General features: G+C 50.5%; 19 protein-coding genes across 19 annotated transcripts in view; 8 read left to right on the forward strand and 11 right to left on the reverse strand.

The window, feature by feature from the left end:
- Nucleotides 1–4,414: 4,414 nt before the first annotated feature.
- Nucleotides 4,415–6,221, forward strand: KD926_007817 (uncharacterized protein; the record flags this gene model as incomplete). Its single annotated transcript, XM_053100705.1, has 5 exons — nt 4,415–4,499; nt 4,569–4,625; nt 4,824–4,928; nt 4,989–5,213; nt 5,437–6,221. The coding sequence occupies 5 exons, from the start codon at nt 4,415–4,417 to the stop codon at nt 6,219–6,221; spliced, it is 1,257 nt and encodes a 418-aa protein (XP_052955582.1).
- Nucleotides 6,222–7,572: 1,351 nt separating this feature from the next.
- On the reverse strand, nt 7,573–9,015 carry KD926_007818 (DUF914 domain membrane protein; the record flags this gene model as incomplete). The annotated part of the gene is made up of 3 exons (XM_053100706.1): nt 7,573–8,450; nt 8,530–8,720; nt 8,795–9,015. The coding sequence occupies 3 exons, from the start codon at nt 9,013–9,015 to the stop codon at nt 7,573–7,575; spliced, it is 1,290 nt and encodes a 429-aa protein (XP_052955583.1).
- Nucleotides 9,016–11,254: 2,239 nt separating this feature from the next.
- Nucleotides 11,255–14,534, forward strand: KD926_007819 (SMEK family protein; the record flags this gene model as incomplete). Its single annotated transcript, XM_053100707.1, has 8 exons — nt 11,255–11,368; nt 11,506–11,602; nt 11,675–11,756; nt 11,853–11,902; nt 11,975–12,301; nt 12,356–13,156; nt 13,210–13,377; nt 13,438–14,534. The coding sequence occupies 8 exons, from the start codon at nt 11,255–11,257 to the stop codon at nt 14,532–14,534; spliced, it is 2,736 nt and encodes a 911-aa protein (XP_052955584.1).
- Nucleotides 14,535–15,680: 1,146 nt separating this feature from the next.
- KD926_007820 (bifunctional triacylglycerol lipase/ester hydrolase) lies at nt 15,681–16,998 on the forward strand (the record flags this gene model as incomplete). Its single annotated transcript, XM_053100708.1, has 4 exons — nt 15,681–16,268; nt 16,348–16,532; nt 16,625–16,857; nt 16,937–16,998. 4 exons carry the CDS (start codon nt 15,681–15,683, stop codon nt 16,996–16,998), a joined length of 1,068 nt encoding a protein of 355 aa, XP_052955585.1.
- Nucleotides 16,999–17,292: 294 nt separating this feature from the next.
- On the reverse strand, nt 17,293–18,351 carry KD926_007821 (Dcp1 family protein; the record flags this gene model as incomplete). The annotated part of the gene is made up of 1 exon (XM_053100710.1): nt 17,293–18,351. One exon carries the CDS (start codon nt 18,349–18,351, stop codon nt 17,293–17,295), a length of 1,059 nt encoding a protein of 352 aa, XP_052955586.1.
- Nucleotides 18,352–18,996: 645 nt separating this feature from the next.
- Nucleotides 18,997–22,086, forward strand: KD926_007822 (phosphatase family protein; the record flags this gene model as incomplete). Its single annotated transcript, XM_053100711.1, has 1 exon — nt 18,997–22,086. The coding sequence occupies one exon, from the start codon at nt 18,997–18,999 to the stop codon at nt 22,084–22,086; it is 3,090 nt and encodes a 1,029-aa protein (XP_052955587.1).
- Nucleotides 22,087–23,787: 1,701 nt separating this feature from the next.
- Nucleotides 23,788–25,743, reverse strand: KD926_007823 (uncharacterized protein; the record flags this gene model as incomplete). Its single annotated transcript, XM_053100712.1, has 1 exon — nt 23,788–25,743. One exon carries the CDS (start codon nt 25,741–25,743, stop codon nt 23,788–23,790), a length of 1,956 nt encoding a protein of 651 aa, XP_052955588.1.
- Nucleotides 25,744–27,198: 1,455 nt separating this feature from the next.
- KD926_007824 (putative aquaglyceroporin) lies at nt 27,199–29,012 on the reverse strand (the record flags this gene model as incomplete). Its single annotated transcript, XM_053100713.1, has 3 exons — nt 27,199–27,511; nt 27,570–28,099; nt 28,158–29,012. The coding sequence occupies 3 exons, from the start codon at nt 29,010–29,012 to the stop codon at nt 27,199–27,201; spliced, it is 1,698 nt and encodes a 565-aa protein (XP_052955589.1).
- Nucleotides 29,013–30,776: 1,764 nt separating this feature from the next.
- On the reverse strand, nt 30,777–32,328 carry KD926_007825 (uncharacterized protein; the record flags this gene model as incomplete). The annotated part of the gene is made up of 2 exons (XM_053100714.1): nt 30,777–31,806; nt 31,907–32,328. The coding sequence occupies 2 exons, from the start codon at nt 32,326–32,328 to the stop codon at nt 30,777–30,779; spliced, it is 1,452 nt and encodes a 483-aa protein (XP_052955590.1).
- Nucleotides 32,329–33,954: 1,626 nt separating this feature from the next.
- Nucleotides 33,955–38,767, forward strand: KD926_007826 (uncharacterized protein; the record flags this gene model as incomplete). Its single annotated transcript, XM_053100715.1, has 5 exons — nt 33,955–34,525; nt 34,587–35,076; nt 35,140–35,425; nt 35,984–37,278; nt 37,333–38,767. 5 exons carry the CDS (start codon nt 33,955–33,957, stop codon nt 38,765–38,767), a joined length of 4,077 nt encoding a protein of 1,358 aa, XP_052955591.1.
- Nucleotides 38,768–39,438: 671 nt separating this feature from the next.
- Nucleotides 39,439–40,051, reverse strand: KD926_007827 (single-stranded DNA-binding protein; the record flags this gene model as incomplete). Its single annotated transcript, XM_053100716.1, has 2 exons — nt 39,439–39,544; nt 39,759–40,051. 2 exons carry the CDS (start codon nt 40,049–40,051, stop codon nt 39,439–39,441), a joined length of 399 nt encoding a protein of 132 aa, XP_052955592.1.
- Nucleotides 40,052–42,173: 2,122 nt separating this feature from the next.
- KD926_007828 (TMEM198/TM7SF3 family protein) lies at nt 42,174–45,791 on the forward strand (the record flags this gene model as incomplete). Its single annotated transcript, XM_053100717.1, has 5 exons — nt 42,174–42,468; nt 42,520–42,649; nt 42,702–42,750; nt 42,809–43,196; nt 43,255–45,791. The coding sequence occupies 5 exons, from the start codon at nt 42,174–42,176 to the stop codon at nt 45,789–45,791; spliced, it is 3,399 nt and encodes a 1,132-aa protein (XP_052955593.1).
- A 1,286-nt stretch (nt 45,792–47,077) lies between these two features.
- Nucleotides 47,078–48,558, forward strand: KD926_007829 (ERF4 family protein; the record flags this gene model as incomplete). The annotated part of the gene is made up of 2 exons (XM_053100718.1): nt 47,078–47,098; nt 47,167–48,558. The coding sequence occupies 2 exons, from the start codon at nt 47,078–47,080 to the stop codon at nt 48,556–48,558; spliced, it is 1,413 nt and encodes a 470-aa protein (XP_052955594.1).
- Nucleotides 48,559–49,261: 703 nt separating this feature from the next.
- Nucleotides 49,262–50,752, forward strand: KD926_007830 (AP-2 complex subunit mu; the record flags this gene model as incomplete). Its single annotated transcript, XM_053100719.1, has 3 exons — nt 49,262–49,598; nt 49,688–50,666; nt 50,746–50,752. The coding sequence occupies 3 exons, from the start codon at nt 49,262–49,264 to the stop codon at nt 50,750–50,752; spliced, it is 1,323 nt and encodes a 440-aa protein (XP_052955595.1).
- Nucleotides 50,753–51,899: 1,147 nt separating this feature from the next.
- Nucleotides 51,900–52,751, reverse strand: KD926_007831 (uncharacterized protein; the record flags this gene model as incomplete). Its single annotated transcript, XM_053100721.1, has 1 exon — nt 51,900–52,751. The coding sequence occupies one exon, from the start codon at nt 52,749–52,751 to the stop codon at nt 51,900–51,902; it is 852 nt and encodes a 283-aa protein (XP_052955596.1).
- A 3,118-nt stretch (nt 52,752–55,869) lies between these two features.
- Nucleotides 55,870–58,120, reverse strand: KD926_007832 (FHA domain-containing serine/threonine-protein kinase; the record flags this gene model as incomplete). Its single annotated transcript, XM_053100722.1, has 6 exons — nt 55,870–56,782; nt 56,832–57,125; nt 57,180–57,226; nt 57,276–57,566; nt 57,629–57,914; nt 57,969–58,120. 6 exons carry the CDS (start codon nt 58,118–58,120, stop codon nt 55,870–55,872), a joined length of 1,983 nt encoding a protein of 660 aa, XP_052955597.1.
- A 342-nt stretch (nt 58,121–58,462) lies between these two features.
- KD926_007833 (putative C2H2 finger and ankyrin domain protein) lies at nt 58,463–61,511 on the reverse strand (the record flags this gene model as incomplete). Its single annotated transcript, XM_053100723.1, has 4 exons — nt 58,463–60,330; nt 60,405–60,617; nt 60,986–61,392; nt 61,459–61,511. 4 exons carry the CDS (start codon nt 61,509–61,511, stop codon nt 58,463–58,465), a joined length of 2,541 nt encoding a protein of 846 aa, XP_052955598.1.
- Nucleotides 61,512–63,583: 2,072 nt separating this feature from the next.
- On the reverse strand, nt 63,584–65,577 carry KD926_007834 (amino acid transporter; the record flags this gene model as incomplete). Its single annotated transcript, XM_053100724.1, has 7 exons — nt 63,584–64,018; nt 64,090–64,415; nt 64,490–64,891; nt 64,962–65,044; nt 65,115–65,228; nt 65,284–65,354; nt 65,413–65,577. The coding sequence occupies 7 exons, from the start codon at nt 65,575–65,577 to the stop codon at nt 63,584–63,586; spliced, it is 1,596 nt and encodes a 531-aa protein (XP_052955599.1).
- Nucleotides 65,578–66,358: 781 nt separating this feature from the next.
- Nucleotides 66,359–67,162, reverse strand: part of KD926_007835 (SDR family NAD(P)-dependent oxidoreductase) — a gene marked incomplete at both ends in the record, with an annotated part of 810 nt that continues 6 nt past the window's right edge. The window contains one exon of the mRNA XM_053100725.1: nt 66,359–67,162. This exon is cut by the window's right edge and continues 6 nt beyond it. Coding sequence (XP_052955600.1) covers nt 66,359–67,162 — 804 coding nt within the window.

Here is a 67,162-nt window from a genome sequence, read left to right on the forward strand (position 1 = left end):
GTCCGCTAATCAATTGGTTAATATAATACACTAATTGAAATGCGCTAATTGTGCTTCCCGGACGGACGAGGGGATACTTCCAGTTCTTTGTGCCGGTCAAGGACGGACTCAACCAGATCGGATGCACCTGCCAAGACTGGCCGTTCATTGTTCTCCGTCTCCCTCCCCCCTCCCCCCTTTACTGTAAAACAGTCAAAGTCAAGTAAAAGTCCCCTTTTGCTGCCCCGCGTTTTGCAGTCGAGGGCGCGTCTCGGCCCCCTCGTCCGCCCTGGCCAGGGCACGTGCCCGCCAGTGAGACGGCGATCCGCTCCTCCTTTCTCGCCCTCCCAAACCTTATTCTTCTTCACTTCTCGCGCTTTCCGCAGTCACAATCATTCTTCCCTTCTCCAGCTTCTTGGAGTTGAAGAGGCCTGGTGTCTACTGTCCAGACCGCTTCATGTCATCTACGATGGCATCTACACCGTACAGATTGCCTCTCCCCCTTGCCTGAAAGCACGACTGGAAGAATTCTCCCGAACCCACCCCTCGACACACTTTTTCTCTTTGATACTGTTCCCTGTAAACTAGACTCGTTTGATCTCCTCGGACCTGTCACTCCTCGTCGAACCATGGACATCGCGTAAACTCTAGCCAAATCCGGGGGAAACGGACAACGGTTGCAAGAGCGGTTCCGAATAAACAATCGACTGGGGAATCAAGCCACTGGCGCCGACGGTTGCCTATTCCCCATTCCCGCGAGAATCAAGCTCGGGGAAACGAGATCTCTTTCATGATTCAAAATAGGTCCCGGGTGAAATGACGTATCCCGTCAGTCTACATGTCCGGTGCATGCTAGCAGTGATGGATGTGCTGCATCTGCCGTGGTTGGGTACGCCCACTGCATCGATTGTATCACGTCCAAAGCACTCGGGCTGAGCGGCGCTCCTCCAGCGAACCAATGTCGATCCGGTTTCCGAGGAACAGGCTGGTACTATGTAAATAGTAACGACAAGGTACTCGCTCGTATGGGGTGTACATACATAATATGCACGCAGGTATCGTCCAGTCACGTCCCAGCCTAGACCGTCTGCCCGATGACTTGCTGAAAGCCACCACGAAGGGATGCGGGCGCAAGCCCACTGGCAGCACAATGACGACGGGGAGAAACACCTTGTGATGTGAAAGGTCCGAGTGCCATCCCGGTCATCTCGATGATTCTCTCCACTGGGCAGCCATGCCCCACCTCCTTGGTGAACGGCGGTTGCAGGTCACGCCGGATCATTAGTTGATCCCGGTGAACCAGTGTGATCATCTCATATCATTATTATGGGTAACAATGAAGTAGATAATAAGTTTTCTGTGCCGAGGTGTACATGAATATCACACAGGAGCACACTAGAACTGTCAGTGTCGGTGGTGGTGTGTGCGCCTGCGTGGCCAAGGCGCCATTGTCTTTATCCATACGAGGCTCGAGTGGGTGGGGGAAAACCTGCTTAGCGGTGCAATTTCCAATGCGAAAGTCAGCACACTCATTACTCCATAGAAAATACTAGAACGAGATGGAGCATACTCCGTAGACATTCAATAATAGTGCTGTACTCCGGAGTAGGTAACTAGCCCTAAGGTACTTGAAGGACGACGTCAGAAGGACTCTGCTGGCTAGGATAGTTGAATAGACCAATTCCTACTTCTACGGAGTAACTCGATAGTACTCGGTAGGTCAGGACATAAATATGCCTCATATTGGATAGGAGGCCAAACTAGAGCAATGGCAGCGACGCCACTCCGTAGGCCGGACAGTCCGAGCCAAGTCCAGCGCACCGGCGTGCCTGCAGCACCTTAAGATATAATTGTGATGGTCATCAGTCAGATTAAGATACACATCCAACAACAGAACAGTCTATTATTAACCTGTTTTACTCCGTATTGAGGATTCTTCCTCTTCGGTGTCTGCGACCCGCCGGGAGACGACGGCGGCATGACGCTAACCCCGAACGAGCGACGGCGGATGGAGACCCCACGAGGGTCGCCGCGTACGGTACCCTTACCCTCGCTGTTAGATTACCCGCTTTTCCGTGGCCCAGAGGGGCGTCATTTTGGTATGGTCTCGTACCCGCAGAACGAGCGAAGGAAACCCGGACCGATGCCGGGAGTGGCAGAAAAAAAATGAAAAAAATAAAAATAAACGGTAGTATTCAGTACTCCGTAAACACTCTGTATAGTGTATACAGTCCAAGGTGGATGCGCCGCGCTAGGAAATCTACGGTGTAGGAGACATTCATTAATCATGATCATAATAATATTAGGAGTACTCCATATGGAGGACTACCTTCTACAGAGCACTGGAATAGGGATTATGATTGGATCAGGTCAATGCTCACTCTGCCCAGTGCTCTTCAAATCTCCGGGTAGCGGTTAAGGAAGTGCTCCGTCCTCCTAGGAGTAGAGAAGTACACCGTAGTAGTCAGCCAGAGGCAGTAATCATACGCCATTGCGCATTGAATGCGCCGGGACCAGGGTCGCAATGGTTAATAAACAATCCAACCGCCCACCCAGATGGTTCGATTTGTCCCCCTTTTCACTTCGGTGCGCAGGACCTACCACGGTCACTCTGGAGACACTGCGGCATAAGAACACGGAGCAAGTCCATACTTGGAGTGGGGCCCCTGACCATACTGTACGAGGAATCAAGGATAAGTTAGTACTGGGTGATGACTTGGTTAGTGGTACTCCGTAGTTGGAGTATCGCGAGGTGCTGGAGTCGGCTATGCTGCTTTGGATGCTATTTCCATCTCCCCTCCCTAAAAGGTGGATATTGAGATACTTTATTGCTTCGGACGTGGAACGTTCTTCGCGATGATTTGATTCGATGGGATAAATTATATATCCATGACTATTTAATTCGAAATTACCGGGAGATGGAAAGCCCCATGAGGTAAAATTATTAAAATAAAAATAAAAAATAAAAAAGGAGATTTGAGATGATGATTATTATTCATCCAGAGGGTTTTAAAAAAATAAAAATTAAAAAAAAAACGGGCCGGAAGGAAGCGAAAGTTGAGCAGCGACAAGGCCACCGCCAACCAGAAGAGGCAGAATCCATCTGCTGCCCACCTTTTTTTCTCATTTCTTTTTTTTTCACCCTCTTTAATTTTGCCTTTCGGTGTACAGGTACATTGTGTGTTCTGATTAATATTATTAGGTACATGGTATTTATAAATCATAGCCAGAATCATTTTAGATTCTATCTTGATCTGTACTCGGTAGACTGTCTGTCTGTCTGTCTGTAGATTCTCGTGAACCTGTTCATTGATCTGGTTGTAGATTTCGTCGCCCCAAGACTTTTTTTTCTTCAGACCGGCCGAAGTACTCCATTTATTACCTTAACGGGACCCAGTCCAGTGCTATAGACACTCACTTTCTTTTTCGTCTTCTACTTTCTTATCCCCGGTCAAAAAATAATAATCCACGCTTCTTCTCGCTTCCCTCCTCTCGCCCCCCCTCCTCCTCCCTCCCTCTTCCCTTCTCCCCTCACACCCCCCGGTCCGTTCAGTCCAGTCCAGTCCGGTCTCTCGACGGTTGCACCTCTGCTACCCGACCCTTTTACCCTCCCTCTTCCCTCGCCCTCTCTCTTCTTCCCTTTCACACCCCTCCTCTCTCTCTCTCTCTCTCTCTCTCTCCCCTGTTGCTGCCATCCTTCCCTCATCCCGCCTTCTCCGTCCCCATTTAATTTTCACACGTCAGACCCCGTCTGTCGTGCCTCGAGGGTGAGAAGTTACTGTTCTTTCCCCTGATATCTGCCTCGTTCGCTCGTGGGTAGAGCCGCCAGGAATTTTTTGTTGGGAAGGCAATCACTCCTTTTCTTGTAAGTTACCTCCATTACCGAACAACACATTACTTTCTGTCTGCGCACTCGACCCACTTCCGAAGGAGAAAAAAAAATAAAACAAGAATAAAACATAAAAAAAAAGAAATAAGGACGGTTGTCAAATGGTCTTGTCCGTTCCCTTAGTCTTGTTTTCTCTTTCTGTTTGGAGATCATAATTCCAATTCGATTCTCTGCTGGAGCAACCCCCCCTCCCCCCGTGCCCGCAATCTTCGGACGAGAGAGACTGGTCTCTCCTCGAGTTTTACTGCCATTTGAAGTGTCAATTCGGACAATTCGGGGTTCACCGGTTGATGTCGCTAGTCGACGTCGGTATTCTGCTCACTTGGACACCTAACCTACTGCGACCTTCCGCCTTTGTCTGTCGAATTTGACATAGACTTTTTTTTGGCTGTGCTATTCTTCTTTTATTTCTTAACCTTCTTGGAATAAGCAACTTACGCTCTCTCTTTTTGGACACCAACAGGTCTCCCCTAATACCTTGCGATCGGAACCAAGTTCGTTAGAGTCTCCTTCGGTCCGCTCAATCACATTTCTCAGTCGGTGAAAATGTCTTACTACGAGCCCCAGGGCTGGCAAGCGCCTGCTGCGCGCCAGGTGTCGTGGGAACAGCCTGCTCCCCCGTCACGATCCGGTATGGTCACAACATAATCTTTCGGATTACTGGTCAATTGGTGCAGTTGAGCTGATGTTATCTCTGTAGGATCCAGCTCCGTCTCTCAGCGCGACGATATCCCGGCCTTTTCCTCCCAGTTCGACGGTATGGATATCTTGACTGCCCCAATTCACGTTCATTCGTCTATGGATCTCGCCGATTTCTTCATTCGCCGGACTTTGAAAATTCATAATCATAATTTCTGTGATGCGGAGAATTGAAGCGGCCTGCGTTCTCGACGATTGATCTAGCCCGGTGCCGTCCATGGGCTGGTACTGAACAACCGCTGACGTTCTACTACAGAGGTCGACCGCGCAATTGATAACTTGGTCAAGAGTGGAAAACTGTGGACCACTCCGCGAAGGGACTCGATGCCTATGATGATGGGTCGCCCCTACCCCGACTACGGTATGAACTTTCCGGGTCTCTTTCGTTAACCGGGTCAAACTCTAACAAGGTCCTCTTTAGCCGATCCTCGCGCCATGGGAAGTGCAAACCAACGTCACCATTCGATTAGCGACTTCGATGGATCTCGTATGCACCCGAACCCGAACGTGCAGGGCTTCTATGCCTCCCAGCGTTTTCAGGGCCGCCCAAATGAAGTAGAGCAGATGATGCAAGCAAAGCGTCGGATGGCAGCGCAGCGTGAGAGGGAGCTCCGCAACTATCACCAGGAGCAACAGTACAACCGAAGTACGTGGTAGCATTTGTCTCCGGATATCTTTTTTTCTTTTCTGTTTTTGCAATCTTTTTTGCCAAGATTCCCCGTGATCTTTTTTGCCCACCTGTATCTGTTGCATTGTATAATACATTGGGACATCGTTCCAGTTTTTTTTTTTTTTCTCTCATTTTTTCCTTTCCCTTTGTTGTCTGTTCTTTTGTTGAACATGGGTTTTAATATTCTTCATTCTGAAAGGCCTCCTTGCCGAGATGTCTGGAAACAAATCCGACCGTTCGCTCAGCCCTGCCGCCATGAGTGAGGAAAGCCGTCGCGATCTCTTGGCCCGTCAACACAGGGCTCTATACGGAAACGAAAGCCCGGCGTTTTTCCCTCCCGGCACCCTGGATGATCACTCGCGACCAGAGAGCCAGGCCGGGGGCACTCCCACTGCGACTGGCGTCCGCGGCCCATCTCCCCGCGGCGTTGATCCTTTCGGTCTCGCCCAAACCCCGGTCCAAGCTAGCAGCGACGGGGCTGTCCAGGCTGCTGCCAACGCCTCGACCCTGCAGTCTCCGACCCGCGCCAACAGTGCCTCCTCCCCTAGCTCCGGCATCAACCCCGTATTCGGCGCCGACCAGCCGGTGACCTCCACCTCTTCTCCCGGCGGAGCTGACTCTCCGTCCTCCCGGTCTGCCCCGTCCAAGTCCGCTGCCGGATTCATTGGCTCTGTGGGACCTATTGGCTCTCGTCCCATCCAGCAAGCCGGTCCCGTGCAGATGCCCAACCCGGCTCTGAACAAGCGCTCCACCACCCCTTTGCCCTCTCCCTTGGGATTTGGCTTCACCACCGGTGAAGGAGTGGCCCCTGGAGTAGGCAACGAGCGCTCGGCTTCGACAACTTCAAACCCTGCCAGCACCGCTTCCTCGCTGAACCCCGGCGTCAAGGACTCCACCGGTGGAGTTGGCCTTGGGTGGGGCAACGGAAGTGGTGTCTGGGGCTCCAAGAATGGACTGGGTGTGCAGGCTTCCGTCTGGGGTTAACAAAACAACACTTATAACCTTTGATTGCTTCGATTAACATTCAACGCGCGTTCGCTTCTACACTGTGGCGTTTCAGAAAAGGTTTTCCCTTTTTTTTTTTTTTTTTTTCTTTCAAATATTGGGAAAGAGCATGGTACATATATGGGAAAGTGGTGCAAGAATATGCTCTGTTTAGCGCTCCGTCATATGTGGACAGTTAATTGGTACATGGTTGGTTTACTGGCTGGGGAACTTGGTTGGCCTGTTGGTTTCTGGAGTCGGTATTCCCCTCTTTCATTTGAATTTGGTTTTTTTTTTTTTTTGGCTCACCTGCGTTTTGCATCTTGTGCCTGTGGTGTTTTTATCTTATTTTCGGTGTTGGGTTACTCCATCTCCGTGACTTTGTTCCTTCACGCTTGTTGTGTCTACAAACTTTTTTGGGGCTTTGCACTGCCTGTCATCTTTTGTTGATTTGGGGGAAGGGGTTGTATTTACATGCTTGTCGGTGTATGTCTCGGGCTCTTGTTTTCGCCTTATCCAGGGAGAGTTTCAGGTGTTTTTCTGTTTGTTCGGGTCAGGTTGTGATTTTGGCTGAGGCATGCGGTTTCTGGTTCAGCTACGGTTCGGGGCACCAAAAGGTTGACATGTTGGTTTTTTTTTTTCATCTTTCTTTGTTTTTCTTTTCATCCGGGGACATTTGGCAACGGAACACCAGGAGCAGAAGGTAAACATAAAAGAGTTCTTGGAGTCTGATTTGCACTGAATTTCCGGCACATCAGGTTTGGATATGGATTTGGATATGGATTGGTCTTGAATCTTCTTGTCTATGATCATTTCTTCGCTTCTGTTATTTACATATGCTTTTTTCTTTTTCTCTTTTCTTTTTTTCCCTAAATTTATTGGCTTCCTTTTGTCCTATACTGCTTGTGTATAGTCTATCATGGTATTACGGCTATCTTGCCTGGTTTATGACTGACTGTCTTTTGTAATTTGAAGTAATCTGGTGGCAATGTATCGCACTGATTTATCCCGTCCAGGTTTACAATCAGGATTGGTAAATACAAGATTAAACTGGTAGATTATAACATGGGTTTCAAGAGATAAACAACTCAGTATATATATATGGAAAACTAGTATTAAGCATCATTATCAAAACATCAAGAACTTTTTCAAGAATCATGCACGTAAAAAAAGATCATCATCTCTACCGTCCACATGTCATCCGTGTATGTATATATATGATTAAATCAACCTCCACGTAATCAATCATTAGTAGGTGTGAAAAACAGCAAATATTATAAAATGAAACGGAACTTGAAAAGATCAGGCAAAATGGCTCCAAATAAAAGAAGATTTCCCTAACGCCATAACGCTAAACGACACTGGTATTGGTTCGTCGAGGGTCGTTATCTACCGCAGCAGCGGCATCGTCATGAGCGGTGGGATTAGGATTATGGGAAGAGGCGACGGTGGTGGAGTCGATCTTCTTCTTCGCAGTCGCGAAGCCGGAGACGCCGCGTTCCTGGTTCCGGCCGAGCCAGGGCTTCCGCGCCTCGCCTAGCACCCGCCGGCCCAGGAAGTAGATGAGCTGGCCGATGATGATGAGCACGAAGGCGATGGGGTACAGGTAGTGGATGCTGTAGTGGAAGACCTTGACGCCGATGATGACACCCCAGAAGTTCATGGTCAACATGGAGATGTTGAAGAACGCGGCCGACGACAGACGGAACAGGAGCGGCGCCAGGCAGTAGAAAAAAGAGAGACACAGCGTATATCCGGTCAGGTACCCGCCGACCTTGCCGTTCCAGACGGCGATTTTGAAAGAGTGCCGGTCGAAGATACCGGCCTGGGTACCGTTGATGATCATGGCCCAGAAAGCCATCTGGCCCAGGACTTCGTACATGGGTTGCACGCTGACGAAGTATTCCTCACCGGTGTTGGCGAGACCGTAGAAGGTAGCACCCAACAGGGCAAAGAGGTCGCCTTTGATCTGGTTGCCGCGCGAGATGTCCCCGCCGTTGGTGCCGGTGAGGTGATCGGACCCAATCAGAACGCCCATGCCACCGATACAGATCAGGATACCGAGGACCTGCGTGATGTGATACCGGACGCGCAGGAAGAGGAAGGAAATGACAACGACGACAGCGATGGCCCAGAAGTTGATCAGCTGGGCGCTCAGCATGGTTGTATAACGGTAAGCCAGCACGATGAAGTAGTTGCCCTCCACGTCACAAAAGGCCAATATAATATCTGGTTCCCGTACCACCGGTCAGCGATTACGTTCATATAAGCAGAAACAATAGCCACCGAACGATCAGGGAGCACTCACATTTCCAGCCGTTGCGCAACACCATTTTGCCCCAACCCTTGAAGCCGTACCGGTACATCGTATACGGCGTGAAGATCAGGTTCAGCAACACATAGTTGAAGAAAGTCTGGAAAGCCGGGATGGACGTTCCCTCATCCGAGAGAAGGGTGCTGAAGGTACTGGTGGCCGTGTTCGTGATCGCGAGCACCTGACTGCCGACAAGATTCGAGTTAGCGACTGCCCGCGGGGCTGCAACACACCACCCCATTTCCACGAGGCCACTTACCCAAGAACCAGGATGATGTAGAACTCCTTAGTCCTGAGAAAGGCAAAGTGACCCTTTTTCTGTTGATCGAGTTGATCGGCGGGCACCTCGGAGCCGGAGTCCGCATCTTGGTTGTTCGCATCAACGGTCACGGTATACTGCTTGGCGGACTCGGACGACGGTCCGTGGTCGTTGGGGTTGACAGCCGTTTGCACGGCGACCTGATCTTTGGTATCTGACATGACGGCGAAGCTGGGATTCTCGAGAAGATCTTCGAGGGAGTCGAGTACGACGACAGCTGAAAGCGGGGAAGCGATCTGCGGTGTGTAGCTAGAACTCTATATCTCTATAGATCGAGGAAACGGCAAATGGGAGTTTTATGACCTGAACGAGCGCAAAACTCCCTGAAGTCGCTCGCCTGAGGTCTGAGAAGGAATCAACTCTGAGGAGAGAGAGAAAGCGATGCGATAAAGAAAGTCGAACCAGAAAAAAAAAAGCAAGAAACCAGTCCAAGGCGGGCGGAGGGCGAGACCTTTCCTGTTTGAGCTTTTTTTTCGCCTCGTGGGGCCATCGTGCCAATCACATGACCCGATAGGTTTTACATAATCCCATCGGCATCGGAAGTGCCCGCCAGAGCTGTCCCCGGAAAGCCAACCAGAGTCGGGAATGCCTCACCCTCGGGCCCACCTCCCGATCCAGCGATAACGATAACAGCCCAGGTGTCAAGAGTCTAGACACCTTACGGCGTACTCCGTACACTCTACACTCTACAGCTGGTGCTGGTAGCGGGAACAAGGATGGGGGTCTCACCTGACACGCTTCTAGTTTATCTGGAGAGCCCTGCACGTACAGTATGTATCTTGTACAGCCCACGATTCCTCAATGCTCACGGCTACTTGCTCCGCAGAGAATCAAGCTGTCTTGGCAGCGCGTCGGTTTATATATCAAATAAATTGAGCTTCAGAGTACACAGTAGTGAGCGTTCTCTACTCCGTACTCCGTGCAACAGGGCAGATATCCACCGGACTGTCGACGACGACGGCATCACCTGACCTGCGCCCTCGCTGCCCCAGGCTCCCAAGTCTCGATGCCGATGATATCATCGCCTGCAATCTGATCTTTCTGGAACAACGCTGAACGACCGATCTCTGGCCGACGCTGCATTCGCCGTTCATGCCCCAGGATGGCGCATGACAAGCGTTGGGTTTTACCGCCCGTTTGAAATCGGAAATAAATTCTACTCTTGTTGTGTATACGGAGTAGTACACCGATAGATTTGCTGATATATACCGGTTGGAAATTGAATGAGTGCGACTTGCGCTGGTAACTGTGACGTGTTGACCTCAGCCCAGAAGTAGTCACAGATTCGGCATGACTGAATGGATGCCCAACGTCCGTGCCAGAGAGTTCAAACAATGGGGAGGAAACAAGGGACCAAGCTTCAGGGAGTCCATCCGCCGTTCCATGGATTTTCGCGGGGGGACAGGATTAGGTTGGGGAACTCTAAGCGTTTTAAAGCTGACCGATGCCTGGCTATTCTTAGATCTGCAGGATTCCTTCTCGGAGGGCGGATTCAGGCAAGGACGCTGGTGACTACTCCGGTGTACGTAGTTCGTCCCAGGTCTCTCTCTCTCCCTGGCTTCCAGCCCCGGGTGTACTCGGTAAGGTCGAAGCTTCCATTCCATGCGCCGGAACTTCTCAGAATAATGATAATAATAATAACAACAACAATAAGCACCCTTTCCCTACCGGTGCACGTCATTCCACGGTCGGAGCCGATTTCTTCGACCATAAGAATGCCGGCTCTTCTTTGATAATTACAATTACAATTACAGTAATAACCATGAGCATGAGAATGATATTTCGAATTAAGCAGCACTGAGTTTGACCCCGCGCCAAACTAGTCCCAAGTGTTGTGAGACCTGGTAATTGATATTGATTTGGCGCCCAAGACTTAGTTTACTGTTCCTTTCCCTTTTCTCTTCGGCCGGTCGCGTGTGCCTCGAACTGCCTTTGCATTGCGCGCAGAACATTCGAAGAACAAACGAACCCCCAGCAAAATAGAAGAAAAACAGAAAGAAGAAAAGAAGAAAAAAAAAGGGAAAAAAATCCCCTTAGCGCCGACCGCTGCCGAGGCCATCAGGTGGCCCGACCCCCAAAAGTCAGGATCATCTATCGTTCATTATTATTCATTATTCATAAGTTATCGTCCGCAAACTCTCCCTCCCATTCCATCATCGCTGGCTTTCTCTGCTTCCTCTTCCTCCCTCTCCTCTTATCAACCCGCCATTCCCGCCTCATCCTACAACGCCTCCTCGCCCCCTCCCTCCGCCCTGTCGGATTCTCTCCCTCCCTCCGTCCCGGACAAGGCCGTGGCCACCCTTGATCTTTCCCGACGTCTTGGGGCTCTCCGCGCGCCGGTTCACTCGTTCCTGAGTTGTCCCGGAGTGACGAGACGCCACCTCTCCTGACTGCCGGATCATGGCGTTGGAGGTGCCACCACCTAGCGACCGCAAGCGGGTGAAAGTCTACGAACTGAAGGATAACGACTGGTTCGATCGCGGTACTGGTTTCTGTACGGGCCAGATCCTCGATGTAAGTCTCGCCGCGCAAGCTGTCTTTCGTCGCCCTCCCTCGGCGCGACTCTGCTCGGGCGCAAACCTCAACGGTCCCGCGGATGCGCTTATTTGTCTTCGATTTGGTGTCGCTAACGCCCCAATTCCCTCTCCCAGGATGAACCGCGAATTTTCGTCGAATCTGAAGATGAACCCGATCGGGTGCTGCTGGAGACGAAAATCTCCAAGGATGATGGATACCAGAAACAACAAGGTGCCGCCGCCCGCCCCGGTCGCATCGCATTTTCAGGAGCAGGAATTGGCTAACGCATGTGCGACTCGCTAGAAACTTTGATCGTCTGGACCGAGCCCAATGGAACGGATATGGCATTGAGCTTTCAGGAAGCGGAGGGATGCGCGGTTATCTGGTGAGCTCAAATCTCTGCGATCGCACTCGGTCCCTTTTTCCTTTGTGCATTTCTGCTCGAGAGTCATCAACCGTTTCATACTGACGCGATGCGAAGGAATTTCGTCAGTACTGTGCAGCAACACCTGCTGAACCTGGCGACGGCAGGTGAGGATTCTCCCCCGTTATCCCCTGCTCTCGCGTTTCGGTACTGATCGAGCTGTCTTTGCTTCTCTCCAGATGATGCGTTGTCGGACGACCTCGAAAGCTTCCAGTCAATTATGCTCCCTCCGCCCGAACTTCGGAACCTGCCCGAAATTGACCATATCATGCGAGCCGCGAGTATAACCCAGGCCGGTCGAGACGCCTTGTCGAAATTTGTCATTCGAGACGAGTACATACCGAAACTTATCCCGTTAGTCACCATGGCAGAGGATCTTGAAAGCCTGGTCGATCTACACCGACTCTGCAACATCATGAAATCCCTAATCTTGCTCAACGATAATACCATCATCGAGACCGTCGTCACAGATCCGATCATCCTCGGAGTTGTCGGAGCTTTGGAATGTGCGTGGCCTGGTGCATATCTTCTGAGAAAATGGGAGTACTGACGGATTCTAGATGATCCTGAATTTCCTACACATAAAGCGAACCATCGTCAATACCTCGCGGACCAGTCGCGCTACAAAGAAGTTGTTCCCATCAAGGATGCCCTTATCCGACGCAAGATCCGCTACACATGGCGCCTACAATACCTGAAGGACGTTGTTTTGGCTAGAATCTTGGATGATCCCACATTCTCGGTGCTGAACTCATTGATTTTCTACAACCAGGTTGAGATTGTAAACCATATTCAATCGAATGCCGCCTTTCTCAAGGACCTGTTCCTGGTCTTCGACCCGAGGAACGCGGATGCGAAACGCAAGGAGGATGCAGTGCAGTTCCTCCACCAGTGTGCTGCGATTGCGAAGAATCTGCAGGCCCCGGCGCGCGCCAATCTCTTTGCGAATTTCATCAGCCACGGACTGTTCGCCGTGATCGCCTTCGCCATCAAACACCCAAACCCCGCCCTGCGCACGACCGGTATCGATATCCTAGTCGCCCTACTGGATCACGACCCGATCATGATGCGGAGCTATATGCTCAAGGCCGTAAACGAAAAGAAGACGCCGCTTACCGACACGCTTATCGATTTGCTCCACACCGAGTCCGATCTAGGTGTGAAGAATCAGCTAGCAGATGCGGTTAAAGTCTTGCTGGATCCCCAAATCCCGTTGCCGGACACGATGGGTCGGGCTGGACCCGAACACTATTCGAAATTGCGTCCAAACATTCTCTCCGATGCCTTCGTCCAGAACCACTTCGACGAATCCGCCAGAAGGCTGTTCCAGCCGCTAAAGCGGTTGGAAAACCGGGCCAGCCGTAAGTGCCTCGTGCCCAGCATGCTATGGTCTCCAACTAACCTGTCTTGAAAGTGAACGACCTGACCTTCCAAGAGGTTGCTCTCCATTCGCATCTCGTGGACATTCTTACCTTTTTCGTTCGCCAGCATCTATATAGGAGCCGGAATGTCATCCACAACGAGGCCCTTGCCCCCCGGATCGCCCAGCTCCTCAAAGTGCCTCAAAAACACCTCAAACTTAGTGAGTATCACCGTTGCGTGCTTGGTAAACCTGGCGACTTGTCACTAACCCTGGTTTTAGCTGCCCTGAAATTCTTCCGCACCCTGATTAGCCTCCAAGACACCTTCTACCAAGCTCTAATGACACATAATAACACTTTTGGGTTGATTCTTGATATTGTCTATGAAACGATGCCGCGCGACAACCTTCTCAATTCAGCTTGCCTTGAACTTTTTGAGTTCATCAAACGGGAAAACATCAAATCGATCGTTCTGCATATCGTGGAAAAGTACGGCGAGAAGCTTAAAACCATTACTTACGTCGACACATTCCGTGACCTGGTCATCCGTTATGAACAGATGCAGGGCTACGGGACAGCGGTCGACTCCACTCTCTTCTCGCAAGATGACGGGACCTCCGCTCGGAGAATGCAAGCCAACGGCCAGCGTTGGCAAGGAGTTAAGGAGATGGATGCGGCCGAAGAGGAATATTTCAACACATCCGATGACGAGGAAGAGGTGAATAGCCCAGTTATGCATAATGCACCCGCTCCGTATACTGATACTGGTCTTCAGTGGCAACAGCAAGGTACTGCAACAATTCAAACGACGGCTATTCAAGCGCAAAACGGCGGCGTTTCCCCGGTTGTTAAGCCATTGGTCGACTACCCGGACGATGACGAGGATGACGATGCCATGGATACGAAATCGGAGTCGGGCCCTGAACCACAGCAGTTGCAACATGAAGATCCTCCCCAGCAGGGATCTGGTGCAAACTCTGACGAGGAGGCTCCGTCTACCCCAGTTTCCCTGACGATACAAACACCCCCAGAGCGACTATCGGAGAAGCGCCGACGCGAGGAAGAGGACGACGACGAGCTTGTCAAACTCACATCTGGACCCAAACGAAGAAGTTCTACTAGCAGCGGGCCCGGAAGTGCCGGGCTCTTGCGGAAGAAGAGGAGTACTTCTATCGGATCAATGTCATCCACTGACAAAGCAAATGCTCAGGGTGCCCTAGGAAGTCTGGCTGGCGGCACGGCGCCCAAAAAGATCGCCATCAATCTTGGCTCCTCAACGAACAAATCGTCGCAACCGGCTGCTGATCTTTCGACTTCGACGACAAACGAGAGCAGCGAAAAGGAGAATCGCAGCGACGACCATGGTAATAATGGTTGATGATTACACCCCTTATACCTTTCCGTTCATGCATTGATTGTACTGGTCGCATAAGTTTCTTTCCCCCCTTCTTTCTTTCTGCGTGCATCGATCTCTTGTCAGAGTACCAGGAGCGCTTCTGTGTTTTTTTCTTTGCTATGACAGCTTCCTAGATACCAGATGAAGTGACTTTCTCTTTTTCTATTTCTGTCTTTCGAATTTACAGTATTTCCCTGTACGATTCCCTTCGTGTTCTTCTATACATTCACACATCTGATCGCTGTTTCTGGCCTCTTTTTCTTTTTCTTTTTCTTTTAGAAATCATGTATTGGGAGCCTGGTCTCTAGGGACCGTGTTTTCCTGTTTCTTGTCTTCCCGATGAGTCTTTGAATTGGGGGTCACTGGTGTATATCTATTTTTTCTCGCCTCTCATTTGCCTTCTGTTGTCTTATCTTTCATTTCATCTCTTTTCTACTGCAAGACCAAGGGAGTGATTACATTGTTCAATGTCTGGCGAAAAAGGGGGTTTAACAGAAACCAGGATGGGATGTTATGGCCTGTGCGATGCATGCCTTCCACATGGTTATTGGCGTGGCTTTGCCTGGATCTTTTGCATCGAGTGGCCTGTTATGCTATTTGCTTTTTCTATTATTCGCCTCGGGGTTTGAGGAGCTTTGGTTGACAGGAACGGAGTCGGGTAGGATGAGACGCAATATGATGAAGCTATATTTGCCTATATTTTCAGGGACCTTGCTTGACCGAACTTGTTTTTTTTCTTTCAATTTCCAGCTGAGCTGCCTAATGCTTGTATGAATTGACCCCGTATGCGTGCTGGTATAGTAAATCCAAGTCTTTGGTAGACTTAGACGGACCTGAGTAGATTGAAGCGTACAACCTGGACTGTTTAATTGACAGTTGGACCCATTGTATAGTTTTAACCACAGTAGAAACACTACTCAATGAAAGACAGGCCGAATGAGGAATATCGTGACTTTCCTTGCCCTAGTGAGAGTTGCTGAGTCTGGACCGAGGAACTTCGTCCGCTCCAACCACGACGCCGGCTTTCAACACTCCAACCTCCTGCAGCAAGTTCTCGTTCCTTAGGAGTGCCAGACACAGAGGCTGTTCTCAAGACAAAACTCGGTTTCGTCGCAAGTTATACTCAACATGTCGACCGATAAACGACCACATATAACCCCCAATAGCTTCTTCCACTCGTTCACCACTCCGTCCGAGCCGTCGGAAACTCCTTTAACCATTTACTTCATTACGGGAAACCCGGGACTGATCGGCTACTACCACACATTTCTCTCCGTTCTATCAGAGAAAATCAAAATATTAACTAAAACAGAAGATCAAAATCGATCATTTCAGATCTACGGACACAGCCTTGCCGGATTTGAGCTCCCCGAACCAGGACAGAAGAAACAAGAGCCCCAGTCCGCAACACACTACTATGGCCTGGAAGAGCAGATTCGTTTTGTCCAAAGAAAGCTGTACAACTTCACCGCCGATAAACCAGATGGTGTCGACCAGCTATCGTCTCAATCCAACACCACGCCCTCTACCGGCACACGCCCCAAGGTCATTCTCATCGGTCATTCCGTAGGCGCCTACATCGCAATGGAGGTCCTGCGACGGCACCGCGAAGGCTCGCAAGGTGATCGTCCCGTCGACTTTGATATCATCGGAGGCGCCTTACTCTTCCCTACTGTTGTGGATATCGCAAAGTCTCCGTCGGGGCAGAAGCTGACCGTGTGTTTCTCCCCTTTTTTCTGCCCCCCTGTGTCCGATATACGCGGTGCGCTAATGAGTCCCTATCCTGGGAGACTAGAGGCTGCTCTCGATCATCCCACAACTTGCCCTGGTCGCTGGCATCCTAGTCCGTATTCTCACTGCTTTGGTGCCCGCCTCTATCATGCGGTCCCTGATCCGGATCTACATGCCGTCGGCACCGGGTACCATGGTCGAAACCACGACCGGGTTTCTCAAGAGCAAGCGAGGCGTGCAGCAAGCATTGTATGTCCCAACTTTTCATGGGCAGTATTGCCAACCCACCACTGAAAGGTACTGGGAAGGGAGAGAGAGCTAATAAAAATACTCCCCCTTAGACACATGGCATCCGACGAGATGGAAACCATCACGGCTGATAAATGGAGTGACGACGTCTGGGGCATCTCGACCAGTCAAGACCCCGTGGCGCGACTATTCTTCTACTTCGGACGCAACGACCACTGGGTCGCGGAGCGCACGAGAGATGAGATCATTGAGCTTCGAGGGCAAAAGCCCCGGGGACCGAAGATGAGTGTGTGTGAGGAGGGAGTGCCGCATGCGTTTTGTCTGAGTGAGTGTTCCTTTGATTTTGTTGTCTCTCTTTTCTTTAACCTGGAGGATTTGTACCAATTCTGATGATATCCCCGCAGGACATAGCGATTCCATGGCGAGCAAGGTGGCAGATATGATTTTGGAGATGGCTAGAGCTTGAAGTTTGGGGAGATTGGATATTGGAGTTTGTAGGCTCTGAGATATAGAATGGCCACTTACATAGACTAATACTTGATACTTGACATACCTGCGTGTACTCCGTATACGATAAATGACCTACGTAAAGATAAACGGTCCTTTAGTATAGTGTTCACAATCGTTACTCCTGCTTCAATTCACCATGCTGCCAGAACTATGTAGAGGTCATGGGTATCTTAACGTCATCATATTACGCCTTTAGCAGATGCACATTGGAAAGGGGAAAAAAGCCAAAATCTAGCTCGGTCGACACCATTCAAGGAGCTTCATTCTGGTAAGCAAACCCAGCCCTCCTGAACAGATCTCCCAATACGTCCGGCTGCGGTGGTGCTTGCATGGGTGGCACCGACGCTCCCCCCATCCCCGGATGCTGCTGCTGCTGCCATTCTTCAGGACCCAGGCTGTGCGCCCTGACACTCCAGCCATCATCTTGTGCCCTCTGTTGCCCGAAGAGATCCTTAAGCGATATTTGACGGCCCATGGGAACACTCGACGGCTCATCATCCAGGGGAGCTCCGGCGGTAGTGGCGGCGGCAGTAGCAGCCGCGACATGCAATCCATTCTGGCGTGTGGCTTCCAGACGCTCGCGCGCCAACTTAAGACTGTGACCGGCATGTACGGCGCACTCGCGAATCATCTGTGCATTGATGCTGCGCGTTTCGGCCGTTGAATTCGGCGGAGGCTCGGAATAGATCCAAAGACCGTAGATTCGAAGGTCGGTGCCGTCAGGGCTCTTGCCGGGACCATTGGCGTTCGAGGTGCCGGGCGGATTGGCGCCGGGGACGTGGGTGTTACTCGTGACCTCCGTGTCGGCATTATAGTCAGCCTTTAGGATGACGTATTCCTCCGTAAGCTCGACATTCTCGCCGTCGGTCAGTTGGAGGTTGAAGTTATTCAGGCCGCGCCGATTGAGAACGAAGGCGCTGTATCGTTCCTCGCCGAGACTGCCTTGCGTGAGTTGGCAGACAAACAGGGTCCCCTCGACTCCGTTCTTTTCCCACTGGCGCGTGGTCGGACTGAATATGTAGACGACGGCGTAAGGCGCCAGCGACAGGATCGTTTGCACGGAGGGATTGTGGCGGCGGAGAACGGCGAGATTCAGCTCCTCGTTGGTGCGCAGGGGCGGGGTAGGCATGGATACTTCTTGTTGGAGTTGCTGCGTATCGGACAGGTAGGTTTGGAAGTCTGATTCGTAGTCGGAGGGCTGGATGACGTTGTTGTGATTGTTGTGCCGGTGATGGTTGTTGTTGTTGTTGTTGTTGTTGTTGTTGTTGTTGTTGTTGTTGTTCGGTCGTCGGGGTTTTCGGGACGCCATTGTGGAGGGGAATGAGGGAAGGAGAGACCGGAGGGTGGAATGTCCAGTGAATGTAGAAGGAGCGAAAGAGAAGGGCTTGAGGATCAGGCCGAGAGATGAAGTTGTATGCGGAGGAGGGCGGCCTCTCAGGTGATGCAAGCTCTCCATTCCGGGAAGCGGTCGGAGACCCCGCCTGTCGAAGCTTCGGAATAGCCTCAACCTCCTTCTCTTCTCATCCTCCTCTCTCACCCCTCCTTACCACCCCTCGTTCCTTGTCTAAGTTTCTGGCTCGACCGTTCTCACTTCAGTCGAGTCGGACTTTACGGTGGGGTCATCCTTGCCATCAATTGGTGCCACTTACGTCGGGCCCTCATTAGCTTCCATTCACCTGCTGTCTTTTATACTTCCTGGCCAGTGCTGCGCGTGATGCTTGGTCCGTCGCTTGGCGTCTGAGTGATCGCAGCCTATTTTCTCTCTTTCTCGTGACCACTCTGGTAGTGGTGAATCTCGTCAGTCGCTCCCCTTGCTTTCTTCATCGATGCTGCTTGTTCCGGTGCTCCGGGGGTGAGCTCTGAACTGCCAGCAAGTCGAACCACATTCGAACAAGAACTTATGGACAATAGTATATACAGTCAGTCGTCTCATCTATACACACGTCATCTCAAAATGAGCTCCAACGCCGATCGGCCCGCGTCGCAGGCTCAACACCCGGCAACTCCAGGCGATTTTCCAAGTGATGACGATAATCGCGAACCCTCCCCGGATGCCCCCCTCGACCCGTCGTCGCTCCCCCGAGCCATTAAAGCGAGGAAATCGGAATATACTCGTCAGCGCTCGATTCGTATTAAAGTCGGAACGTGGAATGTGGCCGCCATCCCTGGCACCGAACAGGACATTGGGAATTGGTTCACGGATCGGAAAGGTATAAGTGAAGAGCTGTCCGAAGTACGGGCCTCGGACCCCGAACCAGATTCTGGAAGGGATGGAGATGAGGACACCGAGACGATGGCATCTTCTGAGACCCAGCCGAACGAGATCGGACTTTATGTATTAGGGTTGCAGGAAATTGTCGATGTGTCTTCTCCCGCAGAAGCGTTGCGACCATACGTGGACCCAGCCCCGGCCAATAAATGGAAAGCTGCCGTGGAGAAGGCTCTTCCATCGGGCTATCAGCTAGTGGCAGAGACCCAGCTGGTTGGGCTACTGTTGTTGATATACGCCGCACCCTCGGTTGTTGACAGTGTGTCGTCGGTCAGCTGCACCAATGTAGGTACGGGGCTGCTGGGATATATGGGCAATAAAGGCGGCGTGGCGGCGCGCCTGTTGTTGGGAGAAACAACAAGTTTAGTGTTTGTCAACTGCCATCTAGCGGCCGGGGCCGACAAGGGCAGCCTGGACCGACGAAATTGGGATGCGTCTCAGATCGTTGGACGAACCAAGTTTGATGCAATTGACTCAGAACTTACGCTCCGGGATGAGCCAACGGAAAGCATTGGTAAAGAAGACTATGCGTTCTGGTTCGGCGATCTCAATTATCGACTGGAGGATATACCGGGCGACGACGTGCGACAGGTGCTTGCCAGACATGCAGAAGACGAAAATAGCAAGGGTCAACAGTCCAATACATCCTCGGCGGACCCTTATGAGGATGCTGATCCTCATTCCGACCCTGCGTCTCTCCAAACCACTATCTCTTCTCTTCTGCCTCATGATCAACTTCGCTTGCAACAGGCCAAGGAAAAGGCCTTTCATGAAGGATGGCGTGAGGGCGACATATCATTCTTGCCGACATACAAGTACGATGTCGGTAGTGTGGCCAGGTTTGATTCGAGCGAAAAACAGCGAGGCCCTAGTTGGTGTGACCGCATTCTCTATCGGTCGCAACAGGACAGAGAACGGTACCAGAGATTGGTCGCCGAGACCGCCGATTCTAGAAAACGAGACGATGAGATGAAGGCCCGAGGCCTCGATACAGCCGCCGCTGATGACAACGTTCTGTTTGACTATGACCCCGACGTTGATGGTGCTGATGATGCCGAGGATTATGACCCAACTAAGGATCAGACCAGCGATGGTGCTTCATTCGAGTCACAGACGGATTCCGAGGACCCTCTGCGACTTGAGTATTACGCATCCCACCAAAGAATTCTCTCGTCTGACCACAAGCCCCTGGCTGCTGGGTTCACCTTGACTTTTGAATCAGTCATCCCGCACCTGAAAGCGAAGGTACACCAAGAGGTGGTTCGCGAGTTAGACAGGGCCGAGAATGAATCTAGACCAGGTCTAACAGTCGTTGTGGATAGACACGGGGTCGAATCAGCTGAGGATGGAGATCCCAACGCAGTCAACTTTGGGGACATTCCTTTCGACGTGCCAGTCAGGCGATCTCTGACAGTGGCTAACACCAGTGGCGTCCCTGCAAAATTTACGCTTGAAAAGCCAGAAGGTTCCGACGTGTGGATGGTGCCGTGGCTTGAGTACCAAGTTGAAATGCCGCACCGGGATGATTCCGAGGAAGGGAAGTATGTGGCAGCAGGGCAGGAATGCATTTTACACCCAGGAGAGCTTGCCAACGTTGAACTCACAGCTTATGTTCGTGATATCGAGCTGGCTCGTGCTTTGAACGATGGCAAAACACAACTCGAAGAGATTCTAGTACTCCGGGTGGTCAGTGGCCGTGATCATTTCATCTCGGCCTATGGCAAATGGCTACCTACTTGTTTCGGTCGCAGCTTGGCGGACCTCACTCTAATGCCCGAGGCAGGAGCGCGTACGATGTCGCCTGCTGGGATGTCAGCTGCGGAACGTGGCAAGCAAAACAAGGACGTTCCTCTCTCCGCCCCTCGGGAGCTCTTTCGGCTGACCGAGGCGATATCGGAGTTGACAGAGCGTGCCGTGGCAGAATGGAGCATGACGAGGGATGATTCAGACGAGGATACGCCCCCCTGGCTCAGAGAGCCCCATGGGGCTGGTTGGCCTTTCGCACCGGAGACTTGGACTATGAAAGACAAAGATGAGCGGCTGCCTCTGCTCGCATCCGCCCGCGAGGCGTTAGACACCAGCCAACCGTTCAATGACGTGTTTGCCGCGGAGGTGTCCTCTCTCCATCGCCTGGAAATCTTGAGCGAGACTTTGATAGTGTTCCTGGGTTCTTTGCAAGATGGCATTGTGACAAAGTCGGTCTGGCAAGACTTAGACCAGCAGATTCTGACGCGGGAGAAATCCAAAGCATTCCCGTTGACCTGGGAAGAATCCCAAGCTTGGGTCTTAGAAAGCCTGGCATATTCCCCTGCCCACAGTGTCTCGTTTACCTTCGTCACGTTCATGCTTGCTCGCATTGCCAACGAAGTGGCACCAGCAACGTCAATACCTTCTCGAGACTCGCCTAACAAACCGACCGAAGAAGAATCGAAGCCCAACACCCAAGCTTCCGATAACAACACGCAACCAGTAACCCCAACATCACCATCCGCCGCATCTTTCATCTCAGGCGGTAGTCTCCGCCGGAGAACCCGTACGTTCACCACATCTAGTACTACCGAGACCAAAATCCACCCCCTTGCTCTCCGTCGCCAAACCGTCGAAACCATGCTTTCGGGGATCTTCTCCTCGCTTCTAATCTCCTCTGATATCCCGGTCCCAACAAAAGATAAAGAACGAAGAGCACTAGATGACCGCAAACGAAGCATTGTGGAGCCATTCTTAAAGGCCATGGGGATCGATAACAAGGGACCCTCTGGAGGAGTTCCGGCGTGAAAATATCCATCTGTACATGCGTCTGTTTTCTGTTGACCCTTGGAAAAGGGTTGAAGACCACGCACATCTTGGAATCATTCTTTCTCATAGACTTGGGATTTTCTGTATATTATGTATTGTATTTTGCTCTCGGCGGGGTTTGGTTATATTTAGAATGCGTATATATCCAACTATATAAGACCGGTTCTTTCACTGTTCTCACTGTTCCCAGCCTCTGTTTTCTATCCTCTTCCTAACAAAACCCCCTCTCAAGTGAATATCTCAAACAAAGAAGCGGCTCGAGCGTGTCCCAGCGACTTGGTCCGCCAATGTCTGCTGCTGACGGTTATGGGGAGCCCCTTCTTTGGCGCAACCTGAGAAGTTCCCTTTCCTATTCACTTCATCCGTTAACAACTCTCCATTTCTATTTTCATCCGACGAAAGAAGACCTAGTCACGAGATAAACCTGCCTCTGGACACAAATCCGAACCAAACACCCACGCGACGAATATCCTCCAGACTTGCCCGCCAATCCTCGTCAATGGTCTAAAGTCTAGCCTTTGCACTAAAGAAATGGGTGTACAATTCTGCAGCGCCTGCGGCAACCTTCTCGAAGACTCCCAAAGGTCATTCTAGAATGCGATCAGTGTGGAAAAACCGAGCAGAGTAGGTGATAACTTAGCATAACCTAACATACCCCAATCTCACCCATCGAATCCAAATGACCAGATAAAACACTCCACCAAACAAACACATCGACCTCCGAGAACTTCCCCTCAAAGCTCAGAGACAGACTGAAATCACATACCCAAGACACCTCAGAAAGCGCCATCTGGTCCTACCATGGACATCGAGTGTCCAAAATGCCCGTCCAAGGAGGTGTACTATGCCCAGATGCAACTAAGGAGCGCTGATGAGGGGAGTACGAGTTTTTATACCTGCGTTGGATGCGGACACAGGTGGGTACTCATGACTGGGTTTCTGTCTGATCTTAGGAGCTAACACTCAATTACTTTGCTAGATGGCAAGAGTATAATTAGCTGGGTGGGATAATACTGTTGGATTGGCTGTCGAGTTCAATCTAAGGAGGTGACTCTCGAAGAGAAGCTAAGGGTAAAGTTTGGAGGTCTGCTCGGGTTACGTTACTTTTTTTTTTTTTTTTTGCTGGCGGTGCTAGGTGTTGCATGAAACCGGAGTTCATAATGATGGATGAGAGGATTTGGATAGGTTTTATGGGAGTTTATGGGAAGACATGACGGCCGTAAGTGAGTATGATACAGTGTCACTCTTTACTTTATTTGCAATGGTTCTCTGATTCTAACTGTAATGATATCCATCAATACTAGATACATTTTCAAAAAGTGTGATATGCTGGGATATGGTTCTGGAAGATTATTTCGTCTAATAGGTGATTGAAGGACAGGACAGGACAGGGGAATATATTGAAAAAAAAAAAAAAACCAGTATAGAACCAAAAGTCCAAAAAGATATCGTCGAACCGAGCACATAACGGATAAGATATAAAAACCAATCACTGAAGCGAAAACCCACGAATCTCAAGCTCAAGCTCTAAGCAGATAACAAGACAGGGTCTAACTAATTGTACATGCATACAGAACCTTCATCAGCGGTGGCAGAAGATCAATACCAGCAGATGGACATATCGTCTAAAAACGCTAAAGTTGATCATAATTCACATCATCCTTCCCTCCGTTACAGAGTCTATTGACGTTTCTCCCTCAGGAAGAACCTGATTTGCATTTCGTGAAGCTGCGCCACCAGCATCGCAGCGACGACACCACTCCCTGAACGGACGATCTCTTCATTCTTCGAGCCATTCCAGTAGATCTGATGACGCTCCGGGTCATAGTTCAGAGATCGCAGCATTTCCAGGAACAGATTGAAGCGGATACTTTGAATGGGGACGGGGCTGTCGTCGATATGGTTAGGTGCCAGGGAGGCAATCTCGCGGACCATGAACTTGGTCCTTTCTCCTGAGCTGTTCTCGACGATGATGAGCTCGTCACGGAAGGCGTTCGGGTCAAAGGATGCCGGGCCAGTGGAGGGTACGTGAGCTGGTGGTCTATCGGTATGAGAGGCTTCCGAGGATGGATTGTAGGTGGCAGTGGTGGAATCGCGGGGAACGGTGCTCGGGCTAGGGAGCGCTGAACCAGTGGAAGGTACGTTGACTGGGGGTTCATCGTCCAGGAAATCTTCCGAGAATGAGTCGTAGAGGTTTGGGATATGGAACCCGGGACCGGCAGAGGGTAGGTGAGCTGATGGTATATCGTCCTCAGAGTCTTCTGAGGGAATATCTTTCTCGGTGATCGAACCGCTGGATGGTGATCTGTATCCAGATTGGCGATACTGGGTGAATTGTTCTTGGCTATACGAGGAAGATGGCATTTGATCAATTTGTCCTTGGGATCGTGGTGTAATTGGGTTACGCTTCTGCTCGGCCTCATAGTCGTCTGAGGTATAATCTGGAAGATCATCTTTAGGGGGGTGTCGATGCTGTGATTGCGCTTCTTGGGATGGCTCCTCTTCAGGGTGCTCTTCAGGTCGTACCTCTTCGGGGTGCTCTTCGGGATGCTCTTCAGCAAGATCTCCGCTAGATTGACCTGTTTCACGAGGGGTTTCTTCAACCTGGCTAGCTCCCGGAACCTCCTTCGCAGAAGATTCGGTAGATATATCATCATAATCCTCATCCAAAACAAGGTCCTTACGCATTGCATCTTCTGGAGGAGACTTCGGCTCCGTGGAAACCTCTGATACCTCGTCTCCCCCCCGACTAGGCGTCGCCGTCGATTGGATTTCCGGTTGAGTGTTCTGGATCTCATTCGTGGCGGAAATTCCTGCCGGTTCTTGCTCGGGGGGAGGCGAGGCTGGTGAGGCCCGTAAGGACTCCGAGACGTGACTATCGACTGGAGATCTTGGTGTTTCGTAGTTGGGGGAAAATAGCTGGATCTTGCCCGCTGAGGCTCTGTGAGGTGTTTTCAACGCTGGCGCTGGTAGGTCTACGTCCATCGGCCTGGGATCTTCGGGAGTTGATGATCCCAGGATGGGAGATAGTTGCTCTCTCGGTGGTGCGTCATCAGAAGATGACGAGCTATCGGACCATGGCACCGAACGTGCCTCTGAGAACTCTTCTTCTTCTTCTTCCATTTGTTCGTCTTCTTGTTGCTGAGATTCCCGTTGTTGAGACTCCTGCTGCTGCTGCTGCTGCTGCTGTTGTTGTTGTTGTTGTTGTTGTTGTTGTTGTTGTTGTTGTTGTTGTTGTTGTTGCGCACCCCGATTTCCTCCTCTCTCGCTGGCTTGACCTCTCTGAGAAGTGCCTCCCCTGCGAGGACTTCCTTCCCTGGCAGCTAGATAATATCTCTTTCTCGCTGTGACCATCAGTCGAAACCGACGCTGCATTTCCGCCCCCCAACGGGCATGCAGAGCATGGAAAGCGGCAGGCATCAGCTCGATTTGCCTCGCAATACTCTCATCTACCCGGGCCCGGATACGAGCCAATCTCATATCCACGCTGAGCAGACCCTCGGCATAGAGCCGATCCATCAGACGCGATATCACATCGTCCTTCTGATCCCGGGGGAGCCTGATCCTGGCCCAGGACCAGAATTGGCGGTCCCTGGCCATGACCGCCTTAGGCTTGTTGAGTCGTCGGCGGACCATTCTGGCGTGGATGGCTTAGTCCGTAGGTAGGATGTTGGAATGGATGGCTTGAGGATGTATGACCAAGGCAACTTGACAGGGAGGGATTCCTTATCTAAGAAAAGGGAAGTAAGGAAAGCAAAATGGATGCTTTACCCTGACGGAAAGGAGGCCAAATGTCGTCGATCGCGTGGTAGTCTCGCAGCGGAGAAAAATGAATGAAGAAGGTGGAAGATTCCTCTATTTATCTTTTATCTGACTGAGGTCATTGTGAACTGAAAGGATGCGCGAAAACGGCTGTAGACAATCAACAGCTGCCGGAATGCTATTCTAGGTATAAAGGATGCCATTCACAGACGGGTTGGTTGTAAGCAAACACATTGAACCTTTGACTGAAACCTAGTGTATGTCAAATGTACAATGGTTATTGCATGAAATGGGTTGGAGGGTCTTTGTTGGGTTTGAGATCTTTTGCGTGATGAGACAAAGAGATGACCAATGATAACGGGCAATCCGGTGTTTTCATCACATCCATTATTGGAATCATTCAATGAGAGATGATCATGGTAGAAATCGGTGATTCTACATAGAGAATGCCATTTGCAACAGGAAAGCTGTACCATGTTTAGTGTTCACTTCATGAAATGATATCAAATAAAACCGGTATTCCAGGCAAGAAAAGCGAACAAAAAGCCCAAAAACTAACAAAGAAGAAGAAAGAAATTTCTCCCTTTTAATATTAAGTTCCGAATCTCGGTCCGTTTCCAGTGACAGTGACCGTTGAATCTTCAGGTTGCCCCTGGGTTCATTCACACTAGACCAGATGGTAATAGGTGCATAATTGTGAGAGAACCTCCAAGGCTCTAGCCCATGTTATACTGCTCATTCGCTGGTTGTTGGCATTAGCAGGGCTCGCCAAAAGATCATGACATTTCTAGTATCCCAACCCAGCCATAAAATGAGCCTTCTTCCCCCCATATGGTTGTTTCCGATGACGGAGCTCATGCACTCGTTGCGACACGATCGTAGGTGTAGTATGTGGTATCTAAGTAAACAGAAGCTGAATAATAATAAGGTAAAATGGCTATCAGCTTTCCTTGGCTTGGAAAGCTATTTGTCCCTCCTGGTGAGGACCAAAGAAAGATGAGGTCTGTTGGATGTCGAATCGATGTTGGATGCCAACTTAGGCTCTGATCACCTGGTTAGTAAGACGAACTTCCAAATTCGAGTTGATAAGCCAAAATTAGATGAGAATTATTATACATTCGAGGCTATAGTATGTTAAATAGAAATTCAGAAACGTGCGGTCAAGAAACGCTGGATGCAAAACTTTTCGTCATCCTCAATCATAATGCGTCGTTTTCATCACTTCGTGTACGGACGACCTCCGCATTCGATCTCCGTGTATTGGTAGAAATGGTTATATTCGCGATGAACTTGGAGAAGCAGTACAAGACCCAGAAGGATCTCATTGATCTAAGCCTCCAAATCATTGAGTCCCTCTTCGATTTGTGGGAGCTTCTTTTTACCCAGACCGAGCCTCTTCCTCCATTTGAACGCCTTCTTTAGCGCGGCTCTCTTACGTCGAGCCGGAGGATAATTAACAGGCGATTCCCCGCCTATGAAGACGAACACATCGTACACAGCAGCACCAGCCAGGGCACCGGTAGTGGTTGCGAGCCAGGCACCCCAGAACCACCAACCATCGCGTTCAGTGAATATGCTTCCGCCATAACCAGCCATCAAGGCAACAAGCCTAGGTCCAAAGTCTCGGGCGGGATTGAAGACCCTGGGCTTTAAGTTAGCAAAGGATGAACGCGCAGATGATAGTAGGAGGTCGCACTCACCCCCCAGTATTGTAGCCAAAGGCAATACATAGCACGAGGATCAGTAAGCCGATAATGAAGGAGTGCATACCCGCTCCGGGTGGCGCATTACCGTCATCACCCATAGCAAAGATTGTACAAATCAAAATAGCGGCCGAGATGAACTCATTGAAGAATGCCGTTACGTTGCGGACATAATCTAGCGGCTCAGTATAGAACCCAAGTCCGGTTGCTCCCATGGTGGTCGTGGGCGCTAGGTTGATGATAGAATCACGATAGATGCAATACGCCAGTCCCGCGGCCGTGAGAGAACCAAGAATCTGTGCAATCACATAGTAACTGCAGTGTCGCCCAGGAAAGCCGCGGAAAACCCAAAGTGCGATTGAAATAGCCGGATTCAAGTGCCCACCACTAACACCACCAGCAAGGTAGATACCCACCATGATGCCTAGTCCCCAGGACCAGTACATGGCTAGGCGCTCGCCAGCCTGGTAATTACTGCTAGTAATCGCAAGAGTGCCGCACAAACCAAAAAGCATAGAAACCGTGGTCTGTTCAGGGATTAGCAAAGCGGGCAATCACAAGTTACTCCGAAGAGAGAATGCTTACCCCCAGATATTCAGCCAGTGGCTCACGAAGCCAATGCCGAATCAATGCCCATGTGTTCACAAACTCATGGTCGTCGGGCTGCGGTTGATCCCACTGTCCTACAACTTCGTTTTCAACAGGCCGACTGACTCGATCACTTGAGTCGGGGCTCATGATTCCTTGCTCAACGGGGGTATCGACGTGAGCACCGCCCGGGTAGGTCCCACGGCTGGAAATCTTCTGAGCTGAAGGTGTGGCCGGGGTATTCGGGCTATCTTCATGTCGACTAGGGGTCACTTTCATCTCGGGGACGGCTTCTGATTCTCCCTTGGGTTCTGTCTGGTAGGCTCCCGTGTCTCCTCTAGAGGGATCACGGCGCATGCCCGGTCGAACGACGCGGGGGAGCGGTTTGGCTAAGCCCCAGATAGGAGCCTCGTGGTTCTTCATGTAATCGGGATTCATCTCGCGGTACTCGGGATGGACGTAAATATCGTTCGAGTTGGCTTCTTGCGGGCCCGCCATGTTGTGAAATCTAGAATTGTCCGTCCCTTGAGTCATTTGAGATGGCTGACGGGGAGCCAGCTTGGATTTCAAGTTTCGGGTCAGCTGCTGCGGCATGCTCATAGAATGCACGCTGGATTGTTCGGTCGGTTGCCGCATGAATGTTTCTCGCGGGTTGTTCGACTGATCTTGCGACCGCTCCTTTCGCTGTGACATTTGGCTTGATTGAGGGGTCGGACGTTGTTGCTCTGATTGAGAAGCATTAGGCTGTTCATTGGGGGGTCTTCGTTGAAAATAGCCGGGTTCTTCGTCGATTGGAGGCAAGTCCTCCGCTCCGGGAGGGCGGCTGTCTCCTAGGTCCTGTTCTCCCGACATGGTATTGATTTCGCCAAATCCCCGGAGGAGGCGTGTTTTCTGCTAGAAAGCTGGACTGGTGAATTGGATGGATAGAAAGACGTGCAGGCCTCCTCCGAGGCACAAGACTTTTTATAAGCTCAGATAAGCATGGCCCTCACAGACCCGCCAGTATTCAGCGTGTGGACCACCTACTCTTTCGAGCAGGTAGTCCAAAGGCCACCCTTGGCTATGATTTCCGTGGACTACTTCATTCGGTCAACTGCGGTCCAATCTGGGCCATATGGCCACCAGGTTTTCCATGGTTCACTAACACCAGGCCGAAATGATGTCATGCTGAACGCGAAAGAAATCAGAGAAAAAAATTGTTTCAACTCAGATCGGACCACTCAGTTGCACTAGGGTAGGAGATATGGAGAGCGTGGCAAAAACTTGGTACATTTCTAACATCACCTTTGAGTTGAAGAACCCACCCATGACAGGGGCCGTGTCACTAAGGAGCACCTAACTGATTAGGGTGTATTGCAGGAGACGGGGCAGACACTAATGGGAGGAGGCCCATCGCATTAAGAACAAAAGAGGTCTGGACGTGGCGATCCCTCAGTCTAGAATACTCCACCGTCGAGAGGAGAAGGCGAGTAGAAAAAGGAAGAAGGAAGGAAGAAGGAAGGAAGAACGAAGAACGAAGGGAACGAAAGTGGCGGCCTCAGGCTGCCGTGCGGACTTTTGCAGCCGGATGGACATCCGCCCAATCAGACCCTCGGGATCCGACATTCGGCCGACGTGGATGGCGTTTGCTGTTGGCTGGAACGAGATACCTTTTACCTACGGAGTATATTAGGATTGTATGACTGCGCGGTTACTAGGGGAGGGGGGTGCTTGAACCATGTCCACGCGTCCTACTGGAAACGATGCCGACGGGGAGAGTGAATCCTGAATACATCAACCGATCATCATCCATGGGATACTCTATGCCTACTTATCCAAGGATGGTTTCGAACCTCGGTTCCCGTTCTGGGTGATCCGCAGTGCTGTTCGGACTTTTGACAGCCGCTTTGTATGTTGGCAAAAATCATGACAGCTATGACCTCACCGTTACTATTTAGTACTGTCAGGCACTAGTCTCCGCCTCTCTTTCATGCAGGCGAGTCGAATCAATAAAGGCCATATGTGGCATTGGCTTACGGAGTACACCTGCACCGTATGCATACCAAAGCAGGTCTTCGTGAATGGTGATTCTCCTAGCGCATGCCCACTTGATGGACCCTGGCAGGAGTCGGCGCTAATCAACAAGCCACCTCGAACCAGTGGAGTCATTATTCATTGATAATATACAATATGGGCAGCACTCCATGCTAGCAACAAAGTTGGACGGTAAGATAAGAATGCCGAAGAGCTTACTATCATTGTTCCGTCCGCCCTCTGTTCGCAACACGAAAACTGTGCTAAAATGCTCGTTTCTTTTCTTGTCATCACCCTATACATAAAACACCTTCGAGAGCCCTATAGTTCAGCCCTCGATATTCAGACTTCCTTGCAGGAACCCAGCAAGGCCACCACACAATGCTAAATCTGCCGAAAGACCCACCAAAAGAGAAGACTCCCATCCACTATCTGCGGTTGAAAAGAACCCCAAGTATCGACATTACGACGACTCTCTAATTCGTGGTAATTTTGGGCGATATCACAGAACTCCCCCCCTCTCGTATAGTGGCCCGTAGAAAAAGCAAGAAAGGGAAGAGAAGCATTGAGAAGAAAGACAAAGGAAAGCAAGTTTTCTGCAAATTAAAGACTATTTTCACGAATAGATTTAAGTCCTTTGGGCCCTGCGGGATCTTGCGGAATATATCGTCTCGTTTGTCTAGGCGACCGAGATATTCGATCATACGGTGTTTTCCCCTTCATAGTTCGTTCGGGATGCCGCAAGTTCAGGAGACCTTTGCAAGTTTGCAAGCACCACCTTGCTCCTTGCCAAGGCAAGGATGTCAGCGACACGAAAATCTGAATCGGGAATAAAGCAGCCGCATATATCCAGTCAAATAACATGGGAATTAGGCCGTTACGACGTTGACGATCCGTACGATGGACCGCAGTGATGAGAGAGATGGCTTGATTGATCTGGTTCTCCAATGCCTGAAGCCGTGATTCCGTTTGGAAATTTGTATTTGCCGTGCGTTTCTCGTATCGTCGAACCGCCCGAGTCAGAGCATCAATCTCTGGTTGGAACCCTTTTCGTACTTCCGTGGTTGCCTGAGAAATGACGGATGAGGTATTGTCCTGTGATTGAGACGAGGACTCGGATGCAAGACGCTCCGCCGCGGTCTCCGAAACGTGGGCTTCCAGGTCTTCGAGGCGTTTGGTGAGGTCGATGATCTTACTTATATCAAGCTTGTCCTCCTCCGACGCCAAAGAGACGATGCGCTGAAGATGAAGCGTTCTTGCTTGCACCATCTTCAGAAGATGGGAGAATGGTCGGATTTCAGCGGCCAAAAGAAAGATGGTTAGGTTGTAGTTGGACACCAACCCTTCAGAAGGCCGCGAAAGCTTAGACCGAATCGTGTGCAAGAGCCATGTTCCGACAATGGGAAACAAGAAACAGGATACGAGGGCAGCAAGCTCATAAATTTGCAGTTCTCTACAGGCTGCACCGGTTGCATCTGAAGGGCGCGACGCCTTCTTTGAGTCCGGCGTTGCAAGAGATTCATGGGACTTGGGTGTCGTAGAAGGTTCGTTGAGATCTGATACCGGGGAGATTTCCGAAGCGTCGTAAAATCTATCGGGCTGTCGGACAGCTTGCGCAGAACGATACCAGTCCCTAGGATCATCATCAGAAGGCAAGGAATAAATGCAACCACATTGGAAATATAGAAAGATCACGTGCAGGTGCGGACGGCGGGAAGAGGGCGAGACCGTACCATGGCAATCGAACCGACCAATTGAGGAAGATGGCGGCGAGAACCAGCAAAGTGACATCCGTCACGACGGCACTTCCGTTCTGGAAAAAGACTCCGGCGATAGCAGGCAGAAGTGCCAGGCCCAAGGGGGCTGAATGCCAATGCGACTCGTCGTTGGGAAGATCGACATCGGTCTGTTTTGGCGCGCGGGGGAATAACAAAACATCGGTCGAGGAACGAATTGAATTTCGGGCCTCGGATACAGAATCAGACAAGGTCGAGTTCCGTCGTTCATTCCGCAGGTTCGACGAACCCTCGGCGAAAGTGGCCGAGCGGGTCGGACCACGATGGCGGAGAGTCATGGGAATCGGGGAGCTAGCGCGGGGGTCACTTTCGGTGCTAACGGAAGGACTTTGGAGGGGAGAAGTCGCAGGTCGGGGCATGGCAACCTAAGGGAGGAGACTCGACCATGCTAGGAACTAGGGTCAGCTAGTCAGGACCTAGGTAACCAAGCAATCTCGCCATAGGCGGATCGTAGATCGATCGGATCACAATTGGGGCGGGGGGTGGCACGCGATCAAGGAGGGCCTTGAAGAGGTGTGGAGGTAGGGGAGGGTGACCAAGTAGAGAACAGGTGTGGACGTGATCGAAAGGGATAAGGAGAGGGGGAGATTGGAAAGGGAGAAGAGAGAAGAGAGAAGGAAGAAGGAAGGAGAGAGAGAACAGGGGAGTCTTTCTCCCGCCCAATAAACCATGACGCCATGTGCAACGGAGCAGCTCAGGTGGGCAACCACAATGCCTCAGTTTCTGCACCCATCCAGCCCCCGGCTTGTCGGCTTCATCTCCGCTTGAGTCGCACTGACTTTTGATTGGATTTCCTTTCTTCTTTCTTTTTTCTTTCTTCGTCGGGCGACTTTGTGCCCCCCTAACCTAGGTCTGTATTGTATGTACTACTACTCCGTAGTACCTTTACCTCGGTCCATTTATGAGGTTTCTCCGAATTGTTTTGCATAAATACATTCTTGGAATGGTTCCACAATGCCTGTTTACTATGCTATAGTTTGGAATTCCATCTATGTTTCTGGCCAGACATGTCCTTAGTACCTCGACGTCACGCGACACGAAGCACGTGCAACGCAGGCCTGACGGTTCAGGCCGCGGCGAAGACTCGACGTACTGTACTCCCTACACCAACCACCTCCCTACGGAGTAAGTATAGGTATCCCAGGACTAGCCCTAGTGCCCTCCACGGCTGACCACCAAGCACCAGGTGGTGAACCCTCAATCCCGCTAGTCAACTCGCATCCCACTTAATTGAAATTACTATGTTTCTCCATACGATGAGAGAGGCGCACCGGGTCAGTGAAGACGAGCAGCATCGCCGACCGCATTTCAATACGGGCGCACCCCGGGGGTATTGACGATGAGTCCATTGATACCCCAATCAGGAATGGTCTGCTCGCTGGGCCTGCCTTATACTCAACCTTCCACCCTGCCGGTTTCGCAATCCTGCTTGCTGTCTCTGATCCCTTGTCTTCACTGCTTCTTCTTCGGTATTGAGAATGTCCTATCTCAATAGATCCGTGATGCAGTCCGGTCCACCCGGGGTAGCTCCCCGTTCATTCCCTAAAGACACGTTCGCGCTGCCGGGGCCACCCAGGCGTGCCCTGGTTAGACCACCATGCTGCCACCCGTCTCAGTATCACCAATTGACACCGGCACCATGCGTGGGTTCTTGTCTGTACTTCCACAGGAACAGTGAAAAAGCCTGTCTCTGCTATTCAAAAGGGAATGCTTCTTGGGTCGGGGGTGCATTCCCACTCTCAATAAGATATCTAGAGGACTCCGGTTTCTGAATAACGTCTCATATCACGTTTCCCCGTTCCTTGCCTTTCCCCTCTTATATCGGCGATGCTGGCTCGTTGCTCTTCAAATCTTGAACAACACTTTCCCTCCCTCCCGAAAAAGGCGAACCTGGAAACCACCGAAAGACCACACGGAGAAGCCTAAGGATCCTCTAAAGCAAACGGTCTATCTTTGAAAAGTCGAAGAATCTTTGCCTACTCAGTATGGATTCAGATTCGGCACCTCGTTACCACAATGTGACTAATGCAGTGGTCATTCCTATTCTCTCTATCCTGTCCATCATTGTCAGCCTGGTTCCGGTGGCTCTGCACTGGAAGAATCGGAACTTTCCTGCGACGTGCCTGATTGGCTGGTTCTTGGTTCTCAATTTCTTCAATATCATCAATGCAACCATTTGGCCCAATGATGATGTTGATTCCTGGTTCAGCGGCGTGGGCCTTTGTGATGTCGAAGTCAAGGTCATGATCGCTAGTTACGTTGCCGTGCCGGGTGATCTGCTGGGCATATTCCGTGGCTTGGCCAGTGTGCTGGACACCAGTCGTGCAAGTCTCGTTCCCAGCAAGAAGCAACGTTGGCAGAACCATTTCATGGATATCCTGTTCTGTGTCATTGTTCCAATCATTGCCATGATCACTCAGATCGTCTATCAGGCAAACCGATACATGCTGTTCGCCATTTCAGGGTGCGTCAACAGCTTCGACGAGAGCTGGGTGAGCTTCGTTATGTCTTTCATGTGGCCTCCAATCATCTGCATAATCGCTGGTTACTATTGTGGTATGTTGATCCGAATGCCAGCCCAATACGTGCACGGTACTGACCTTTCTCTACAATATAGGGCTAGTCCTGTATCGCCTCCACAAGTATCGCAGCCAGTTTGGAGACATACTCCAGTCTTCCAATAGCAACATCAACAAGTCCAGATTCCTTCGGCTTTTCCTGCTGGCCTTTACAATGTTCATAGGCATCATACCGACCCAGGCTTTCGTGGTATGGAGGAACGTGACGCTGTCGCAACCATGGCATAAGTATTCCTGGAGTACCCTTCACGGACCCAAGTGGCATGAAATTGTTAAGGTCCCAACGGGTGGGGCGGTTTTCTTTGATCGGTGGATACCTATAGCGTCGGGATTCATGTTCGTTATCTTCTTTGGGTGTGGTAACGACGCCTCGAAGATGTATACCTCAATCGCCCGCTATCTTGGTTTGGACTGTTGTCTTGTCGGCGGACAAGCATCTCAGATGGAAACCACTTCGTCAACCGGCGGGGGGTCTATGAATAGCCGGGTCAAACTTTTATTTCGTAAGAAGAGCGCATCTGCCACAAGGTTAGTGTGCTTTCTCATATCTCTCGATGGCGCGGGAGGAGCCTTGAACTGACATATTCTTAGAGTACATGCGAGCAACCTTGCTTCGGCCAATCCCACTGACCACAGCTATGTGGATCTTGAAAACAGCACGACGACATCCAAGACGCACAGACACATGCACAAGGAATCGTGGGTCAGACGTTTGTCTCCATTTCTCTATCGCCGCTCCCCATGCTGTGACGAAACGGTGTCGCTTCACAACCTGACCGGTCCTTCCAGCACGGTTGCTACCAATGCTTGGGCCGGAGCAAATACCAGCCGCAGCAGCAACGAGTACGATACTTCTACCAGAAAAGATTTCATTCTGGTAAAACAGGTCATAAGCCAAGAGAGTGAGAAGAATGTGTGAAGTGGCAAGTCACAGCGAGCCTGTATTTGTTCCTGGTCTTTGCGGTTATGCTGTCCATCTTGTTTCCTTTTAATCAAGCACTGCGGTGAAACGTCTCCTGTTAGCGGCCATCAACTTGAATCTGTATTTGTATCCTACAGGGCTTCCGGAAACTGATGTCACCATTTTTCTCTTTTGATTGTTTCCGTTACCCTAACTCTAAAAGGCACTGAGCCGCTTCGAGAAACAGAGGGAATATCTATTTATTTGTAGCCGTATTAGAAAGTACGTGACCCTACCATAACCAGTGTGTATTTGACTGGTCAATGTAGGTCGCCATATCCCTGTTCAGCTGCGCTAGGTCATCAATGAGCGGGGTAGCGAGTAGCGACAAACAGGGTCAATCTTGCTGACCATCTGTTTCTGCCCCTCATCCAGGCCCATCGCTTAATCGCAATCTTGACACTATCTATTACTTCCTCAGAACTGTCATATGCTCCACAGTGTAGAAGCTTGAATTCACTTACTGCTACTCAGGCCTGCCCTCTCGCCATGGCTGATCCGCTCTCGATTGCGTCTGGAGTTGCGGGTTTGCTTTCTCTTGGTATTCAAGTCACTCAGAATCTAATTAACTTCTATTCCGCGTATAAGGACCAGGCTTCCGATCTGGTTCAGATCACCCGCAATCTTGAAAATCTCTTAGTTATCTTTGACACCCTTGGTAACGCACTGAAAGTTCGCCAACCTCAGATGAATGAAGATGAATTGTTCAAAAGGATCAGCAAAGCAATTGGGGATTGCAATGAAGTCATCGAAGAATTACAAGCTGAATGTCGTAAATTTCAAGAAAAATCGAGCACAGGATTCAAGGGTCGGATTCAGGTTGCCGGGCGTCAGGCGGCTTATCCTTTTCGAAAGAGTACTCTACAGAAGCTGGAAGAAGACATCCGTGAGATCCGGGAGAACCTGTCTCTTGCGCTGAATGTGCTACATCTCAATAGCAATAGCATACTTCAAGAGGAAGCTGTGGAAATCACATCACTCCTGAAACGCATAGATGCGAATCATGTCTCTTCCAAGGTTCGTGATTGGCTTGCGGCGCCAGATGCGACCAGTAACCACCACAGTGCCTGCGACAAACATCATATAGGCACGGGACTATGGTTCGTTAACGGCTCTTCCTTCAAGAACTGGCTTGTGGAACGGAATTCCTTTCTCTGGGTTCATGGCTTTGCGGGGTGTGGCAAGTCGATTCTATGCTCGACTGCTATCCAGTCTACCTTGTCTGAGACTCAGCATCGCCATGAAGTAGGGGTTGGGTTCTTCTACTTTTCCTTTAATGATGAGTCGAAGATCAGGAATTCCGGCATGCTGCGCGCTTTGTTACTACAACTTTCGGTGCAACTTGAAGACAATGAAAAAGATTTACAGCAACTGTATGAATCATACAAGCCAGGCACTCCGCCCATGAACGCCCTCCTCAGCTATTTGAAAAACGTTATCTGCAGATTCCACGACAGCTACATTCTGCTGGATGCGTTGGATGAATGTCCGCGTGATCGTGAAAGGGGGGACGTTTTGCAAACAATCAAGACAATGAGGGACTGGAATTTGCCGGGTTTCCACCTTTTGGTTACCAGCCGTAATGAGCTCGATATTCGTCAGTCGCTGCAAGCTCCTTCCACCGCAGAGGTCAAGATGCGAAATGCTGAGACTGATAAGGACATAACAAACTTTGTTTCATACCGACTAAGCCACGACCCGGGGTTTCAGAAATGGAAGGTACGCCATGGAGAAATTCAAGAAAGCCTAAGCCAAAAAGCACAAGGAGTGTATGTCTGACAGGAAACATAAGACATTGAAAAGTTCCACTGATGGATGTACAGGTTTCGATATGTTGAATGTCAATTGATGGCGCTCAAGAGGGCTAAGAACCGCAATCAGCTGGATGGTTGTTTACGTTCCTTGCCTCGTGATCTGGATGAAACATATGAGCGAATCCTGTGCAGCATCGACAGACTATATGCTGAGGATGTCCGGCGAATCTTGATGATTCTTTGCCTGGCTAAGCGCCCATTAACTCTGGAAGAATTGATTGATGCTCATGCTGTGGACCTTGAAGAGCCACCACACCTCGATCGTGAAGGTCGATCATATGACCAAGATGACATCATCGATGTTTGTCGCGGTCTGATCGAGGTCGCAGCAATGGAAGGCAGTGGAGAACAAGAGACGCATGTGGCTCGAATCGCACACTTCTCCGTACAAGAGTACCTTGAATCCAACCGTGTGCTGCACCAGAAAGCAAAGGAATTTGCAGTGCAGAAAGATCGCGCAAATATTGAAATGGCACAGATTTGTCTTGTCTATCTGTTGGAGCCAGGACTCTCTAATAATCCACTAGATAAAGCAAGACTTACCGAGTTTTGTTTTGCCCATTTTGCTGCAATGTATTGGTACAGCTATTACCAGCAGGCTAGAGGTGGAAGCTCTGATATTGATCACTTGATCCTTAGACTCTTGAAGGATGGAGGCCGGCCGTTCCTGACATGGGTACAGCTGCATGACATGGATGCGCCGTGGCAAACCGAAATATCCTATGGGCGCAACGTCAAAGGTATACCATTACCTGTGTACTACTGCGCTCTTTTGGGATTGAAAGCCGTGCTGAATATCATGATAGCATCTTGGAGGAAGGACTCTAAAAAGAATGATATAATAAATACAAAAGGTGGACGCTTTAGCAATGCACTTCAAGCTGCATCATATCATGGCCATGAGAAAGTGGTACAGATTCTACTGGATCAAGGCGCGGATGTTAATGCTCAAGGAGGATACTATGGCAATGCACTCCAGGCTGCATCATATCATGGCCGTGAGAAAGTGGCGCAGATTCTACTGGATCAAGGCGCGGATGTCAATGCCCAAGGCGGACTCTATGGTAATGCACTCCAGGCTGCATCATTTCAAGGCCATGAGAAAGTGGTACAGATTCTACTGGATCAAGGCGCGGATGTCAATGCTCAAGGAGGAGGCTATGGCAATGCACTCCATGCTGCATCACTTGGAGGCCATGAGAAAGTGGTGCAGTTTCTACTGGATCAAGGCGCGGATGTTAATGCTCAAGGTGGACTCTACGGCAATGCACTCCAGGCTGCATCATATCGAGGCCATGAGAAAGTGGTAGAGATTCTACTGGATCAAGGCGCGGATGTCAATGCCCAAGGAGGAGGCTATGGCAATGCACTCCAGGCTGCATCATCTGAAGGCCATGAGAAAGTGGTGCAGATTCTGCTGGATCAAGGCGCGGAATGGCTTTGAACATTCTACCTTGTAGTGACCCTCCTGGTCTTACCGTAGTTAACTAGTTACAAGAACCTAAGTTACCTAAGTAGCGGTTGCCCAATCATTTTGGAGCTAAATATATAGATGTACGTAGTAGCCCGCGTAATACACTACAAGTGCGGGCAATTTTACCTATTGTCTACCTACATGCCTCAAAAGTGCGAATTCTGATCGGGGGAAGCGCAAGATCGCTCATGCGGATGCTTTCCCATCTGTTCTATAAATATTCAAAACACAATGGAGCACAACTTGCAGGACAGGAGAAAATGACCATTAAAGGGTATACATACAATGATGACGACAAGAACAACAGAAGCTACAATACATGCAAGCACCGGAATGACCGACAGCAAATGGGACAGTCAGGAAGCCAACCAACAGGTGGCTTTCGCCGGGAAAATTCCAGGTCCAAAGGATAACCAGAGACAGAGAGCAAGCCGGTGAGTCCAAACAACCAGCGTCTTCTATCACCTTCCCTCATTATAAAATTTCCCTGTGCATCTCGATCGATTTGCGAAAGTTTAGGCCGTCGATTAGTGAGAATCGTTGGGACGCTTGAGAACCTCGATATTTCCTGAAAACGAAAGGCAGGACACGTTAGATTTTTCCGAGATGACGGGGGTTTAATTGTCCATTCATTCGATGGGTCAGAGTTGAAGCTTACGTTGAACGAGACTTAGGGTTGACTGCTTTTTGCCGTCGGCATCTTCGTACGAACGCATGGTTGCGTCGCCCTCGACGTAGACCAGGGTTCTATTGATGAGGTGGTGGTTAGCGTCGTGTGTTTCTGGGTTCGATGGTAGGTGAATTTCGCGCCTGATGCGGTGTGCAGTGATCTTCTCCCTGGAAGCCCTGGGTTTTCTCCAACACCCCGGGACCTCTTAAAGGTCCCTACCCATGCAAATATGCAAATTTTATGCAAATACGGGAAGGAATCTGCGCGATCACATAGAACTGAGAAACTTACCCTTTCGGCAAGCCTAGGAGGTAGTCCCGCTGCGGCCCTTCGGGCGCGAAGCTGGCAACGCGGAACCAGCTCGTCTGGCGATTGTCCCGGGGGCCGTAGGAGGAGGACACCGCATATTTGATGACATCCTGACCGGTCGATGTGGCTTGCAGCTCGGGTTCGCTCCCAAGACGGCCGGTGAGGATCATACGGGCAACGGAGCGCGACGCAGAGCTGCTGAAAGAGCGCGCGGAAAGAGCAGCGCCGTGCGAGGCGCGCACGAGAGGACGCAGGGACGAGGTGAAGGCGGACATTGTTATGAGATGGGAGAAAGGATGTGTTCAACGAGAGCTAAGACGTGGAATCCGGGGTCGACGAGTCGAAAAGAAACAAGGCAGCTTGGACCATCGATTACGTGAGCCGCGGCAACGCGCGAGCCTCACGTGATGTTGATGCGGATTGAAGGGCGCGCGAGAAGTCGTCTGTCCTTCCTCTACCTGTCAACATTACCAACCAAATCTTGGATATCGAAGGGGCCCTTCTTTCGATGATCCTTACTTGGTTGCTGTCCTCAATACAGGCTCCTTGATGGATCCTTGTCCTCTACTACATGATATATAACATAATATGATGCTATCAAGACCCAATCTATACTCTGTACTACCAATTCCACTCGCCTCGCTTTGCCACAAGATGGGACTTCCACGATGCAATATACCATATCCCGCCAGATACACGCATGCGAGTTCCAATATAGTCTCCTTTTAATGGTCCGCATGAAATCACTACCGACCCGATTCCTGTTTCCTGAAATAGTGGCTCCCCGTGCGTTGTGACTTGTGAGACGTCAAGTCCGATTTCGCCCAGGGAACAGGATCAGCGGCAAGGCACGAATTCAAACTCAAATTCCTTACGAGGAATAGTTCCTGAATCATATCTTGACTCCAAATTTTTTCTCACCGCATCTGTTGTGCATCCCATTATTGATTCGTCGTGCTTGAACCATTGCGACTAGTATGCTTCAAACCTTCATTGCCATGGACTAACTCAAATCAACGGATGCAGCTGGTCGGTAGCACCGATCCCATGGGAACTCATGTTCGAGTTGCTGCGCAGGTCGGGATGCAACTCTGTGTTCTGTACGCCGTTACCCTTCTTGGCTAGATAATCATCCCACGACCCCAAATATAGTACGATTTGTCAAAGACTCGTCCCTGGAAAAGTCGGCGGCCGGCTCGGAAATTAGCCACACACCCATGGTCCATTAGGAAACCGAAACATAGCGATTCAAAACCCATTGTTTCCTCGATCTAGAGCGTGATAGGCTGACAACTTTGCGAAAAATAAAAGAAACCAAATCGGACCTGTCGCCTCCTGCAGCCGATCACACGAACGGCCCGACTAATGAGACTAGTCTAGTTTTGCTAGTTTGATCAGCAATGCCGGGGTTCTGACTGGGGTTGATTGGACTCGACGGTTTGCTAGCGAATTAGCTGTTTAAGCGAGACTTGAGCCAAGGACCTGGCTGACGAGGTCTACAGTGATCATGTTTTTGAATTCTCATAGCTAACGCGGTGCTCACGATTCTGGCCCTGCATGGATCAAACCACGTCAGTATACCCAAAGGCGCTAATCCGTTAGGACGTAAATCGGTGCCTCATGCGTGAAAATCTGGCTATACTCACGGCACGCCGTCACTGACCCCGATCTCACTGGCTTATAATGACTGTGCCCCTGCTTGTCTATGACCTGTTCCTTACAGGCTTGCCCCTCGGTTTCTGGGGCGTGATTGGTGGTCTGATCTGATCAATCTGCTCTGCCCCTTGAGTATAGCCAAGGGTCGTGTTAGCAGCCATATACGAAGACAGTTATTCGTTAACGAGTGCCGTGAACTTAAACCGCAGATCTTTTCCCAAATACTCTCATACCGATGCATGACACGGCACCTATTTGCTTTTTCCTACATCGAGTGGACCGGCTTGCGCCTTCCATGCATCTAGTCTATTTATCGTCATAACTCATGGATTCCCTGACGTTACGGAGGACTCCCTATCCAGGCCAAGTTAGCGGCAGGCAGAATCTAAAGACTGCGACGCCCTTCCCTATTTCCCGTGCAGACATCTTGGAGGGTAATATTATTCTAGTGGACATATACATAGTGGAGACGAGGGCTCTGCATGATTATTCGGTTCTCTGCTACGTCCAGCCACGTTTCTTGCGCTTTCTTGCGTGTCTGGAGTCCGGGTTGACAGCGGATTTTGCTGCTTAAAATTCGGTCGCCCTGTGTCTGAATGGCAAATAATGTGAAAAATAACCACCAGGAGATTTTCGCGCAACCTCACGGCAACTATAACGATACCCAGTCGGGTCACTCCTGGCTTTGGAAACTGCCCCTGATAAGCGTCCCGGTATTCAATCGCTCATCTTCCTGTCATAATGCGGGCCTTCTTTACGCTTAGCCTGCTGGTTTATCTTGTGTCGGGTTTATTCGCGTTTGGGGCCTGGGTGCCTTTCGGTGAGCGCAATACACATGGAGGTCTGGCTATCATACAAGCCCGGGCGACAGACCCGAGCTCGTCGACATTAGCAGACACGACCTCAACTTCTGACAGCACAACGGCAAGCGCGACACATCATGCTACGGCGACGGCCAATTCGACTTCAACATCAAATGCAACGACTGTCGCATCTACTACTGTCGCATCGCTCAATACGTCGGCACCGTCAAAAAGTGAGTTCAAATTCAGTGTGCTACACATACTCTCTAACTGACGCGGTATAGATGAGACGGATAAGCCCGCTCCCGGAGAACTGCCTCTTGAGCCTTTGATTACACCCGCATTGGGAGTGAGTGGCTTCATTCTCATAGCTAGCGGTGCTTTTCTTGCATTTATAGGAATCCGGAACTTGCGGTAATTCCAAATTTTCACTAGGAATTTGAAACGATACTCATCAACTCTTTAGGGTCCAAGTCTTCTTGTCAACTGCATTTTTGACCAGTTTAGGGGTCACTGTGAGTAACTAGATACATTACAAACATCTTAGCAACTCTGACTCTCTATCACTCCCAGGTCCTCATTGTCTATGTGATGAACCCCCCCGTTCGTGTCGCAATACAAGGAGCCTATCTTGTCGCGGTATTTTTTACCGGAATCACCTTCGGAGCCCTCTCAATTGTTTTCAAAGAGCTGAGCGAAGGCCTTGGGTGCCTCTTGGGGGGATTTTGCTGTAGCATGTGGCTCCTCTGTCTGAAGCCAGGCGGCCTCTTGACGGAAACGGATGCAAAAAGTGGATTCATAGGTGCATTTTCGGTGGCATTTTATGCTTTATCCTTCAGTCAATACACACGCCCGTATGGACTGATGGCAGCAACTGGAATTTCTGGAGGCACGGCGGTTGCCTTAGGAATTGACTGCTACAGTCGGGCCGGTTTGAAAGAGTTCTGGCTCTACATCTGGGGTAAGACTTCTGACGCAGCACCCTTGCATATTCTGGCATGTTCTGACACATCGTTTAGCTCTCAACGATGATATATTTCCTCTTGGCACCGATACCTATCCAGTGACACGAAATATTCGTGTCGAGCTTGCGGCGACGGTCATCATTGCTATCCTTGGTGTTGTTTCCCAACTTAGACTATGGCGCGTAATTCGGGAGAGAAGACACAAGGATGAAGAGATGCGCGCCGAGGAGAAGCGTAAGAAGGAGGAGGCCGAAGCCGAAAATTCAAAGCGACTGGCGGAGGACAACATGAAGGAGCGGTTAGAGTGGGAAGCCAAATACGGCAATAATCCCAATCCCAATCCCAATCCCAATCCCAATCCTGGACCGAACCTGCCAGAGCTCCCTGGTGATGCTAAATGCCTCGCGGATATTGAGATGGAGAAGGCCGACGCGATGGAGACCCTTTCGAGTTCCTCCGAGGAATCTTACCGGTGCCCTGATTGCCAAGAGCGGGCAGATAATGGCGAATCTGCGTATGCCTCTTCCATTACGTCTGATACAAGCGGAGCGACCGGAGGCAGCCAAACGCGACAAGAAGAAGACATGGCCAAAAGTTTGGATGGAGATGATTCAAGTCAAACGCTTGAGGACAAAAACGCCGCTCGTGTCAAAAGGTTTGATGGCACAGTTGCAGCACAGATGCGTGACGAGGAGAGCTCTGATATGACGGCCATCGTCGGCTCCGACGCGGGCTCAGATCGGGATTCTGGATGGTCCTGGGACAAGTCGTCCGTAAAGAGTAGTGTGAGGTCTGATCCTCAGGAAACCCTCTTTTCTGCAAAGGGCGAGTCCTCGTCCACTCATGGAAAAACGGACGCAAGGGACGATACTGCTTCTGGTAGCCTAACGATGATGGCACGTGGTGGTGTTTTAGCAGAGAAAGCTTCAGATGCAAGAGAAAGCACTACTGCTAAAGGTTTGTCCAGTTCTTACGAGACGTCCTCTTCTAAAGATAATGCCGGAGATAAAATGGACGACCGGAGTGTCTACTCACGAGAAGTGGAGGACCAAAAGCTTTCTCCGATGCAAGATGTTGGTGCAGCAAAAGAAATGGGGCACGGAAGCGCGCTGCAGAAGGAAGACAGAAAGGAATTTCCGGCATTGCCTTCCTTATCGCAGGTGAAGGACGAACCCGTTCCAGGTCAAGAAGAGCCCCTTAAAGAAGGCCCTGAACAGTCTGGATCAACAGCAAATACAATCGTGAGCACCGTCTCAATGAAGGACACATCGCAGGCGAATGTCTCAGCGAATACGAAACCTGCCCCAGATTATAAAGGCCCAAAATCCATCGAAGCCCAACAACGCAGCCGCTCTTCGGAAACCGTCAGCTCCTCCCTGAAATCCAAATCAAGCACCGGCAAGCAGAAGTTCTTGGAACCACAACCCAAGACCAACAGCAAACCCAAGAAGGAGGAGCCGGTCAAATTACAGGCAAAGGCTGTGAAGCACTTACCTCATCGAGCATCGAGGATGGTCCAGAGCTACCGCACCGACGAATGGGCAAAGCACTTGGCGGATGCGGAAATCCCTGAACCGGAACCTATCGAGTATGTTGAAGACGAACGGCACGAGGATCCATGGGAGGCCCAAGAAGCTGCGGCGCCTGTGAATGTTGAAGAACTGCTGCAAACGCCTCTGAACGCACAACCGCCGCCTGCCCTTGAGCACACCCTAGGGCGCGAGCCGAGCAATGCAAACGAGGGGCATCTGTTGTCTCACGGATCACAATCGCGTCGAGACTCCAAAGCCAAACGGAGATCATCCAGATCCACCAAGAGGCTTTCAGGATTCTCCTCTATGCCAGCAAGTAACCTACCCCAGTATCCGCCTGCAGCAGCTCAACCCCAAGCCCCCCAAGGGCCAACGAATAGCTTTCAGACGCACGCGAGCGCTCTGCCTCCGATTAATACCGCCGTCGATCAACCCCGAGAGGAGACGGAACCACCCAAACCACAATGGAGGGGTCCACCGGCCCTCTTGGACGTGCGGGAGGGCTTGATGCGGAGCAGGTTATCATCTTTTTCGCTTGGTTCGGACCCTTGGTCCGCGCGCAGTAGTCCTGGGATGTCACCTATCGAGACTTCGCCACGGCATTCTACTTGCCCCATCATCGAGGAAGGAGACAATCTTCCGCTGTCTCAACGCCGAACCATGCTCCATCAGCAGATCATTCCAATGACGCAGACACCGCCAGGGCGATGGAACGGCAATGCAGCCGGACCAGCTCCAGTACCAACCCCTTCCCCTGCCCCTGGCCCTTCCCCTGGGCCTTCTCCTACGAATACACAGGCCACCATGGCTGCGTGGCGGGAGTATGTGCGCGAGGACTTGTGGGACAAACGCAATCCGCTGGCAAAGATGAACAATCCCGTCGCCAGCACGGGGGCAGGAGACCGGAATCCCTTCGTCCAGGCCGATCGAAGTGCATTGTCCGTCAAATTCGGCACCCCGGTCGCGGAGAGCAAACAGCGAGGGGACATGAGCGACCTGCATCGAAACGCTATGCGGCGTATGCAAGCCATGGCCAATCGAAATATGAACGGGAAATGACCAGCCGTACTCCCTTTCTTTGTGATGATACTCCATCGGTCTGCCTCCAGGATCGCCCTATGAGGTAACGGCCGATTTAAGCGATACGCCCCCCCGGTCCCTTTATTGATCGTATGTCCCTTGTGTTTCGGAGTTAAATATTGATTTTTAAATTACGATTTGAGCCTGGCGATGAAAGGGTTGCGATGAAAGGGTTGCGACAAAACTACGGTGTACTGAGTAATGTCTGTATCTAATGGGTAAGAGATTATATGAAGATATTGGCTTTTCCGACTTGGACTGGGGTGGAGAATTAATTTATTTCCCTTCTTTGTGGCTCCCATTCTCGATACCTGAATTCCTTTGTTTCGGTTCTACACCCAAGAAATGGGATCGATAGTGTCTCCTTTGACCCATGGGCGGGCGATTTGGATTTCCCCGAAGCTATTGGCGTTAGGGTCGATCCCTTCAAGACTAGAGGTAAATTTAGTAGCAACGCCAGGGGGGCCGAACAATCCGCCACGCAGTTCTGGACTGGCCAGTTGGAGGATCCCCGACATGACGCACTCCATGGCTTATTTTTCCTTTGACCGGGGTTGCGATCTTGGCCATCTTGCCTGCGATCTGACTGTTTTGCGCTTCGGAGCTGCACGAACGTTACACATCCCGTTCGGAATGGCCTCTCTTTCGACGACTTATTGGGTTCTATCTGTCTCGTTTAATAAACTGTATTCATCTGCCATGGCAGGGTGGTATGATGTAATTTGCCTGCTGAAGCCGCAAAGTTGGAGCCTTACTTGACTTGGGCGACTGATCGATGGTTTCGCCGTCGGGTGGGATGGGACCGGGATGGGGATTAATAGTGGATTTATTATGGCCTTATTATTACCATTATGAATTCTAGGGATTCCCTTTCGTTCCAGGCGTTAGTACTTCTTTATTTAATTACTCACGATCCGTCCCAGCTCCGTTCCTTTTTTTGGTTTTTCTCCCACCTTTGTTGGATTCCTTCGCTTGAACTGCGACCCCCGGACCGAGTGATTTTTGAAGCTGAAGCTGAAGCTGTGAGATCGATCTATACGAATCTCTATCTAGGGCATGACCTGTATGTACTCCGGACATACATCTTGAGTGATCCACCGGTATGCGTTCATCCATCCTCCGAGTGGAAATATAATATGTACCTATGCTGACTCCCTATTCGCATCAGATAATCAATCAATCGGCGAAGATCTCATTCTCCGGACAAGCCAAAGCGAGAAAAAGAACTAAAAGACTAAAAAATCAAATAAAATAAAAAAACTCGAATGTTGCGCTCAGGCCGTCCCGTGACCCCAGTGCCCCTTTCTGCCCGCCGACCAACCACTCTCGTTCTGCCCGCTGCCTCCGCCTTCAGGCAGCTTCTCCCTCTTCTTCCCTTTTGCCTTCGCTTTCTTCCATCACGGCGTCCCCTCGTCCGCCCCGTCTCCCTATTCTTGCCCCGTCGGCTTCCCCCTCGGAAACGACGTCCTTCACGGCCTCCCATACTCACCCGCTACCATCGTCCGAGGCTGAAGGATTTTCCACCACTTGTTCTCGCTTCTCCTCGCGTGGCTACCGCATTCCGCGGCGTTCATTCGAGGCCCACCGGCCTGCATTTTCCTTGGCCGATCGCTCCTCCGCGGCGCAGAGTTCCTCGCGATCCCTGTCACAGTCAAGGAACTCGTCTTGGATCCCCCCCGCGATTCTACGCCCGCCTTCTGTACGACTGGCCAACCCTGTCAACCACGTCCCGCGAGCCACCCCTATCACCCTCCCTCACCCGCTCCAGATCTCGGACGAAAACCTACCGCTCGAAGCGCATCGAGACGCCTACCCGCTTCTCTCCATTCACGAGCAACGTCGCAGTCGACTGACCCCCTCCCCAAATAGCCTGGTGGTCGAACATAGTCAGGGGGAAATCGAGAGTGGCCGCTCTAGTATCGCAGTGCCTCGAGGGCAGAGGCGCAGTGGCGCGTTTGACGACCGCTGGCTTTCTCAGGAGATGTCCGACCCGACGGCTAGGAATGAGAGCCGGGAGGCAAGCAGTCTTCGTCCGCCCGACCGGGCCCATCTTGGACTCGATACCGCCGGTCCACGGGGACCCTACGATGACGAACGACCTCGACATGTGCAATCGCAGACCTCACTACGGTCCCAATTGCAAATCGCCTCGATTCCTTCCAACAATCTTCCTCCGGTGAGCGGCGAACCCGAAGTGGCAGAAGAACTAGCTTGGGGTCCAGCCCATCCGTGTTACCCTCACATCAACTCTCACGTCCCGATCGGCTCCAATGAATTCATGACGACGCGACTCATTCGCATCCGACGCGATTGGATGGTTAAGGGGGACCTGGCACCGACCTTCTCGAACCTTTACCCCGAAATTCTGGATCCGTTGCTGCCGGAGCAAGAGTTTCGCAAGGTGATTGCGACGGTGAACGATGAACTCATCAAAGCGTTCGATCCGTTCAGTTTCCGAAACTGGCTGGATGGCGCGTTGGGCCTGCTCACAGGCTGGCTGTGGGAAGACATTGGCGCACCGGCTATCAAGGGTCACCTCCGACGCGTGGAAGATTGGATCGAGAATTGGAATCGAGAAGTTGGTGCCAAGGACGGGGTGCACATATGGAGTCTTCGACGGACGGCCTACATGTCCCTGGATATCCAGATTCCTGATCCCAAGGTCGGTATCATTCATAGCGAAGGTGGGACATCCATTCCGGGTGGAACATCCATCCCGGGCACCAGGCCGAGCAGCGGTGTTTGAGCCTGCCTTTGGTCCTTCACGCTTTTTTTCTTCCTTTCTTCTCCTTTTCTTCTTTTCTTCTCTTCTTCTCTTCTTCTTCTTTTGTTCCTATTGGATTGTATTATCTTTGTCCCTTTACTCTTTTTTAATTCCTTCTTCCCCACCCAAAGTGGCAGCTGCATGGATTCTAGCGAACTTTGGATTCCCCCTATTTCTTCTTCTCGCTTTGACTTTACGATATCCATGTCCGTGTTTTCAGACTGTTGATACCATTCGTTTTGACCTTGGGAGTGATTTGCGCTACCCATTGTTCTCTCTCTTTTTTTCTCTTTTTTGTTGATATCTAGCTTGTCTGCCGTGCCCGACTGTTGTCTGTTGTCTATAAAATTCAGTCTGGGGCGGATGTGTTGTGGATAAATTTGAATACGGGATGTGATTTAGACGGAGGCCGGAGATGGCTGAGAGACAGAATTAGACTAATATTACTTATAGTCGTCAAGACACGAGTCTTGCATTGTTTTTACCGTGATGATAATGATCGTAGAGTACTCCGTACTGAGGACAAGCACCGTGCGATGGTGCGCCTTCCCCACCCGCCCCGAAGCAGCAGCTCCGCGCTGAACCTCCGACGGACCTTCCACCGTCTCCTTTCCCCTTTCCTCTTCACTCCTTGTCCTTTCATCTCCCCTCACACCCCTCTCCCCTCCCCCGCCTTCTCCTCGCCATGCTCTCTGGTATTCTCATTTTCAACCAAAAAGGCGAGAATCTCATCTTCCGCGCCTTCCGCAATGACTGCCGTCCGCGCCTCGCCGATATCTTCCGCATTCAGGTCATCTCCAACCCCCAAGTCCGCTCGCCCATTTTGACGCTGGGATCGACGACGTTCAGCCATGTGAAGCACGAGAATATTTATCTGGTGGCGGTGACCAAGAGCAATGCCAACGCGGCGCTGGTGTTCGAATTTTTGTATCGGCTGATCATGCTGGGAAAGAGTTACTTTGGGAAATTTGACGAGGAAGCGGTTAAGAACAATTTTGTGCTAGTGTATGAGTTGCTGGATGGTAAGTTATGGCGTCCAGATCGTTATGGGCTTTTCTTTGGCAGTCTGCCAGAACCTTGCAGGGCGACAGCCGCAGACTGACCATCCTAGAAATTCTTGATTTCGGATACCCCCAGAACACGGAGACGGACACTCTGAAGATGTACATTACGACCGAGGGAGTCAAATCCGCCATTGCCAACTCGCCGACCGACTCCAGCCGGATCACCATGCAGGCTACGGGCGCGCTCTCGTGGCGTCGCTCCGACATTAAATACCGCAAGAACGAAGCTTTCGTGGACGTGATTGAAGACGTCAACCTCCTCATGTCGGCCACCGGTACCGTGCTACGCGCCGATGTTAACGGCCAGATTGTGATGCGGGCATACCTCTCCGGCACCCCAGAGTGCAAGTTCGGCCTCAACGACCGCCTTCTCCTCGACGGCGACGGGGCCAGTACGTCGCCTGCGGGCAACCGCGACGGCGCTATGAAGGCGACGCGCGCCGCGGCGGGATCAGTGACTTTGGAGGACTGTCAGTTCCACCAGTGTGTGAAGTTGGGTCGCTTCGACGCGGATCGGATCATCTCCTTCGTGCCGCCGGACGGCGAGTTCGAGCTCATGCGATACCGCGCCACGGAGAACGTCAACCTCCCGTTCAAAGTGCACCCGATCGTGCGCGAGGTCGGTACGACGAAGGTGGAATACAGCGTGGCGATCAAGGCAAACTACAGTCCCAAGCTCTTCGCGACCAACGTGGTCATCCGTATCCCCACGCCGCTCAACACCGCCAAGACCACGGAGCGCACCAGCCAGGGCCGCGCCAAATACGAGCCCGAGCATAACAACATCGTCTGGAAGATCGCGCGGTTCTCCGGAGGCAGCGAGTACGTGCTCACGGCGGAGGCGACGCTGACCAGCATGACACATCAGAAGGCGTGGAGCCGGCCGCCGCTCAGCCTGTCGTTCAGCCTGCTCATGTTCACGAGTAGCGGGTTGCTGGTGCGGTACCTCAAGGTGTTCGAGAAGAACAACTATAGCAGCGTCAAGTGGGTGCGATACATGACTCGCGCGGGAAGTTATGAAATTCGGTAAGTCTACTACTGCCTTCCTCCACGTCAATGCCCCGGTGCATTTGATAGATATGCTAACAAATCCCCTCCTTTACAGATTCTAGCCGGCTGGTCTACTGCAGGCAGGGTAGCCCGGCTCTATTTGAATTCCTGATATCTATCTTACCTTACCATTACCATTTAACATTTGCCATGAGCTCGGTGTTTGGCGTTCTGCATCTCACAACGGCTTTTTATTTTCACTATACTTCGAATCCTTTCTACCACCTTCTACATACAAAACAATCTTATAATGCCATCCAAACATAGTAAAACGACACAAGTAGCCTAGAAGCTACCCATACACACACCTCTTTCCAACCTAAGCGTTTAGAAATGTTATAAACAACATTGTCCAAAGGCTTAGGCTAGATACCTTACCAGATGAAATACTCGGATCCACAGGGTCCAACTTTATGCTCCCTATTGTCGTCAGAAACCCACATCATAACCACGATATCCTCAACCGGGTCGACCGCGAAGTCAACTACGAGACAAAGAACAAATGACTAGGTACCTCATAGAACCGAGGGGGTGATTTAATGTTAAAGATAGGAAAGAACCAAGGTTCGCTATCCGTGACAGGTACAGAGAATAAGCAGTGGAGACTGAATGATGTAAGTGGTTCAATCGATAGAGGGGGAAAAAAAATTACAATGAATCAAGCATGTGTATGCGACTAGTTCGTTGGAAGAAGTACTTCAAGAAGAGAGATGTAGCCAGATGGATGGATAGAAAAACAGATGGTTCGTAGATAGTATACAGAGGTAGATAATAGATAGTGTAGGTGAAATATACTGGCTGGAAAAACAAACAAAAAAAAGCAATCAAGCTAGAGACAACAGATATAGTAAGACAAGACAAGAAGAACCGGGAGTACCAGACCAAAGCCGCGGCGTAAACACACAGAGTTACAAACACAAGAGATACAAGAAACATGTCCAGAGCAACGCAATCTGATCCCAGAAGACAAAAGAAAAAATGAAAAGGAGGCACTAATAATACAGTACTTCATACCACTCATATGAAACAGTGTGGTGATCCGAGATTAGAGAGATGTGGGGGCCGAAAAAAAAAAAAAAAAAGCAAACCGTGAAAACCCATAGAATACATCACAACATATTAACCATCAAGAATAAGTATAGTGTTCAGGTAGAAGGAGAAGGACAAGGAGATGAGGAAAGGAAGTGGACGAATTGAGAAGGATGCGATTCACATCCAGTTCTCATCCAGGCGCCCTCGCACCATTCGTCGCCCTCGTCGCAACCCCACGTCGCCGTCGCCGAGGAGGGCCTGCCATCGCCGTCCGACACTAGCGTTATCTTTGCCCATGCGACGCGCGCAGTCATCCCAATCTCGTTTCGAAAGCTGGAACTTTTCCAGGACCAGCTCGACAAGTCGCTGGTCATCGTCTGATGTCCAGGACTCGGTGTCCCGCGCGGTAGGCTCTTCCGTCTCCTCGACTGACGGGAGTGCCGCGTCAGGATCAAAAGACGACGCGCAGTTTTCTTGTTTCGATACAGATTCTTGTTTGCGCCGTTGTGCAGGGGAGGGAGGCGACTGTGTGATAGGTGGAGAACGAAGAGAATAGAAATCGGACTGCGACAGACCTAGCGGCAGGTCATAGGGGACGTATCGACGGCGTTTGGGGGTAGAGTATCTAGTGTTGCGTGGAGGGGTTTGCGCATCGGCGAAACTAGCGCCTTCTGCTTCAATGTCGGCTTCGTAGGAGTCGCGGCGTCGCTTGTTGGCGCCGCGAGGCCGCTCGGGTTTAGGGGTTGCGACGGAGGAGGGTGCGTTCTGTTTTTGTTTCCGCGACCGGGCGGAAGGTTTGGGTTGGATTTGGAGAGGACTTTGAAGGCGTGGTGTTTTGGATCGTCGTGGAGATGGGGCCGGAGAGCCATTTAGAAGTGATTGAAGAGCGCGACAGGTGCCCACGAGGCCGTTGTTGGATGGAAAATCGTCGTCTGACGGAGGAGGGGTTGTGAATAAACGACTGGGAGTCAAGCGCGACCGAGTGGAGGGGCGACGTGTGTCGCAAGGCAGAGCAGATGGGAGCAACATGGTTGCGAAGCGAGAGATTGTCCGCGAATGAAAGAATATGGATGGAAATGAGAGGCGATGGCGATAGATCGATGGAGGATGTGGGTGAGTAATTGCTGATGGAAGACCGTGTGCGCCACGATGCGCGCAGGCAGCGCTGCAATTTGCGCCGGAGGCGGTTTTGACGAGGAGTGAGGCAGATAGGAGGTCAAAAAAGAGCCAGGCAAGAGAGAGAATACCAGCGCTTTTAATTATCTTGAAACCGACCGATGCGACGGGGAAAGTTGGATGGTGGGATGGAAAACGATGATGGACGAGAACGAGCGAGCGAGTTGAGTGTTGGAGGAAAATGAGCGAACGGGCGGGTTTAAACCGGAAAAGGAGGGTTTGGCTGGTTGGCCTGAGGCGGGCTTGGCTTGCGTTGCCGCAAACAGTCGTGTCCGTCCCGTGGGGACCTTCTTTCTATCGAAGAACCACACACCTTCTTGCAGACTCTGCAATCAATGAACGAATGAACGAATCACCGAGTCTCTGTCTTGCTCAAGACCAGTGTTTCACCTATAGCAACAGCAATAGCAGCAATAACAACAACAAAGAATGACTGGGATGAGTTGGCTGCCTGCTGCCCTCATTCCTTCTAGGTCTCCTTTCCTCTACGCTCTCCTTGATCTAGGGGACTGGCTCTATTATGAAGGCCTGCAACGAACGGCCCTGAAGGGCTTACTACATCTCACCATCTCGGGTGGGCTCTAGTAGTGAGACAAGGGCAGGAAGAGCCACCGGAGAGGGATGCACCATGCAAGGCTTCACTCTACAAAAACTGCCGATACAAGGGGATTTTATTTTACGAGCTGCATCCCTCCCGAACTGCGAGACTTGGTAGAAACTAGGGAGATCGACCTGCGACATCCCACTTTTCCTGTCAAGACGGAGTGCAATTTCCTGTCGCGATAATGGCTGGCCCGTGCCGTAGTGGGACGCGCGACTCCAGACGCATTGCTGCAATGCGCGTTAATTGTTCTGCTCTGCAAGCGTCAGGCGGACAGCAGTTGAGTTGGTTCTGTTCTTGCGAAGGTGCTTCAAGTCTTATGCCTATCGTATACTAGCTTATTTGATATAGCCGTTGAACTCTCCTGGCCTGGGATACAACTGCTGAAGGAGGTCAGTAGTGCCAACCTGGATTCCCTCCCATCGCAGTAGTAGCCTTCTTCCTAGGGACCCTTGGCTCTCTATTCAGCTGGATCTATAAAGATTCTCTCATTCGCATCATTGTGCTTCGTTCTTCTTCTCGTGCGCCGTGACTCAACCCCGCCACTTCCCAATCTGGCTATATTGGGAAGGAACGCGAAACGCGTCGCGAACGCGTTGGGCAGCGCGTACAGAACACGTCGCGCGTCAACCAATCATCAGGTGATGCAAACACGTTGATCATCTGATGAAGTCATTCATGAATCATATTTCATTTATCCAAGAGGCTGGATGCGGTTCTTGACCCGTTTCATCTTATCAACGACCCGCCGGGGGTCACCCTTGCTGCTGGAGGAGGGTTCCGACCACGCTTCCATTCTTTCCGATGGTAAGACACGACGGAATGCTTTGCTTGACTTGTGGACCCCTGGGTAGACCCGCCCTGTCTGGTTGCTTTCAAGACCAGCCACAATTGTGACTGTGGTTCTTCTTGCATAGTTCTTCTGCAGACAAACTGCTCCTCGGAAGAACTGTGATCCACCATTGTGAGGCTTGCATTATCTCGGAGATTACTGCAACAAATTCTACGAACATGCCAGGGTATTGGGATGCAGACTCGCGCCGTTGCATTGACGTGAACTCGAAAATAAATCCCCGATCATGCAATTCGAAAATACGCCTGCACAACCAGGGAAGGGCTAGAGCTATCCCTGGTACCCTCGGCCACGACAGCTTCCTTCGCCAGGGCAGAGGCTCCCTAGAACTAGGAGCTCTTAAACAGAAGGCTGGAGGCCCGTCGTGGTCCAGTAAATTCAACAGGCCACTGGTGTACGCAAACTCCAGCCACCAGCCCCAGGGCGGTATCCCGGGTCATGCAAGGGGTACCAGGAACAGGTGCAACCAGAGTGCACAAAATCCCCGAACAGTGGAGTCGCCCCATTGTACGGGTATGCGCATCACGCTGACACATGCATGTCCTTGTTCTTCGAGTACGAGCTGCGAAGCAGTCCAGGATCCCTTTCATCCGTGGATGCTACCCTGTGGTTTCTCCTTGGTCGCTTGTCCTGTCCTCCCATAGAGAGATCCGATTGGCTTTTGTGTTGCCTCCTTGAGTCTCTAGTTCTGTACCTTTCTTCTGTATGGGGAAAATTGATGATTCTTACTTCTGAAATTCTACTCCTCTATACAATGATTGGATACTGACTGAGACCTGTGGAGTGCATGGGAACGCGGCTTGTCCATTCGTTTGCCTCGATCTCTTGCTCGCCGAAATATAGTTGCTCAATAGTCATTACTAACGACCAAGGGCTCATCTTCACTTCTCAATGCCCACAGTACCGTGATCAAAAGTACTTATCTATAATCCAACCTTGCTTACCATTACACCATCGGTTACAAACGGAAGGCCCTGCGACTCGTTTGGCCTTCATATTGTCCCCCTGGCTTACACGGTTACAATATTCTACGCTGGAATCGAACAAGCGAATTGACATACACCCGAAGACAGAAGCCCACACAACCATCACATGCAATGTCTTATCCCGTTCTGTTCTTTCTCTGAGGGGATTCTCCCTCGATTACATGAGATGAGATCCTCAGGTCCGAGTGACCTCGCAAGGGTACCAGATGTAACGTCACTCATTCACTGTCTTAACCCCTGTAGCAAAAATCCCAATCGGCACCGACGCTACCCTCTCTACCTTGAATTTCCTTCCTCTCTCTTATCGCCAGGGCTAGCTCGTAAATTGTTCGCCCTCTCACTTCATACTTCCTTGTTCTATTATTATCTATAATGTTTCCGAATCATGTTGAATCGGACTTTGTAAGACAAGTTGACCTTTCTGTAGATCACTCTTGATTGTCGGTCGCTAATATTCTATCGAGAAATACCTCCTGGAGACAATGACTTGGGTCACGATTCGCTCATTTGCAATCAGCATCTCCGTAACGATTATCCCTCCTCTCGATAAACATTGCTCCCATAAACATGACGCTCTTTCATCCCTGTGATCCAGTTGGTGGTTTCCTCATACACCTCACCGTCACCGTCATTGTTATGTCCGAGTCTCTGTCTAGGATTCAATAGATCATCTGGGAAGACGAGTCCAGCCATCTCAGTATTCCGGGCGCCCAGGTTACTCGAATATGGCCCTTCGGGTTGTCTGTCTTCTTGATGATCACCAATGTCTTCAAAACGAGAGCTTTGTGTGTATTCATTGAGAGAAGTAGACCTTCCAGAGCTTCCGGACTCGGCGACGATGGAGCTGGACTGGGATTGACTGGTCACTCCTTCCAAGATAAAGCTTTGACTGCCCCTGAGGCCTTCGAGCCTGTGATGCGGCGCAAGTATCGGGTCAGAAAGGGTAGCAGATACGATTGAGTGGCTTCTATTTAAGCCCTGGGTTCTCATTGTGTCATCGGGTAATCGCGATTGAGAATCTTGTGCTTCGGAGTTTCGAGTGGAATCGCCTATAAGATCGTGCCACTCAATATTCAAGGGTCCTTTGCGCACGTAGGGCCTCCATATCTTCATAGCCCGCTCATAAAGCATTTCAAACTCGGTCTTATGCGATCGGTTGCTAAACCAGTTGTGACCAAGGGCTTGCTTTACGTCCATTCTCTTTGTTTCATCGAACACAAGTAACCGCCGGATAAAATCTGCCGCACGTTGCCTGATTCCGTTCGATTCAAGATCCCTTTCCAGCTGCTCTAGACTGGCGGTTCGAACAAGATCCGTACCAATGGTCGTGGTAAGCTCATTTCTAAAGGGAATGTCACCGGTGAGAAGCACAAAAGTGACACAGCCCAAGGACCAGAGATCTACGGCTTTCGTATAGCCTTGATTGGTCCTTTGAAGAACCTCTCTGTAATTGACTCAGCAAATTAAAACCAGAGATGAAAAAGTTTACTGACGGTGCGCTGTAATCGAATGTGCCAACAACAGTCGACATTCTTTCCAGGCTAGGTTGTATCACTTGCGCACATCCGAAATCCGTGAGAACGACTCTACACCCATCCGCTAAAGATGTCATGAGGATATTGTCTGGTTTGAGATCCCGGTGGACGATATTCCGCTCATGCAGGTATTCCAAAGCCATAGAGACCTGTCGCACGATGACAGCTGCTTCGATTTCAGGAAGTCTCCCACCCTTGAACTGAATGTAAGAGAAGAGGTCGCCCGCCGTGATCAATTCTTGGAAAAGGTAACTAGCAATTTTCATGGTTAGGCGGCCCGGTAAGTAGGAAATATTGCCGACTAACATTGTATCTTTGGACTTGATGACTCTTTCAATCCCAATAATATTTGGCTGAACATGCGTCAGCCAAATATGCCTTCATCTGCTTTCCCAAACTTACATGAGAGAGTCCCTCTAGGATCTCAGCTTCGCGGTCATAAACTGCCAACTTTTCCTGGAGATTTTTTGGCCGACGAACAGCCACCACTTCCCCCGTGGCAGAAACCTGACCAAAAGACCTAGACTGATATCGTGCCTCTGCTTCTTGGACAAACCTTTCTTTCAATACCCTCAGGTCAATGATCTTACACGCAAATTGTTGGCCGGTGAGATTCCGGAAGGCCATCAACACCTTTCCATAAGCGCCAGAACCTAATTTCCGCTGCGTAATGGTATATATATCGGCAAAAATCTGCAAAGATAACCCACAAATAAGCAGATAGCATCTTGAAGCAAAGGCAACCAAAACCTTACCTTAGCTTCCGCGCTCTGTAGGGAGTCCAGGTGGTTTATATCCCTGTGATTATGAAAAGTATAGCGGAGGGAAAACCCGGTATCCAGATGCAGAATATCACCATGGCTGAGGAGGAAGCTGCGATTCTTGTTGCCCATAGGGTGTCCATTCCACCGGGTACAGTTTCGCGATAAATTCTGGGCGTAAACCAGTGGCGCGACTTCATGTGGATTGTCCCGATCGAAGATTATGGGATAGATGTGAATATGCTTCCTAGAAACACACATATCGGGAAAGACGTAGTCGCTTGGAGGTTGTCAACAACGAGTACGGGGTAAGAATGTCTCGAGGCAAGCATACCAGGAACTTGGATCGCGACCAACATATATGTTTTGGTTACTGTACATGTTACGTGATTGGGTAGACTCCCTTGTTACTGGATCCCATACTGACAAGGTACCGACATAGGGGGAGCTGGGAGATTCCAAGAAGAATTGAGGGCGAGTGGCCATTGTGGAGCAGATGGCGGTTTATAGTGATAGAAGTATCAATACCGTACTGGAATACACCATAGAATATGAAGAGAAAGCATCGAATTGAGATAATGATGATGCTGTGAGATGAGTAAAGAGATGGAAGAGGTCAAAGTCAAGGAGGGAAAGGGCAGCGGGAGGAAGTACCCCCAGACGGGGCCGGTCACCTGCTGTTGCCTATCTTTGAACTCAACTACCACAATGGACAATTCTACACCTGAATGCTGTTGTTGATAATCTTTCATTGTTCTATCCATTCGTAGTGACATCAATAGTCATCTCTCATTGTTACATTAGAATAAATCTTTCGCCAGGGGTCTCTTAATTCCCTTGCATCCGCCGAAACCGTTCTTCGGCTGCTCTTGCGCGACGCTCTCTTTCCAGTCGCATTCGCATCTCCGGTGTCATTCCTCGCATCTCTTCCTCTCTCTTCTCTTGTGCCGTCTTCTCAACGGCCCCTAATGACCGACCACCTTTCTTTGCGGCTTGCGAGACTTCTCGGGTCGCGTCTTCTTTCTTAAGACGGTCCATTTCTGCCTTCCGCCGGTTAGATTCTTCCTCTTCTGCTATTTTCCGTTCACGTTCGTTCCGGCTATCAGCATCGGTTTTCGAAATTGCGGACGGCACTTTAGAAGCGTCCCAGTTCAACTTGGATTCGCCGAGTTCGTGCCGGGCGACGCGGAAAGCATCACGGGTAGCTCGGTCTCCAGCAAGCTCGAACGGCGTTCGTCCTTCCGAATTGACTGCCGTTGGATCAGCGCCGGCTTTCGTCAACAGAGCCAAGACCATCGACGGCGAGTCCGTATTGGCAGCAAGATGAAGCGGGGTAGGACAGCGGAAGTTTTGCTGGGAGTCAGATGGGAGGAAGGTAAAGGACGGGGGAATTGAGTTCGTGGAGAGGTATGAAATCAAGGCGGGAATCTTAGAACGGCGGATGAGAGCTTGTATTTGGGTCGTATGAAGAATGGCAGCCTCGTCCTCTTTGGAAAGTTTAGGTTTCTGTGGTTGCGGTTTTGGAGTAGAGGGCTTCGATGCCTCCTCTCGTTGCTTGGCCTCGGCCGCAGCAAGCGCGGCCTCGTCAACCTGGCTGACCTTCACGCGTGTGAGCTCCTTGAAGCATCTCATAAGCTCTGCCTGGGTAGCGCGGCGAGTGCTGAACGGAAATCCTCTTATCCTTGGGTCATTGTGCTTCATGACTTGGCCATCGTATTGGCCGAAAAGAATCCTCCGGTTGGTGCTACCGGTGGCCCGAACAAATAAGAATTCGGCGCTATCGATCATTTGCTTCCAGTCCACAAGCAGCTCCCTAACCTCCTTCTCGTGGGCAGCCTCGTTGTATCTGCGCAGACTGGAACCGGCGGAGTGAGCAGCCCCTCTAGACGCGTCACTGGCCGACTGCGATCCACCCTGTTTCCGCCGAGTCGTGTAACGATGGAACGTTTTGTGCGCAATCACACGAGCCTGTCTCTCTTCAAAACCGCCTTGCTTTCGATGGATTTCTGGAGCCAAGGACACGAGCATTGCCGCAAAATGGCCACCGCCAATCATGCACATGAAAATGTGCGGACTGGACGATGCGGATGGTTTCGCGGCTTGTCCGCTAGTTGGTGCATGGATCGGAGCGAGTTGCTTCTTTCGCAAGGTATCGACAAGGTGTCCAGGTTCGTCCTGCTCGACAGTCGAAAACATGGCTCTGTAGATCCCGAGGGAAGTGTTGGACGGAAGAATGGAACTCGAAAACCAGAGCAGAGGATGCTTTCCAGCGGTCCTCCGTCTCGGCGAATCCTCATCTTCAGCATCCTCGGCCGCCTGCGATATCTTGGCCTGCCTTTTCAGCAAGGCCGCGAGTTGTCCTTCGTCCCTTTCATCCTCCGGTTCTGACGATTCGGACCCGGATATCGACTCGTCGAGTTCACCGATCGCCTTGGTGAATTGAACCTCGTCTAGGGTGGGGTTCCCTCTCAGCTGCGCCCTCAGGTTGTATTTATGATGATCCGACCGCGCATGGTCGCGCTGTTCCTGCACATTCAGGTACGACACCTTGCAGAGGGAGCACAAGGTGGACGTCGAGACCGCATGTTCCTGGGGTGTTTCCGGTCGCTCTTCTTCCGTGGTCTCGGGGACAGTCGTCGGCTGGTATTCGGTTTTCGTCATCAATGTCGCGAGAAGTTCTTGGGGGAGATCATAAACTGAGCAGCAATACACGTTAGCGATCGATGTCAAAACCTAGTTTCCTAGAAGGCTCTCCACGAGATGAACCTACTATATAATTGTCTCTTCAGGAGATCTTCCACGGCGGGGGTTTGCGCGACCATTCTGGCACGAGACCCGAGATTGTCGGAGGAGAGAATGGCTGGAGAAAGAGTTGCGATGCGGCAAAACCCCGCCGTCGATGCCTCTCTTTTAAGGCCCCACCGATACCACCGCCTCCCAGGCAGCCCCACCGCAGGCTGACAGGGCGTTCTTCGTTGAGTCACTGCTGCGGTCAGAATGAGTAATTGCAATTAAAAGGCTTAAAATGAATCATTTGCAGATGTCAATGACTCGATTGAGGTACGGCTGAAGAAAGACATAGCTTCTGTTAGGGATTGACAATGCATGTTAGGGCTTGGAATAGTCAAGAATAATTACTACCCAGGGTATGACGTAGGACGGGCTCGCATATCCACCCAGTCGAGATATACTCGCCCATCAGATAATGAGACAGTGCGAATAATGGCAAAACTAAATATCTATTCGAATGTGAAGGAAAAATCAATAATCACAGGTGCCACCCCGCTCGTTTGAAGTCAAATCATAACACCGTATCTCGAGACATGAACAAACCAAGGCACCCTAGTCAACTGTGGTGAAAAACAATGGTCGTCTCCACGGTTTTTTCGATTATCATGCGAGTGCTCCCTGCACTCGCCACGCTGTGCTCATCCGGAGATCGACCTGATTGTGCCTGAGGCTTAACCCGAACCATAGACTGAAGAGCGATGCCCTGAAATTGCCTTGCGCGCTCCTTGATATAATGTGCAGACCGAGAATTGGTATTGCTTGATCCCAAGGTGACTTCTCCTGCCGTTCCATAGTCTGTGCTGATTGCACGCATGAATGGGACGATACAGAAGGAAGTACAGACGATGAGAGAGTAATTGATCTCTAATTGGATCCATACGTAAACATCAATGATATCGAGGGTGGGGTTGGAGGAGTGAATGTATGGACCTAGATCACGAAGATGTAGAGCTGCAAAGGCAATCACACTATCGCAGCACGATAGCTATGTCAGAAGTTCTGGAATATTCAGCGGGAGAAGAAGGACAACTTACGGCAGACGAACGGCAAAACAGCATAGAACGACTAGTTTCCGCGAGACTGGCATTTGTAGACAATTGACGAGATGTACAGAGAATATGAATAGCATCATCTCTGTTATAACATTCATTGAAGTTATATACTGCCACCTTAGGAACTTCGTAGATATTAGCTCATGATCAATATGGAACGAGGCAGTATGCACATACCAAACCGCCGCAGTGGTCTGCTGGTTCGGCCCAGGGTTGATTCAAACTACAATTTACCAATAGCAGAAGCAGAGACGAAAGAAGCCAGCATATGGTTAATCCGAAAATGGTGTAAAGCATGCGATGGTGGATAAGTCGGGGAGTAAGACGCGTGAGAATACCCAGAACACAGCATTTCGAAAGAAAGATAGAGAGCAGGTAAAGACCGTCAGTGGCAACTGTTACCTAGAAATGTTCAAGAAATAAAATTAGAGACTTATTCTTATCAAGTGGGAGATAGTGAATACCTGCTGGATCTGGGTTGTTCGATGCAAAGAAAGCAGATGTATTGAGTGCCCAAAGCCCTGAGAGGCATTCTTAACCATAAGAGATGTTTGAACGATGGCAGATATCTAATACCAATGAGCGATCAATCCTCGCCAAACAGGGTTAAGAATGAACTGTGTTATACTCACAAGAGCAACAAAGAAGATATAATCGTCTCGACCAAATGGAGGACTCAGAAGTGCTCTTACGTACACTCGAATGAGAAAGCAAATGAAAGAGACAACCAATGCGGTTACACCAATAATAGCTGCAATACCAGAGCGATGTTTTGCATCGATAACCATTAAAGGGTTTCCTGGAGCTACCATGGCGAAGCAGAATTGTGACAGTTAAAGCTGAACCGCGATTCACGGGCTTTCTTATCATTTTCCGATGAACGAATTGGAAGAAGTCGATTTTGTAAATGAGAGAAACAAGAGATTAATGCCCGACGATAGAGCTATGGGACTGGTTCAAGTGTTGCTTCCCGGGAGCACGGTAAAACACGCCATATTACTGGGTTATAAAAGACTAAGACGAGCAAGGAACCGTCATGGATATTTCCAGGGATCCCTACATCGGATGGTAAGGGGGTACCAAAGCACCGGGAAGGGTTTACTAAGAGGGAGGGCTGGGATGAAAATCTTGTTGAATTACATGGAGATCACTTTTCTTTCTGTTGGCTCATTCCAAATCTAGGCTCGCCTTGAGGTTTGTGAGAAGACTGGAACGGTCAATACAGCAATACTACGTACATTACCAGAGGGAAATAAAAGTTGCTGAGTCCCAAAAGAGTACATTAGGAGATGTTGGATAGGAATTGTAAAAGGCCCTTGACTTGACTCTGTAGTCACAGCAAACGGGAAACGCCGTCGATGAATTAATGACAGAGAAATTGTCTCAAGGATGACCCTCGCCTTTCCCGCATGTGGAGTAGATAGGTTACGTCCGTCGATCGATTTCCATGACTCGCTAGCAGGGATTTAGATTCGACTTCATCGAGGACAGAAAACAAACCCCTAGCAATTACGCTTTCTCAAGGGTGTACGTAGCTTCGGGGACCTGACCTCCGCGAGAAAATCGCGCTGCTAGCTCGGCGCCCGTAGATGAGAGCGAGTGACAATACGGTCCGCTTCCTCCATTCTCTATGGAGTGAAATGCTCAACGCCGTAGGGAATTCTGATTCAAGATAGATCCTTGGTCGTGTGGCCCGCGATCCGAACGGCCAACACTCTTGGTCCTGCGCCGCATTCCTTTTAAGAACAGGGGCAATGGAAAAGTGGACTAAGGATTTTTTTTAGCTTCTGGGCTGCATGACGGGAGGTAGCAGGTCAATGTAACATAATATGAGGACACCAGAACTAATGGAAACTAATGCTATGTGTAAATCTGAGTACAACATTCGCGACCCTTGTCGATATCCCGGTCGATTTAGATTGCTAGAAATTGACCTAACAATTCGATCCCTGCTTAAGAAGACCAGAAATCGCGCAACTTCTCCTTTTCCAAAGATAGCCGAGAAAAAGGGAAAAGAAAAAAGAAACTAAGGGGGGAATTTGTTCCTCCGCAGTTGACACTGGGTCCTAAGACGTCATGAACCCTGCGGTGTCCTGTAATTAGCCCATCAAGACTCACGCTTCACCAATGCCACGGGTGGAACATAGGTCTTTCGTCCGTAAAGAAAATAGTAAGCAATCGAAAAAATCAACATGCCTCCATACATTAGCGAGCTCCAGTTCATCGACTCCGGCGTAACCGTGGAGGTCAAAGGGAACATGACGAAAATGAACTCCGGGATAAGGAAGGCCAAAGCCCCGAGGTTGATAAGAAGACCCCAGCGGCCTAGGGACCAGCGATGAGGGGGAAGGGGCTCTCCGGAGATTCTTTTCCATGCGACGCAGGCAACGGTGACAATGTAGGAGTTTAATAATGATCCGATAGTGAGAGTAATCAAGGCGTTTAGAGCCACGGTTGAGCCGATGTTGATTAGGCTCAGTAGAATGGTGAGAGCAAGCGATACGAGAACAGCGTTGAGGGGGATATTCCAGCCAGGCGTGACCTAAATCGAAAGTTTCTTGTCAGAAATTCAAAGATTGTATGCACAAAGGTTTCCAGGGGAGGGAATCATACATGACTGAAAAATTTAGCGCATGGAATACCACCATCCCTAGCAAAAGACCACAATTGACGCGAGGCGGTAGCTACTTCCGTTATGACACTGGACATGATTGTGAGGATTACAATCGATGTCATTGCATTAGTCGCCGGATAACTTTTGGTGACGTTGTAGAAAACCTGGATAAAAGGATAACCGGTGTCGGTCTCGAGAATTTCATCGACGTTTCCCATGGTAAAGCAGAGTGTAATCAGAACGACAAATGCCATCGATCCATTCAATGCGAGGGCCGACATGATGGCCTTGGGCAAGGTTGACGAAGCATCGCGAACTTCTTCGGCTAAGGGATGTTAGTAGGACTGACCGGTTGACAAGAACCTAGGATTAACAGGATAAGAAAGAAAAGCAACCTACACATATGAACCGTGCAGTCATATCCAATCATGGCAGTAATGGCAGTGACCAAGCTGACCATCGTTGCAGTCCCATCGCTATTCCACTCCCCACTATTTGAGAACTTAGTGAAAACCGTCTTCGCGTCACTGATGGGTGCCAGTGCCCAAAGCGGAATGATGATGATGAAAAGACCGGCGACGTGGAGAATAAGTACAAATGCTTCGACCAGAGGAAGCCTTTTGGCTAGAAAGGTGTTGAAAATCACGGCGAAAAGGGAGATTGCGATCGTAATCAGAGTGCCGTGCCACCGCTCAAAGACGTAATCAGGATAGTTGAGGACAGCCAGTCCCTGAATGATCGTGCCACCCAAGAACGCAATCGAAGCGATGGCACACTCCCAGCCAGTTGCGCATAGCCAGCCTTTGTTATACCGAGGACTGTTAGCCAAGCCTTCTTACAGGTAACTGAGAAATCCGATGGCAATGCATACCGGTGATGTAACTAAGAAACTTTTGACAGCGCCTCGGTGCGAACTCCGAAACCCAGTGATACTGTCCTCCAGCAGTGGGTGCCCTGTGGAAGAGCATTTGTCAGAATGTTTTCTTGTGTCCAGGATAAATGGGGATTTAAAGTTTCTGCTCACATGGAAGCCATCTCAGCCAAACTGGCAAAAAGGAGCGTGACACCAACTGCGACTACCACGAATCCCCAGATAAAACCGGCAGTTCCACCATTCATTAAGGGAGTACTCATCATCCTATGTTGAATTAGTTGAGAAGGCCCTCTATGGATGTTTGGTGGAGGCTATATACGTCAAAATGACCTCCCATGAGGCGATCAATGTGCACCCGAAGGCCACGATGGAGATGAACCGAAAATTTCTCTTGCCTGATTGTTAACCACCTTTGCGTTATCCATAGATTTAATAAAGGATTACTTACCCTCAGGACTTGGTCTTTCCCCAAGGCCAACATGTCTTGCTGATCGGCCAAAGTACCGATGTACTTCTTCGAGACATGTCCTTTGGTTACCGGGTCATCGCCAGCTAGAGATGTGGAAATTGTGTTGCAGACCTTTGTGATGGTCAACTCTGCCTCGTTTGCCATTTTGATTTTGATTTTGATTTTTTTTATTCTTTTCCAAATACGAGTGCTGTCAACCCGTTGCTGGAAGATAAATTTTTGGTCTTCCTTCAATGGAGATAAGAAGGGACTCTTATCATCGATCAGCTGAAAATGGGGGAAAGATAGCTCCCACGATTCTAGATCACGCTATGATTAGAAAAGGAAACTCATCCCTTCATGCCGAAGCTTTTGGAAGCCGGCTTCGAGGAGTACTCCCTCATAATTTATGTTCGACTCCAACCCAGCTCTAATCCTTGACTGCGACCATGATCAGTTCAGGAAAGATCTCCGATAAACCCCGAGCCTGTAAGTGTAGTGGATTCAGATACGTGTGCCACATTCTAAGGCTTAGGTGGCCGGCGATCCTGGCACCCTAGTATCTGCAAGTGTCGCCACCAATATATGCCAATGAAGCTAGTCAACGGCCTGTACATTAGCCTGCCTGGCCGTGTTTTGATCCCTGCTCGCGGGCTACCACACCTTTTCCTTCCTCGCTACACACTCAGGTATGTGAAATATTCAATCTGCCTCTATAATCAACGACGAAATTCTTGCCAAAGGATCGCGTTCTTCTATAGAGAACGGCATGAAAGATCCCGCGAACTGGATCTGCTGCAGTCGTGTCGTTCACCCGGGTGAAGGATTTAATTAGCCCCCGAGACATCGGATTTGAAATCCTTGAGGGGTGTCGGATCTGGTGGGCTATATTATAAGTATGGGTTCTATATGAATAAATATGTACAACTGTATGACATACAATTACTCAGACTCTCCCTGTAGACGAAGTAATTCCCCCATCAACCACAATCTCCTGGCCCGTAATATATCGTGACTCGTCTGCAGCCAGAAACAACGCGGTATGCGCCACGTCCCACGCATCGCCCATGCGTCCCATCGGCACCTGCGCATCTCGCATCGCCATGTACGCCTCTTCATCCCCTCCCGGCGCATACCTCGTTGCCAGCGCCTTTGTATACGGCGTGTAGATCAACCCCGGCACCACCGTATTCAACCTCACCCCCTTTTCGGCATACACCACGGCAGTAGCCTTAGTAAATTGCATGATAGCCGCCTTGGTCGCTGAGTACGCCACCTGCGGTTTTCCGATATACCGCAGACCGGCGATGCTGGCGACATTCACGACGGCGCCGCCCGTTTCTTGCCGTTCCATGATCGGGAGAACGTAGTGACACGTCAGATAGACGCTTTTTAGGTTGATGTCCATCTGTGCATCCCAGATATCTTCTGACATGCTGGCCGGACAGCCGGGCTCGGAGCGCCCGACGTTGTTGACTAGGATGTCGATGCGGCTGTGTCGTGCCATGCAGTTGTCGACTAGTTGCTTGACGCTGATGGAGCTCGTCGCGTCTGTCTCCTGTACGTCGCATGTTCCTTCTTCCTTCTGGATCCGGGTTTGTGCGCGTGTGGCTGATGACAGGGACCGGTTGCCGCCGTATATGATTGCGCCTTGTCGTGCGAAGAGCGTCGCGATGGCGGCGCCGATGCCCCAGCCTTCGTCGCTGGTTTGGCCGAGACCGGTGATCAGGACGACTTTGTTTTGGAGGTT

This window comes from Aspergillus affinis (genome assembly GCF_023601865.1).
Source record: "Aspergillus affinis strain CMG 70 chromosome Unknown NODE_49_length_218823_cov_86_643632, whole genome shotgun sequence".
In the NCBI taxonomy this organism is placed as follows: Eukaryota; Fungi; Ascomycota; class Eurotiomycetes; order Eurotiales; family Aspergillaceae; genus Aspergillus; species Aspergillus affinis.